The sequence below is a fragment of the Glycine soja genome, chromosome 14 (assembly GCF_004193775.1).
Source record: "Glycine soja cultivar W05 chromosome 14, ASM419377v2, whole genome shotgun sequence".
NCBI classification, from domain to species: domain Eukaryota; kingdom Viridiplantae; phylum Streptophyta; class Magnoliopsida; order Fabales; family Fabaceae; genus Glycine; species Glycine soja.
Genome location: NC_041015.1, coordinates 4,134,504 through 4,206,592, shown reverse-complemented (window position 1 = coordinate 4,206,592; position 72,089 = coordinate 4,134,504). Strand labels below are relative to the sequence as shown.

The 72,089-nt window shown below is 29.4% G+C and overlaps 7 protein-coding genes and 1 pseudogene across 9 annotated transcripts; 7 read left to right on the top strand and 1 right to left on the bottom strand.

Annotated features, from left to right (window-relative positions):
- Positions 1-6,002: 6,002 nt before the first annotated feature.
- On the bottom strand, positions 6,003-11,303 carry LOC114385254 (cold and drought-regulated protein CORA-like). The gene is made up of 4 exons (XM_028345275.1): positions 11,152-11,303; positions 10,123-10,415; positions 7,093-7,183; positions 6,003-6,546 (listed from the first exon to the last, which is right to left on the bottom strand). The coding sequence occupies exons 1-4, from the start codon at positions 11,240-11,242 to the stop codon at positions 6,242-6,244; spliced, it is 780 nt and encodes a 259-aa protein (XP_028201076.1). The 5' UTR covers positions 11,243-11,303; the 3' UTR covers positions 6,003-6,241.
- A 16,028-nt stretch (positions 11,304-27,331) lies between these two features.
- Positions 27,332-28,126, top strand: LOC114384494. Its single transcript, XM_028344164.1, has one exon. It carries the CDS (start codon positions 27,440-27,442, stop codon positions 27,854-27,856), a length of 417 nt encoding a protein of 138 aa, XP_028199965.1. The 5' UTR covers positions 27,332-27,439; the 3' UTR covers positions 27,857-28,126.
- Positions 28,127-32,532: 4,406 nt separating this feature from the next.
- On the top strand, positions 32,533-33,830 carry LOC114383505 (heavy metal-associated isoprenylated plant protein 47-like). 2 transcript variants are annotated; one of them, XM_028343187.1, is made up of 3 exons: positions 32,533-32,659; positions 32,768-32,843; positions 33,256-33,830. In XM_028343187.1, the coding sequence occupies exons 1-3, from the start codon at positions 32,654-32,656 to the stop codon at positions 33,555-33,557; spliced, it is 384 nt and encodes a 127-aa protein (XP_028198988.1). In that variant the 5' UTR covers positions 32,533-32,653; the 3' UTR covers positions 33,558-33,830. The 2 variants fall into 2 exon arrangements, with proteins under 2 accessions (XP_028198988.1, XP_028198989.1); XM_028343188.1 differs by lacking the exon at positions 32,533-32,659 and having other exon boundaries at positions 32,759-32,843.
- A 6,002-nt stretch (positions 33,831-39,832) lies between these two features.
- Positions 39,833-41,085, top strand: LOC114383506 (annotated as a pseudogene).
- Positions 41,086-46,092: 5,007 nt separating this feature from the next.
- LOC114382981 lies at positions 46,093-47,274 on the top strand. Of its 2 annotated transcripts, none has more exons than XM_028342538.1 (3): positions 46,093-46,164; positions 46,262-46,340; positions 46,586-47,274. In XM_028342538.1, exons 1-3 carry the CDS (start codon positions 46,159-46,161, stop codon positions 47,002-47,004), a joined length of 504 nt encoding a protein of 167 aa, XP_028198339.1. In that variant the 5' UTR covers positions 46,093-46,158; the 3' UTR covers positions 47,005-47,274. The 2 variants fall into 2 exon arrangements, with proteins under 2 accessions (XP_028198339.1, XP_028198340.1); XM_028342539.1 differs by having other exon boundaries at positions 46,094-46,164; positions 46,265-46,340.
- A 6,085-nt stretch (positions 47,275-53,359) lies between these two features.
- LOC114383427 (protein IQ-DOMAIN 1-like) lies at positions 53,360-56,898 on the top strand. Its single transcript, XM_028343107.1, has 6 exons — positions 53,360-53,631; positions 53,795-54,082; positions 54,486-54,692; positions 55,439-55,552; positions 55,805-56,185; positions 56,648-56,898. Exons 1-6 carry the CDS (start codon positions 53,383-53,385, stop codon positions 56,759-56,761), a joined length of 1,353 nt encoding a protein of 450 aa, XP_028198908.1. The 5' UTR covers positions 53,360-53,382; the 3' UTR covers positions 56,762-56,898.
- Positions 56,899-59,452: 2,554 nt separating this feature from the next.
- On the top strand, positions 59,453-64,693 carry LOC114385122 (putative BPI/LBP family protein At1g04970). Its single transcript, XM_028345099.1, has 6 exons — positions 59,453-59,989; positions 60,531-60,670; positions 61,704-62,058; positions 62,160-62,408; positions 64,001-64,126; positions 64,233-64,693. The coding sequence occupies exons 1-6, from the start codon at positions 59,582-59,584 to the stop codon at positions 64,425-64,427; spliced, it is 1,473 nt and encodes a 490-aa protein (XP_028200900.1). The 5' UTR covers positions 59,453-59,581; the 3' UTR covers positions 64,428-64,693.
- Positions 64,694-65,575: 882 nt separating this feature from the next.
- On the top strand, positions 65,576-70,093 carry LOC114383389 (tRNase Z TRZ2, chloroplastic-like). Its single transcript, XM_028343053.1, has 8 exons — positions 65,576-66,081; positions 66,819-66,981; positions 67,054-67,124; positions 67,345-67,440; positions 67,514-67,627; positions 68,750-68,818; positions 69,214-69,288; positions 69,733-70,093. The coding sequence occupies exons 1-8, from the start codon at positions 65,698-65,700 to the stop codon at positions 69,820-69,822; spliced, it is 1,062 nt and encodes a 353-aa protein (XP_028198854.1). The 5' UTR covers positions 65,576-65,697; the 3' UTR covers positions 69,823-70,093.
- Positions 70,094-72,089: the final 1,996 nt, after the last annotated feature.

Genomic DNA, 72,089 nt, shown 5'->3' with positions numbered 1-72,089 from the left:
AAGCCGTTGTATTCTAAACATATTTTAAGTTTAAAGGTTTTTGATAACGAGTGCTTACGACGTAAATTTAACTTAATAAATAAAAAAGTCTTAAATATTTTGTTAGTTCTGAAATTAGGCATTTTTTTTTACTTTTTGTTATTGCAACTTTTTAAAATGATATTGGTAACTTTTTTCTACATTTTGATCTTTATTTTTAATTTATCCCTATAACGTATCTATTTCTTATTATAATTTCTATATTCGTTGGCTTAATTTCAATTAGATGATGTGAAAAATGGTAAAAGAAAAACAATATAAACAATTTTTTCGTATATTATAAGGACAAAAGAAAAAAAATGGGTATATTACATAAACAAACAAAATAATAAAAATAAAAAATAAAATACAAGAACCATTTCAAAAATAAATATAGGGATGAAAAGAAGGAGTAACTGCAAGGGTTAAAAAAATATTATTTATACAAAAGTACCTACTAATTTTACAAATGATTAGTCTCTATTAAAATATTTCTCTACACACTTTTAATGAGTTCCATCCTCCTAACTATCTTTAAGGTTGAACCCAATACCTTGATTATAAAATAAACTTAATTATACTCAGAATAATAACATCGTTTTAGCGATAAAAGTATATCTAAGTTAATAAAAAATCATAACACATGTTTATAACAAAAAAACATTAGTAATATCTTTTCATACATTTATTATATTTTAATTTTTTAACTAGAGTTTTAAAAATATTTATTAGTATTCTCTTATTTCTATATACTCACGAGAGTATAAGGCAAAATATATATCGCTCAGCCTCTTGAAAATCCCTGGCTGTCACCTCTGAGCAGATGAAAAGGAACATGGCCAGTGGAATAATGAGTAATGCTATCTTCGTCTTGGAACCCATCTTTCAGTAGTAAACTACAACAAATCTACTCAAATAAGATGTATTTGGCAATGAAGGATGAGAAAATTAAAGGAAATGTATATAGTCTATATATAGGAGGGGAGGAGGGAATAGTTGGGACCTTTCCCTTAATTGGCGCCTATAGTGTACTAACTCAGTCTTAGATATGGCAACAACGGGGCTAGGCAGGGATGATGGATATTGCTTGCAGAGTCCTTCGGCCTAACTCGTATCCATTTCAAATACGTGACGGTTAGAACTAAAATTTATTATCTCATCTTTCTATTATCGGATTATCGGATATTGGATATTCCTTTTCGTCCTATCCTCAATTTAGATTTATAAAAAAAAGGTTTTTCTAAAATAAAATATTGAAAATCTGATTTTAAAAAAATTAATTATTACATATTTATTTTTAATTACTTGTATTTGTAATCATAAAAAAAGAATATTAAATTATATAAAAATTATAAAAAAAATTTAACAAGTAATTAATAAAATTTTAATAATTTCATCATGGTGACGGGTACGGGAATGGATATGAGACGGATCGTGACATCCCCATTCCCAATTTAAAAAATTGAGTAATGTTAGAACCTGAATTCATACTCGATCAACTTAGATATTTCCATTCAAAATCCAAAAAGATTAGAGCTGATAAAAATACTGATTTCATTATCATGCCTACTCAGTCTTTTGTGACCGACTTGTTCTTGATCTGCAGCTTAATTTCCTTCTCGATTTTCAATGGTAAAAGATTGTAGGATGTGAAATTGAAGCACTGCAATTATTGTACGTGACTATATATATATATAAGTGACCACGTGTATATGCTATGTAATGAAAAGTAGAGAAGTAGACGCCTACGGCTATTTAATTTGATATCATAATATTATTTTAATTACCATAAAGAATAAAAAAAAAAAACTTAAAGCACAAAGTAGATTGATCTCTTTAATGTTTTTGTATCATTTTCTAATTAAAATTAGAATTTTATTTTAGTAACGTACTAAGCTAGTCATTAATACAACTTTTTATAAGATGGATTATCAAGATAAAATTTCAACTCTAATTAAAATAACCGGAAAAAATACATTAAAAACTATAAATTTTGCTCTAATTTAACCTATAGGTACGTCAAATACTGCAATTAATTACGACCGCTGAATGGGTACGTAGAAGCAAATGTTATGGAAATCAAAAGAAGAAAACACTAAAGTCAATTAATTTTAAACGTTACAATTTATTTTGTTCAAAGGTTGTTTTTTCACTCCTCCATTGTGATTCCTCTTGAATTTTTTTATGCAGTATATACTATATAACCTTAAAATTAATTTTTAGAGCAGTAACTTTAATTTTATTTCATGATTTACGTATAGTAACTTTTTAACACGAAACCGTGGTTATGAATCATGAATATTATAGGTAAATTATTTTTTACATTAAATTTTTCACAATCTTAATCAAGATTAACCAGTAAATATTTTTTATTAATTTATATAAAGTCCAGTACGGGAAATACTTATGTCGGGTCTTTCATCCACCATTTAATTTGTACTCTCAATAGAAGTCCTACCTCCGCCATTTTGAAGTTTTTTTTTTTAAGAAAAAAAAAAGAAAGAAAAAGTCAAGAACACAACTACACAAGTTTTATTTATCGTAGAAAATTGTGGCTGAGTTACCCTGTTTGCCAAGGTAGCGGTGCTAACCTCAAATGACATTATATGTGGCTGTTAATTAATTTTCTTGATGGTTGCTAAAAGATTTTTGTCCATAGACTTATGGCCCATCCTCCACGGCTTTGCCAACGATGTATCTCTTTTAATTAAAAAAATTTGCTGTTATTAAAGTTTTTTTTTTACGAAAAATATTTAAAAAATATATTTCTTTTAAAGAAAAGGATCTTCAAAACTAAATTTTATATTCGGGAATATATTTCCTATAGAAATGTGCTACATCTAATTAAGTATGAAAAATTAACATAACTTTAAAATATTTGTTTTACCTTTTTAATAAATAAATAAATAAATAATAAAGACAACCTAGTCATTACAAGAAAAACTCGTTCAAGCGACTGAATTTTACGATCATGAAGAATCCGTCGCAACTGGAGACCGTATTAGCGACCGGATTTCTTTCTCAAAAGAAGTTAACATATCGGCCGCTAATTTGTTAGTAAAAATATTTTTAATATAAAAAATTAAATAAATCTGAAAGCAAATATAGTTGTGATACTTTGCGACCGATTTTATCAGTAGCTAATGATATTATCAATAATATTTGTGTAAAGTCTATAAAAAATCAATTTAACAAATACAAAATTGGAGATTTTAATATTATAAATATAAATAATAATATGTTAAATAGAAAATTATTTTACTATATTTTCTAATATTATAAATTTTTACATTTTTATTTAAAAAGAAAAAGAACATAATTGCGTCATGGTGTTCACCACCAAGATACAAAAATGTGGTGCGAGAGTGAGAAAGATAAGGTGATGTTCTCTTTTGTTGCTGCTTGTCATTTCTGTTTAGAGTCTTAATATTTATAAAATTGTTAGGAGTCTGAATTGATAAGAAAGTTAGTTTCATCATGTATTATGATCGTGTTGGAAACCCTATATTTTGGATTGTGTTTTACGTCGAATCCTATCGGCTATCGGCTAGGATGACATTCTTTATGTTGAGCTCAGGTTAAGTGTTGATGTCAGAGTAACCCTGGAACAGGTAGTATAAATTATATGTCTATGTTGTAAAGCATCGCATGAATTTTACAGAGTATTTCAATTTTTATTGCTTGCACAAGGTACAATGCAGTGTGTGCAGCTATATGACTCCTACGATTTTTATAACAAATGAAGATAATATATACAAACTACACATCAACGTTTAAAGATCATTGCAAGAACATTTAAATAGAAAATTTTATTTTTCATTTTTCTTTTGTGAAAGTCATTGGCTAAAATATATTTTTGATCCCTATAATATTTTCTTAGTAATTTTAGTCTTCTTACTCTAAAATCAAGATATTTATTTTCTCAATCTGTCAAAATTACAATTAATACTAACATTTATTTTGCAAAAAAGGATTTCAATTAATAACGCAATATAAAAATAGTAAAAATAAAATGAAAACTTCAAAAAAGGGAGTAGAATACGTTAATGTTATTGTAGCATGAATAAGCTTTTATTTTAGCGATTAATTCACACTATTAATCTATTTTATTAACAAACTAAGAAAAAGGATAATAAAACATAATAGCCACAAAAGATTAATAAGAAAAACAAAATAATAAAAAAATATTAGTTTTTCAGTTCAGAAGAAGAAGAAAAATTATCAAACTCAAATTATTAAAAACAAGTGGGGTCCATCAACCGAAATATGAACGACAAGAAATCAAAGTTCTGGGCCGAGCCCAATGTGAAAAAGCATCTAGTACACAATATAAGCAAAATAGACCTTTGCTTCCTGTACCTCTACTTTTTCTATCTGCATCCCCAAATTTTTAATATATCCAAATTAGCCTTCTTTATTATAAATTGCTCTCTCACTTTATTTCTCCTCACACCCACTCTCACTTTATTTCTCTGTCGGTCTCCTTCCTTTTGTCTTCCTCCAATAGATGACGAAGCTATGGTTAAAGTGAGCTAGTAAGGGTGTTTTTCTCCTATGAGGTATAAGGAGGGTTGAATGGTCAAGGAAAAAGAAAATAGAAGAAAGATCATGATTTCAATCTCTTCCGTTAACAAAAATTAACATTTTAACAATTTAATATTTTTTGATAAAATAAGTTTTTTTTTTCTGTTTATATTTATGGCTGTAAATAATAAAAAAACATCTAATCCAGTGTATTAGATGTTCAAGAATTATGTTAGCATAGATCCAAATCGAGTAATCTCAAATGTATGTTGTATTTCATATTACTCAACCTATAATTATGCTAACATAAGTTCCAAAGTGTAGATCTAGAAGTGAACCAACATAATTATGATTGAGTTTTATGGATTACTCAATAAAAAATTATGTTATATCATTTCCCAATCAACAATTCCAAAATTAAGATAACATAATTTTAGATTGAGTAATCCGTAATAAAACTTGGTTGATCTAGAAATGATGTAACATAATTCAAATTGAGTAATCCAAAATGTATGTTGTGTTTTGAAATACTTAATCTCAATTAAAAAAATTAGAAGGACACTAAAATAAATTTTCTCATTTTAAGGAGTAGAAATGTATTTAATCCAAAAAATTATTAATATAAAAATAAGGAGTTATAACCAAGGTTTTCTTTTTCTTTTTTTTTTAAAAAAAAAGCATTGGAAAAACTCTTTAATAAATGAAAATGTCTTCAAAATCAAATATTGGAATTATTGACTCGTAAGAAAGATATTAGCATCTTACATCAGTCCTAAAACAATTACTTCCGGTTAAATGTGCAAAGTTATGATAATTTATAAATATTGGTTTTATTCCTTAAAAAAAGCAAGAAAAAGCTTTTAAGTATTTTTTTTATCACTTTCATCTTGCAAATATGATGTTTTTCACTTTTAAATCCTCTAAGTATTTTTTTTCATTATTTTAAGTTTTAAATATTCCTTGTTTAGAACTTAACAACAATCTCATTCTAAAACAATATTGATATTATTGATAACATGAATTCCTCATGTATGACAAAAGTTAAAACTGTCAAAACTAGTAATCTGACTCGACCTAGCTTAACCTATTGGTCTTAGCATGAAAAGTGGATCGGCCTAACTTGACCCATGGTGTATTAAAAAATAATTTAGAAAACTTTCCCATTATTATAAATTTACTAGCTTACAAACTTTTTCCGTATTTTAATTTTTTAGAAATAAAAAAATATTTCATAAAACACAATTCAAACTGCCCCTATATCTCAGTGATTTGGTTTTGCTAAGGATTGTCAAGCTAGGAAGGCTCCTATATATAGACTAAAGGTTAATATGTACACGTTTGGGTAAGGATTAGCCATGCAAGATGTTATTCAGAGTTTATTATCCATATTTTACTTAGGGTTTAATTACGATTTAGGTTCCCTTGTGCTCTACTTTCTGAATAAATAATAATAGAATTTGTACAATAGATGATATTCACCAATTTATTTTAATTTTCTCTTAAACTCATCACACAGGCACGAAGACGTGTATTATTATACATTCAACAACACTCTTAATTTCTACTTGCGAAATATCTCTAGTGGTATGAAAGATCATGGACTCATGCATGATGAGAATCCATGCCTCTCCAGTCACAAGCTGTTTTATTTCATGAAATTAAAATATCAAAAGTACTAATTAAGTAGAACTGCATCGTCTTAATCGTGAGGCTTATCTTGAGTTTGTGCAGCAACAGCTTCGCCAGCGTTATAGCAGCACCTTCTGCAACCTCCGTTGTATGTCCGGCCACCGCAACAGCCATGCCTACAGTATCCACCACCACGGCCAGGGTAGCCGCCACCATGACCAGGGTGGCCACCACCATGACCAGGATAGCCACCACCACCGCCATGGCCAGGATAACCGCCACCGCCATGGCCAGGATAACCGCCACCGCCATGACCTGGGTAACCCCCTCCATAGCTTCCACCGGGATATTTGGCATCATCCACTCCATTTGCCTCTTTAACAACCACAAAACACAGTTAGTGAACCATTTATCTTAGAAAAAGTTTTTTTTGGATATGGGTGGAAAAGTTATAGTTAGTGAACCATTGATCTCAAGTAATTATTATGTATGTACCATTAATATTTTTTCAATTTATAAAAAAATAAAATCAAATTCAATTATTTGTAATGTAAAAATTGTCTCAGATGACTATTGGGGCCTGAGGGATGAAAAAGAAAAAAAAAGAATATAATTAGAAACTTCTTTTTTTGTAAACATTTTTTTAATTTTTTTTATAAACTTTTTAAATTTAAATATTTTATTAACAAATATTTCAGGGATATTAATATAGAAACCAATGAGTATTTTTTTAATAAAACATTGCAGTGAAAGTACTATAGAAATTACAACAAAAGTATATCGTAGCCTTCTTTTACATTTTATTTTATTTTTCTAATTCTTTAACAACTTTAAAGAGAATTGTTAATTAGTATGTTTTATTGTAAAAGAATCATAAGAATATAATTAACTAGAGACATTATAAAATGACGTATAGCTTACCCTCTTTTGTATTCGTGGATGCCACCTCAGAGGAGACCAAAAGGAGCATGAGGGAAAGGCCTAGGATCAGTAACGCCATCTTCAAACCCATCTTTCAGTATAAACTACAAGGAATGTATTCAAATGAGATATGCTTGGTAATGAAGGATGAGTAGAACATCAATGGGAAAGTATCTCTATATATAGGAGAGGAGGAGAGAGAAGCAGAACCTTTCTGTTAAGTTGGTAGTTGGTATGTATTAATTCAATCTTATCTAAAGAATTAATAAGAACTTCCTTCTCCATTGTGAATGGTAAAAGATTGTAGGCTATGAAATTGAAGCAGAGCAATTATTGTACGTCTATCAACCTGCAATGTATATCAACTTGCTATGTACTGAAAAACTGAAGTAAAGACGACGCCTGCTGCAGCCTGCTAGTCGATATCATAATTTTATTATATCTTGCATAAAGTATAAAATATTATAAACTGTATGCCCAACACTTAATTCAACCCATGCATGCATCGGTTAATAAAAGACTATTTTTTATTATAAACTGTATGTCCAACACTTAATTCAACCCATGCATGCATCGGTTAATAAAAGACTATTTTTTTTATGTTAACCTGTGATATTAACTTCAAGTTTGAGTAAAATATAATTAAAAACTCCGTATATAATAGTTCTAATCGACTCCAACATGAATACAGTCAGTAAAAAAAACGCAACACTAATTACACGTTGCAGCATGTTAATTTGCTTCAGTGGCTGTTTTTTCACATTCTTAGTCGTAATTCCTCTTGGCAAAAAAATAATATTGACTCCCTATTTTTTTTAATTCTTAATTTTATTCCTTTATTTTTAAAGAGAATTTACTTCTCTAACTTTTAAAATCAATTTTTAATCCAATTTTACAAATAAATGCCTTGATCCCATGTGACATAACTTAACTGCAGGTATTGAGGTATACAACCATTAATGTGAACGGTGCAGTAGGTGGATGCCAAAAATAATAATGTATTTCTTTTGACTTATAATTTTAATTAAGTATTTTGATAAATTAATTTAAATTCAACTGCATAATTAAAATCTAGTTTATATACAAAATATAAATATTTTATTATCAAATATATTTTTTTCTGAATTTCACACACACACACACGATAACACACACACACATGATAACACACACACATGATAACACACACACATATGATATTTAATAATTTTTATTAAAGATAAATATATATCATTATTGATAAATACAAAAATTAATAGTATGAAATGAAAAAAAAATGTTTAATTACATATTTATATAAATAATATATAAATATTTATGCTCAAGTCTACTTATCTTTCATAATTTGGTCATTTTAAAATATGTTTTATAAATAATAATGATTAAAAATAAGGTATTTTATGAATAATAATTAAAAACTGGATTTTTATTATTATATATAGCACGCACGAAGAGGTAAAGCAAGTAGATTTGTTTGATTTTGTGAATTTTATTATCAGCAATCAGATGTATCAAACGGTCCAGGAAGTTGTTGTCGATGGGCTGGCAATATGCTAGAGAGAATCCGAACACCTCCTAATGTGATAAATATGATATGTGAGGGACAAATGTAGAGAGAAATAGAAAGAAAAATGGGATAAAAATGGATTGCAAGGGACTGAAAGAGATGAACATCATTACTCTCAAGGTTGTATTAATAGGATTTAAACACCGCGAGAAAATTAAACATAACCCACAAAACTAATTTATTAAGTGTGAAAGTCTTAAGGTGGATTAAGTATCACATTAAATAATTTATTTAATTTAATGTGGGATTTTTAACATTGTTACTCTTTTAAGAATAACATTTATTATGATTTTCATCACTCTATCAACTTGCCAATTTGGTATTCATGAGTTTCTACCTTAGTCCAGCTTATAGAAAGCATTTTCCTAATATAAGCCTATACGAAAAACATAAATTAGAACTTAAAATATATGCGAAGAGTCCAAGTCAAAAGACTAGTCCATTGAATGGAAGAATATCTCAACTTAACCAACGTCCACAACAACTTTCATTATATTTACATTGATCATATGATAACCCTTTTACCTTTATTAGCTTCACTCATTTATGAGTATTTAATCTGCACATTAATCCAACTTGTAGGTAGTCTTTTTTTAACTAAACTCTCAATGAAATATAATGGCTCAAGACGGACTAAGAACATAGATCATTGGATTAAACTATAACTTTCAGAAAAGCACTTTCTAAAAGTTTTTTGTCTTTCTATCAATGCTCCTCCTTGAAAATGGTTTGTAATAACCATTTTTTTTATTTCTTTTCTGGCGTACTTAATAGATTTTGTTAGCACCAAATCATTACAATTTTTTGTATTTTTATTTTAATAATTAAAATTATTTTATTAAACACAAGTCAAAGAGTCCCTATATATATCTCAATGATTTGGTTTTGCTCAAGATTGTCAAGCTAAGAAGAGGCTGCTATAGAGACTAAAGATTAATATATATATATATATATATATATATATATATATATATATATATATGTATGTATGTATATACAAGCTTTGGTTAGGATTAAGTTGTAATTCGTGTAGCTAGCCATGATATTATTCAAAGTTTATTAGCCATATATTTTAATTGGAGTAAATTAAAGCGGCATTGACCCTTGTTCAATCAAGCTTTAAGTTTCTGGGTTCTTTGCTTGGAATAAATAGATGGCTATATATAATTAAGGGTCATCTATAAGTATATGATAATTATAAATTAAAAGACCAATTAGAAATAAAAATCACGATATTTAAGACAAATTAGAATTTCTACAATAGATGATGTTCATCACGTTAATTTGCTCTTAAACTGATCACACATGCACGTACAAATTAAAGGCGTATTACACATTAGACACTATTTCTACATTCGAAATAGATCTAGTGGTAAGAAAGATCACGGGGAATCCATGCCTCTCGTGACACGAGATTTTATTCATGAAACATCTTAAGCATTACGTAGAACTGCATTGTCTCAATTGTGAGTCTTATCCTGAGTTTGTGCAGCAACAGCTTCACCGGCGTAGTAGCAGCACCTTCTACAACCTCCATTGTATGTCCGGCCACCGCAACAGCCATAGCGACAATACCCTCCTCCACGGCCTGGATAGCCGCCACCACGACCAGGGTAACCACCACCGCGACCTGGATAGCCACCACCACGACCAGGGTAGCCACCACCACGGCCAGGATAGCCACCACCGCCATTGCCTGGGTAACCCCCACCATAGCCTCCACCAGGATATTTGGCATCTTCAACTCCATTTGTCACTTTAATAACAACAAATCCGAGTTATTATAATTAGTAAACCATTTACCATTCAACAATGATTTTTGTGAATGTTGAAATTATTACACGATGTCAAACCATCACGTATTTAATTTGGGTCGCGATTAATTTATATGTGATACATAACTAACTGTTTAATTTCTTATTTTTTTTAATAAAACTCAATTATGTATGTGTTAATTACATGAAAATTCTGTTGTTTAGAATCATCATAATCCCGGATCAAGTAATATATATAGTTTTCCTGTTGAATGTATATACTTTATGAGGGAAGAAAAAGAAATTGAAGTGATAAGTATAATTGGTGGTTGGAAGAAAAAGAAATATAAAGATAGAAAAAGATATAAGGTGAACAGAAAAATTGAAGTGAGAGTTTTAGATGATAACAAAATATACACTCCATTGAAAAAATATACAAAATACCGAAAGAGGAGTCTATTATGATCGAATAAATAAGATTAGAAAGCTCTTGTTTCGTAACATTTTTATTTATTTAAAGGTTACAACAGTAATATATATATTTTAGGGATGTTAGTATAGAAATTAATAAGTGTTATTTTTATAAAACAATGCAGTGAGAGAACATATTGTTGCATTCTATAATATTTTTTACTCTTTAACGAGAGTGTTTTTAAAGACATTAATATTTACTAGTATTTTATCTTTAAAATTTTCATAAAAGTACAAGGCAATTAAAATGATGTATAGGTTACGTACCCTCTTTTGAATTCGTGGATGCCACCTCTGAGGAGACCAAAAGGAACATGGCCAGCAGGCCTAGGATCAGTATTGCCATTTTCAAACTCATCTTTCAATAGTAAACTATAAATGAGATATGTTTGGAAATGAAGGATGAGAAAACAAGTGGGAAATATATCCTCTATATATAGGAGGAGAGGAAAGAGAAATAGGGACTTTTCTCTTACTAGTAAGTTGGTAGTTGGCGCAGTAACGTGTATATATTAATTCAGTCTATCTAAAGAGTTAATAACCGAAGAGTTCTTCTTGATCTCCAGCTCAATTTCCTTCACCATTTTGAATGGTAGTAAAAGATTGTTGTTGGTTCTGAAAGTGAAGCAGGGCAATTATTGACATGCATGCATCAACCTGCTATATACTATCAACTTGCTGTGTACTGAAAAGTGGTGAAACAAAGACGCCTGCTTCTAGCTTGCTATCATAATTTTATTATATTTAGCATAAAGTATAAAATAATTCTTATACACTGTATGTCAAACACTTAACCCAGCGCATACATCAGTCAATTAATACGAGACTATTTTATCTTAACCTATATATCGTCGAACACTTACACACATTGCAGTATATGTTTTCTTCAATGGTTGTTTTTATCATGTTTTTATTTGTAATTAATTTTTTTTGGAAAGAAAGAATATATCGTATAGCTTCAAAATTAACTTTTGTAGCAGTAACTTTAATAAAGTTATGATTTACTTGTTAAGCACCCGTATAAAAAGAGAAATATATATTTTATATGTATAGAATTTGGAATTTCCGCCAATAGGGGTTACACACCGGCAATATTTTTACTTCAATGGAAAATAAGCAAATTATATAAGGGAACTTCTCATACTTTAATCTAAAATATTAAGATTTTAGTTTATGAATCTTAATTTTACTTATATGATATTTAATATTTTTATTTCTAATGGATGTGAGTCTCTTTTATATGATAAGTCTCCCTTCAAGAGAAAAGTTATCATGTGAAAGGTGAATAAGAATGAAAAAATTAAATATCATATAAAAGAAAAAAAAATCATAAACTTAACGTTAATATTTTGAGTTAAAGTGTGAATTAAATTTACTTATATAATTTTCTTACAACCCATTGATTAAATTTCTCCATAATTTACCTCATTTTTCACTGTCAAGTTCACTTGTAAATTTAAAAAATTTACTTTATGTTTGGATATTAATTAATCTTATATATTAAAATCATCACTTAAATAATCTAATCAAGTCAAATAAAATAATCAAATTAAATAAAATGAAATGAAATGACTGACACATAATCAATCAAAATTTTAAACAAAAAAGTTATAATAATAATAATAATAATAATAATAAATATCATATTTTATTAAATGTGTATAAATTAAAGAGATAGTCATCTTTATTAATATAATATGTCAAGATTTAAAATTTAAAAACGAAATATAAATTAGGATTGAGTAAATTTACTATAATTTGAAAGTTTAATTTATATATAAAAGAATGATATTTTTAATTTGATTAGATGTATAAAGATTTAAAATTGAGAAAAAAATTTAAGAAATAGTACTTGAAAAAAATAAAACTCACTTCTATATTTTAAACTGTAATACATAATTTGGAGTAAAACTCTTACTCTCCTCACTTTCTAAATTAGACATTTTTTTATATTCTCTACCTTCTTTCCTCTGGATGAGCATTTCACACATACTTATATGTAACTAGTAAAAAATATCTCTCAATTATCTCAAATTATCATTTTTTATTCTTATTTGTATACTTAATCTTCTTACCTCTTTATGTATTTCAATCTATCTTCTTTTATCTTTATCTATAAATTAAATTTCAATAATTTAAAAAATATCAATAAATATAAATATAAATATAAATGACCTTATATCTAATTTAAACTATTCAAAAGATATTAAATTTTTTTATTTATCATGATAAATATACACATTTTTAACAGATTATTTTAACCCATATTTTATTATGTTATCAATTTTCTTTATTTGCCCATTGAAAAAACATCAACTTGCCTACTTGAATTTTAAATATTATTGTTTTTTAATTATATTCTCAGCTTACCTATCTTTAAATAGTGTAATTTATGCACATATTATAAATGAGAGAATATAATGAAAGTCATATTAAAAAGTTAAATTATAGTTACATTCTTTAGTTTATGTAATATTTTCTTAAGTGAATAAATGAAACGAAACAAAATAAGTATGTATATTTTACTAAAAATTATTGGAATTTACAAAATTAAAATGTGAACATCATTAGAAAAATAAAAGGACTCGTATATAAATTCATTAATTTTAATAAATTTCAGTAAATAATAGAAAATAAAAAATATAAAAAAATTGCGTCGACATACCTAATCTAACGTTTCAAATTAAGTAAAATGCTTTAATGCATTGAATTCCCAGACGCTCCTGCAACACGAACCGTACAAGTGTACAACCAATGTGAATGTGATGAAGTACGTACCTTTGGCTTGTGGCTGTGGGTCATATAGTATTGAATGAGAAAACCAGTGAACCGAATCTAGCTAGATAGCAACTCCATCAATGGACTCACCGGACGGGAAGGACGAAAAATTTGGACTCCATTGCTGACACTACTTAAATGCCTAATTATCATAAATAATGAGCCATGACCCCCACTAGCTTAATTATCAGCTTTCGTTTCATCCACTAGTAAAGTGTCACAAGAAAATAATCATGCTGCAGATCAATAATGGTGAGAACCGATCACTACTAGTACAAAAAATAAACACTTTTTTACACTCACAAACTATGCCTAGCTATGTTTGGCTTTGCATTTGTACTTATTGGGAAAATACCCAAGTCCCACATCGACTGCCTCAATCCTTGGAGTGCAGCTTATATACCTGTTGGGCAACTTCACTTAATGCCAATTGGTTTTAAGATGAAATCCCACATGGTATCAGAGCAGGCTCTAACCCTGGGACCTCTCATTCGCTTCCGCTGCGACAAGCACCCACCATTTGTGGTTCACGCACCAAGCCCAATAAGTGCTGGGCGTGAAGGGGGTGTATTGGGAAAATACCCAAGTCCCACATCGGCTGCCTCAATCCTTGGAGTGCAGCTTATATACCTGTTGGGCAACTTCATTCACTCACTGCATTTTCACTTATTTCATCATATCATTGCTTTTTTTTTTTTCTGACTTAATTATGACTTATAATTTTGTTGTATGGGACTTATGGTTACTTTTTTTTTTCAAATCCTAGTTTAAAATGATTACATTGAAGATTGAACATCATAAATCATTCTGATATTTAGGTTATTTTCACTGTCTAGATCTTGCCTTTGTTGAAATATGTTTTCTGGATGATGTTAGTTTAAATTTTAAAAAAACTCATAAAATTAAATAACTTAGGTCATAATTATATTTAATGATACTAGTTGTAATTTAAAAAATATTTTTTTTCCTATATGAGTGTGAGTAAGTCAATAAACGCATCCATTTGATCATAGGGAATAAGTGTGCATCTCTCAATAATAGACTTCACATAAAATAACAGAACAAAAAAGTTAGTAATAAATACATTTTAAAAATATGTTTTTTATAATTAAAATATATAGAGAGAGAGAGGATATGAGTGTATGTTAGTAATTTTTTGTGGATTTGTCAATGTACACTTGTTTTTAAAAAGGACTATTTTAACAAGTTATCATTTTGATTTCTTAAAATATGTGCAAGTTGCTAACATGTCTATTTGAAAAATAAACGGGTGTATATATTAACAAATCTCATAAATAAAAGAGGTAAATAATATATTAATAAATTATAAATAATTTTATATAAATGAAGAGATTAATTATTTTTAAATCTGTGTATCAGAACATTAAATAATAAATAAACTAAAGGAAGAAATTATAAAGTTTTATTAGTGAAAACTCATAAAAAAATTTAATTAATAACATGATGCTTCATTTTACAAAAAAAAAAAAAAGAAGAGAAAATTGAAATTAAAATCAGATACAGGTTATTCTGTATCCCAATTTATTCTCTTCACACAACACACGTAACTTTGACTATATATTGATGCATTAAATGTAATCATTATTGTTTTAGCATTTTGTAGTCAAATTTGCTATTTCTTGCATTTCCACTCAACCGCATAAGTTAAATCATGCACATGACTTGTCAGGCTTTCTATAACAAATGTCAACGAAACAATTAGATCACATTTACCAACAAGATGTAAACGTGTCTGCTGCTTTGAGTGTGTAAAGCATTTATATTACTGAGTAATTACTTGATAAAAATCAACAATTACTAATATTTTAATAAGATTATAATTTGTTATATATGTAAATTTTTAATTAGTTTATTTGTGATTCTCATTTTATAGAAGAAAGAATATCGGGTTGAGTTTTTTTAATGTGAAATAGTATCAGATTTATCATAAGTAAATAAGACTGAAATACATAATTAAATCAGTAAGTTTTTAATGAAGCCTTGTAATGTTTTTTAAGTGAGGTTGGGACACACCTTTTTATATTTCAATTGAAATAATATGATGCTAATGATGGAAACCCAACATCTCTTAACTGTTTTGTGAATAGAAGGGTTGCCCTGCAGAACCGATACTCTACATTGAGCTAAATAGAAGGAAAAAGAAATTGAAAAAATAATAATGCCTAAATGTGTAGGCACAAATAGTGTAAAGCTTTTTTTTTTTACATTATTATCCAATATTTACAAAATAATATATAAGGTAAATTTGTTTGCTTTAACAATGATCACATTAACGGTCATACTCATACGTAGCGTAATTTCTTACACAATTTAGTATGTACAAGAAACGATATATATATATATATATATATATATATATATATATATATATATATATATATATATATATCCAAGCCCGGAAGATGATATACTTGAGTTTTGACACGCTGCTGGTTACCTTTTATTTCAACATTTTTTGGGGATATATAAGTAGGAAACGTGCATTTTCATCTGTTATAAATAAAAAATAAAAAAAAGGGACGCATATTTTTAGGAAAAAGAGTGGTTTTTATATTTTTTATGTTTTAACTCCTAAGAAAGGAATGGGATAAGTTCATTTTCAAGGAGAGAAAATAATATTCTATACGTAAATCTTTTATTTTATATTTTTAACTTCTTTTACATGTCACTTTCATTGAAAGATTTTCAATTTAGTAATCAAATTGTATGTTTTTCTTTAAGACTTAAATAACAATTTGGTCCCTACTCAATACCTTATTTTTTGTATTGGTCCTTTAAAGTTTATTTTTAATCTCTATAAAATTTACAACTTTTTATTATATTCTTTGAAATACTATGCTGAGAATATAGGATTCACATAAATATTTTTGGTTGGTATTTGATAAATTCATAATATTATTTTATTAAAAAAAATAAAATAAAAGAAATGAAAAAAGGATAGCAGGAATGGATAGTTAACTTCTATTTTCATAGGAATATATATACTCGATTGTCCTTCGTCATGAAAATAAGAGGTGAGATAAATATAAGTATATCATATTTCTACAATCAGCGATGTCTGAAAATATAATTTTTAGAACTTGTAACAATCATGGAAATGTGATATCATGTGTTCATATTTTTGGGAATAATTTGTAATATCTTGAAACAAATAACTAGTTTAACAAGATAATCACATATATTTTTTAAAACAATATTTTTAATCTCTTTATATAGTATCAACTATTTTGAATAATATATATATATATATATATATATATATATATGATTGACTTATCATATTTTTTATGACATGATACATCAATAAATTTCAGCACGTTATTGTTACATGATATAAGTTAATGTCATTACATAGTTTGATATTACAAACAAAGTTCTTGAAAATTAACATTATTAAATTTTCATTAAATGTTGTAGGCATGTTATTTTCAATTAATGTGATGCCCCCCCTCACTTGTTTCATTCATTCCAAGCTCTCTTATTTATTTTTTTTCATAAAACCTTGTTTCCTCCATAAATATTACGCCTTATTTTGTATCCTTTTATATTTGATAAACAAGTATGATTTTATTTTGCAAGAACAAAGCATGTTGGAGATGCTAATTCGTTGGAAGTGGCTGAGACGATATCGATCGGCTGTTCGAACAATGAGGATGAACCCCCAACTCAATAGTCAAGAGTTGTTGTGTGCTTATAATGATCAAGTTAATATGAGTGTTTGCAGAATTTCAATACTAGAGTTTAAAATACTCATCAATTGTTTGGATGGTAGGGGTGAACAAGAGACGGGTGGGGTCGGGTTAAATTCAATTTTAATCTTTTGTTTTTAAATTTTGATCAGATTTAGATCCTAATCCATTTTTAGACTTAATGAACCTAATGATTTATGATTTAAATTAGGATTGGATCTATTTAAGAATATGAATTTTTCTATTAATATAATTGAGATTTCAAAGATAAATTTTATCTTATTTTTATACACGATATTATATAAATTAAATTATAGTCACTTATAACCATAAAAAAAAAAAATTAACATCAATTTAGAAAATATTTACAAAAGAAGTTAACAGGTTAGTGTGTTTTTTCAGGGATTAACACAACAAATGAAATGTAGTGTAAAGATATAATAATTAAGGACTAGAATTAAAGATCTGGCAAAGAAAAAATTGGGATAGGTTGTGTTTAACCCTAACCTATCCCTAAATTGTCACTAACCCTAATTGAATCTAATTATTTACGGGTTAAATTAGGATGGATTAGGTTAGCCCATCAGGTTGGATTGGAGGATCTTGCACACCCCCAATTGAATAGAATATTTATACAAAAATGAGGGTGACGTGGGTGGATAACGTAAGTGGAAGAATGATTAGACGTTTTATCCGTCCATTAGTTACTTTCACGCAACTTTATGAGTTGAGAGGAGTTAGAGTTATCCCATACCTAAATTAGGAAGTAATTCCATAATTTGCAACATAAAATCCACTCTTAGCAATGTGTCATTTTCCACGTCTATAGTACAACTCACAAATTAACTTGAGTTCCATGAAATGTATCTCAGTTACCAAGGTGGAAAAATTCAACATATCATTTGTGGATTTTGCTGGAATATTAGGTCCTTAATTACTTGATCTAATGCAATTTAGCCAACTGTTAGAAAATTGATCACTAGGCTAGCTATAAAGTTGTGTGGAGCAAACAATGGAGGAAACTAACTGAGTAATCAAATTAACAGGTAATAAAAATCAAAATTCTACTCATCAACGATTTCTAACCAAATATTTAGTCATCCACAAAATATTCAACCTCCCTAACCACCGACAAAGCGCGATCAACATCATGATAATCATCCAACATGTTCCTATGTGCAGTATTATTACAACAAATAAATGACTCACAGGAATGAAACCAGTTTTCATAAATGGACGTTCCTACTAACCATATGATGCAAATTAATTAGAATGAACAAGGTACCTAGACTATATTAGTACGCATGCATTTATATATATATCGTCTAAATTCTGTCAAACAGGAAGAGTCGGGGAAGCATCCTTAAACAGGTTAAATATGATTGCAACGTGGTGTTGAGAGAGACATGGGGATGGAGGGGGAAAAAGTAAATTGCTTGGTCAGAAATATCATTTTAATAATGTTCAGCGGAAGTTCAAGTGTTAAATTTTAAAGACTTAGCTATAAACTTTTAACATTATAATAATTTAATTAAAAAAATTAAATCATAGAAAACATACTTAAAAATTTAATTAATGAAATTACAAGAATTTATCAATTTAAGTAATTATAAACATAATATTCTTTTAATAAATTTAATAAATGACTATTTCTCAATTTATTATCTATTTATATTATAAATCTAATATATGACGATACAAATGTTATTTTTCTTAACTTTTAATTTCAATATATGTTATATCTTCTAATTCTTTCATTAAATCTTCTTGCTGATCTTTCTTTTCTCTTTCAAAATTCAAAATAAGAATGTGTTTTAAATTTAAAAAGAAACCCAATTAATAACCTAAATAATCTTATTATATTATTAGGTAAAAAAATGTTTGTTTTCATCTCCATGTTAGTATTTTAATTGGTTGATTTGTATGAGAAATATTGATATTACATTCTCTAACAGTATGTTTGGTAGGAAAAAAAGAAATAAATATGTTAGAGTTATGGTGGATTGAAATAAGAAATAGAGAATGAGAGTAAATTAAAATAGGTGAAAAATAGAGTAAAAATCTAAGTGTTTGATTTAAGGAAAATAAGAAAGAAATAAAGAAGAGAAAAAATAAAAAATTCATTGATAAACAATCTTTTTAACAAATAATTGATTATTTTATATGACTGATGTTTTTTGAAAGATAATTGTATGCGGTTTTGGTAGTTTTTGACCACCAATACATGTTAAAAATCAGTCACTAAATGTATTTTTCTAGTAATTTTCCACTGTCGTTAGAAAATTACCTCAAAATGTTAAAAATTGACACTTTCACTATTTAATTCTGCTCATTTTTGTGAAGAAATAAAAAGTGTATGTGAGACTCACATCTTTTTATTTCTCTCCCTACCTATTTATCCGCTAACAAACCCACTCTATTTTTTATTTTCCTCTATTTCAACTCCCTCCTCCCTATTTCTTCTTCATTTCATCCCTACCAAATATATCTTAACTTTTAAATATTCTCTTTATTATTTTACGTGTCTAACTTGTGATTTTCTAGTTTCCTAAAAGTTTTAACTAATATATAAACGAGTTTGTTGACGAGCAGGGTTAAATATTTAAAATAAAGAGTGTGGAAAGTTGATAAAGTGGAATATAATATAGATTGAGAAAGGACATATTAGTAATCCGGTCATCATTTAATATTTAGCAATTTGTTCTAGAGAAATATTTTTTTAGTTAAAATAATGCTTAACTTATTAACAGTTTATGGTTTTGAGTTAACTTAGTGGTTTCAGCCCAGCATCTCAACGAAATAACACAAACATAACTGGATAAGACTAATGGGTCTCTCGATGGTTGACAAGGAAAGAGACAAAAAGCCCAAAAACAATAGAAAGCATGAAACAAGACTGGGCTGAGCAATAATCCAATGGGAACTGCTAGGGACACCCTGTATTTTTGCTGGGACACCCAGCATAATATGCGAAACTCCAATTTTACTCTTTCATAAGTCCAATACAGATTGACAATCCATATGAGGCATACGGATTTGCAATCCATAGGCCCAATACGGATTACCAATCCCTAAGTGGTCCATAGGATTTTTTTTTATTTTTTTTCAAAAATATAATTTATGAATTAATTTAAAATTAATGATTTACATATATAAATTGTAAATATAATATTTAATTTGTTTACAAATATAAATTGTAAATAAAAATCATAGATTTAATAGAAATTTACATATGTAAAAAAATACCAAATTTATTTAATTATCAATTATTGTAATAAACATTTAAATACACCATTCAATTAAATATCATATTTGTTTAATTTTCAATCATTGTAATAAACATTCAAATACATCAGTCGATTAAATACCAAATTTTTTAACTATTAATTACTATAATAAACATTTAAATACAACATTTAGTTAAATATCAAATTTTTTTAATTATCAAATTATGTAAATAAATTAAATGTATAAAAAATTTCTAAAAAAATTATAATTTAAAAAACAATCAAAACATACGGATTGACAATTCGTATGGTTCATACGGATTGTTAATCCTATGAACCATATGGATTGCCAAATGACCATATTTATTGTAGTTCATACAAATTGTTAATTCGTATGAACCATACGGATTGTCATGAATCCGTATGTTTTGAATTTTTTTAATATGCACATCTTTTTTTTTGTCGACGAAAAATCGCTAAACTTCATCGTATATTCGTAAACAACACACTACCACTAATGACAACAAATACTAACAAAAGGATGCTAACGAAAGTAAGTTACACTAAGAAAGTACGGTTTTGCAAAAAAAAATGCTGCAAAAATGAAAAAAAAAATCTATTATTTATAACCAAAAATATTCATGAGAACATTTTCGATATTTTGAAAAACTGCTAGGTGTATCAGTAAAAATGCTAGGTGCCCCAAACACTTCCCTAGTCCAATTGAGGCAAGAAAAAGACAAAAACAAATTACACTTGTCTTCTTGTGTTTAAGACTTATTATATTTATACTTTCTCTTTATTTTTATATTACACTAAATTCTCCTAATTTTGTATTATCTATTATAATGTGACCCCTAACCCAAACACAGTAAAAAAATACTAACAGAGAAGCTAAGCATGTGACCTTCACATACTTTTTAATGATTTGCTTTTTTTAAAATCATCTTATCTTCTTCCTTTAACAAAACCATTTTGATTTCTTCCGTAGATTTTGATGCACTAACAAAAATAGATTTGCAGATCTAGATTACGCTTGTTTAAACTTCATTTTGCAAGCAAACATTCTCGCCTCCATTCCTAATCCACCCTACCATGCATCTCCTAATTAAATTACATCACCATGCTCATCGATCACTAGACAAGAAATATATGTAGTTCTTGCTGCCACACTAGTAACAATAAATTTCATCTCCTAAATTACATCACCGTGTCCATCAAAAACTGAGTTATTAAAACAAATTTCATGTCTAAATGATACTTCAACCCGAACCAAACGCACACAAACAAAAAAGGAAAAATCATTATGGCCTCAAAAGCACGTCCTCGATCTATTGGGTCTAACCCTAAAGGAATTTGCGAAACTTGAAACCATCATCAACACGCATCACAAAATTGGACCCTTTCCCCCGAAATCTCCACCCCATCAAAGTGCAACGCATCGACACACCAGCGCGCACGGTGCGGCTCTTGGTTTGAAGCTTCGCAAACCTGCAGAAGTACAAGCACTTTCGTGAAGAGCTGCAACATGCGATCACTGCCACCATTCAATTTGAGCGTTCGAATCTCCGGAATTTTCGAATCCAAAACCCTAAAAAGCGAAAATGCGTGATTGAGCTTTTGAGCCAAATCTAGTTCGTCAAATTTTACTAATACAAATGTTTGTTTATTCTGAAAAGGTGGTTTAAGATCTGGTGATGAAGAGATGGGTGGAAGAAACACAGATGGGGTCTTTTGTTGTCATTTCACTAAAAAGTTAACATCTTAAGTTAACAGTGAGATTCAGGGGTGGTAAAGAAATAGATTTTAAGGGAGAAAATGCGAATGTAATAAGTCCTAAACAAATAGAAGATGAAGTGTAATTTGCTCGGCTCAAAAGACAAACAAGTTGTAAATTCTGAAATGCAGATTCATTAGGATACAGTGAGGAAAACCGATGAACAACTATCATGAATATGATAAAATTGAAATAACCATAACATAAAAAATAAGATCTTGAAATACACATTCAATTTTAATATTTGCTTCATGGTAAATGAAGAGCTAGCGGGAACATTTGGCTGTGACCAAGATGAATGAGAAATGCCACTTGTAGGTGGAGGCAGCATTATTGGTGCAAAGGTAGATGGAGATGAGGAAGAAATTGATATTGCTGTTTGGATCTTTGTGGTGATCAACAGTGGTGGTTAAGAATTTGTATTCATGAAGGATAAAAATAGCCGTTGTTATTAGTTGTAATGAAGCAAAATTGTTAACGTGCATTTCGAAATGGGATGGATTGGGATTGAAAGAAAAATTTATAAGAAAAGAGAAGGAAAAAAAATAAAGATAAAGTAATAAATATAATAAACTATATAATAAGAAATGTAAAAAAAAATATGTAGAAATAAGAAGGAAAAATAAGTACTTATTTATAATTATTCTTTTTTAAAACCAACCAAATATTTGTTGATCTATCAGTGAATCACACCCCTTTTATGTAAGCTTCTAGAATAATGTATTTTATTATTTATTTTAGTTAATTAATTTCATTTATTTTTAATTTAGTGTTTTTAGAGTTGAGCTCAAATCCAAATCAAGCAAAAAAGGAAATTCATTTCTGAGCTTTATGTTAGTCCTATTAAATTCCTCAAAACAATAGTCCTATAATCTATATATAAAAAAAAGACCGGGCCTATAAAATAACAGTAAAAATAAAATTAAATGAAATAACATAAAAATATCGAACAAAACTAATTGTTGACACTTGGATATTTTTTATTTTTATAAGAAGCATGGGAACAACTAATAGTTGAGATCGCCAGATGCTAACCTTTTTTTAATTACTTCCATTATTGTATTTTCAGAAAAAGCATAAATTGAACTCTATGAACAGAAACAAAAAAGAATGTAACGCGGCAAGCAGAGAAGCAATTAAGCTGAATTTCGTCCAATAGATTTTAGCCATGATGCAACATGAATTTTTGTCCCTAAGTAGGGGTGGGAATAGGCCAGACCGACCTACAGGGACCTACGACCTGACCTACATAAAGTCTGGCTTGAACTGCCCAATCAAAATCGTAGGCTCAGACTTTTTTAAAAGTCTATTAAATTAAATAGACCATGCTTAGACTTATTAAAAAATCTTATAAACTTGATAGGCCGGCATATATATATATATATATATATATATATATATATATATATATATATATATTATTTGGGTACAATATATAATATTATCATGTACTCTTTTATATTCCTCATTATTTTAATTGACTTTCTTTTTTCTTTAATTTTCCTATTACGTTCCTATTCTATAAAATATTGTAAAGAAGGTTTTTAAAAAGGTTATAGGTCAAACCAGACTTTTAAACAGATCAGGTCGAACTAAAATAAAAATCTTTGATAGACTATAGGTCAGACTCAGACCTCAAAGATTCATCATAGGCTAAGCTCAAGCCTTTTAAAGTCTGATCTAGTCTATTCCCACCCTTATCCCTAAGCAACAAAATATGAATCAACTAAAGCATATCCTTCGCTTAATCTTTGAGCATTCCGGCACCGAAAGTGGAGGGAAAATACCCTTAATTAGAGTTATTATTATTTAGAGTGAAACAGAAATGAGTGAAATATAATAATCGGTGGGTACCCATGTTTTAGATGGTTTTTGTGCCCCTAGTTCCACCAATTAAACTCGTTTCGTTCCGCGTTTCACCTTTGAATTTGCCCACGCTTTTTGATACTAAAAATGAAGACTTCCCACAAAGTTCAACTTCAACTATGCGTTGGCCAACCGTTTTTGAGGAAGCCCACTGACTCAAAAATCAGAATGTAACCTCGCCTTCAATAGTCCTAATTCTCCCAACAAACAAACAAATAATATTCATTGTGATCATTTGACTGTTTAAGCAACATAGTGCCTTTTACCAGACAAATTCTCTTATTGATTAATACTTTTAGTGCATATGGTACTATATATAGTACTATTTTCTTTTAATATTATATCCATGCAACTGTAATGTTATTTATATTCAAGGAAGGTGGATCTTAAACCATAGACATAAGCACAACTAATTAAATACTTGAACTTGACCAGTTGACGTTAGACATCTCTTGTAACATTATTACCAAAAAAGTTTTTCAAAACGGTTTTTTATCTCTTTCTACAATAGTTTTTAATTGTCTTTGAATTCGTTGTTATAAAAAAATAAACACTTTTTATAATGATTTTTAAACTATCTTAAAATATCGATTTTTTTAGAAATAGTCTTAAAATGTGTTATTTTTTGTTTAAAAGATGTGAAAATTTAAAGACAATTTTTCTACACAGATATCTTAATATCATACATGATAGAATTTCACTTTGTCATTGTGTACGGTAGAATGTATTATTTTTAAAAAAATTATCTTAAAATATATACTTTTTAAAACGACTTTTTGAAAAATAATCTTAAATTATATCTTTTTTAAGATGATTTTTTAAAAATCGATGTTATTTTTTTTAATGTTTATTTTGTTATACAGCAAATCCACGCTTTTTATGTTTATTGAACTGGAAAAATTCACCATTCTACGTTCAGGGCTTACAAAAGGAAATGTGACCTCTACCTCCCACACAATTCTCTTTATATTAGATTTGTATCTTCTTTATCTTTAGGTTACTTACCCTCCACACTTGTGTCTGTTTTAAATTCTAATTACAATTAAGCTAAGTCCTCATTTGAAAGTTGTTGGGCTTTCTAGGGCCCAAGCTGAATCTTCTTCTGTCCAGGTAATGTCAGGAATTCAACTAATAACTAATTAGGCAGCTTTCAACAAGTCAACCTTTCTATTTTTAGATTACCAATTCCACATAAAACTAAGTAAAATAAAAGAAGGATTTTCTTTACAAGCAATTTATTGGCAGAAATTATAATGAAGATAAATAAGATTAGCTTTTATTAAATTTTACAGTGCAGCAAAGACATCCAAAAGATTCCCTTAAAAACCAGTTCATAAGAGGGTGGCCTACTCAACTATATAAGCACTTATCATGTTTATGAATAATTCGATGTAGGACTCTTAACAGCTTTTGCCTTTTGAAAGCTGAATTGCTAACATACAATAGAACAGATCACACCATAAGGTTGTATCTAACAAACAACAAGGACAGAGGACTCAAAATTGAAATGACAGAAAATGAATTATATAGGCAAGCACATTCAGAAACTATTTGCTAAACTATACCTAACACTGCAGTTTTAGAACATGGAGACTAACTAAATAAGTGAAGAGTTAATGCAAATGCATAGCTCAAATAGAGTAATTATTTTACTATTTCAAATAAGAGTGAATGTTATAAATTAATTTGAGAACAATTAGATGAGTAAATAATCAGATATCTGCATTTTAGCCTCTTCCCATGTTAATCCAAACCTTTTACCAAAGATCTGACCATCTACCTCAAACTAAAACATGAGAAAATTATTTAAGAACTTTCAAAACTTGTTAAACAAACTCATGAAAAAAATGAAAAGCCATACAAGCTTCAATTGTCAAATGAAAAGGAATTGAAGAAGCACCTCTGAACTTATCTGATTTGATTATTCCACTACTTTATTTGTTACTCGCTTATTCAATGCATGCACTCTATTTGGTTATTTCATAATTTAGTTTCCATTCTTTTAAAGTAGAGGCTTCACAAACTCAAATATAACTAATTATTTTATTTTATGAGACTTGGTTAGAGACTTCCAATCTAGGATATGAAATCCTATATGCCTCAGATGCACTTGAAAATGAGATTGCTCTTCTTTAGGCAATGGTTAATTACCAATATAATTACGACTACTAGCAAACCCACCAACATCACCGTTAGTGGAACCACAATCATCCTTAGCATGAGACATATATATATATATATAGAGAGAGATTGATCAGAGAGAGATGTATCTACAAAATCATTATAAAAAGGGTAAAATAAGATGATTATTGAAAAATCATTGTGAAATTATTGTTTTTATTTACAAAAATATCATGATATTATTTTCTATGATAATCATTTTTGCTTAACCGACATTTTAACGTTGTAAAAACATATTTTTATAGTAGTATAACATGCAAAATACAAACATATTTGAAATATAATCTACTTATTTATTTTTATTTCTGTTAGGTATAGTGATACACATAATATACCTAAAATATAATGTTACTAAAGGAATAATTCTTTTGTTGTTAATTATAAGACCTTTTTTTAGAAACTTATTTATTTTTTTATAAAATTATTTTCTAATTTCTAGGTGCATTAATTATTTTTTCTTATATACTTTTAATTATTTTCTCTTTAAATATTAATGAAAAATAATTAAATAGATAAATAATGAAAAGATAATTTTAAAATAATAATATAAATAATTGATAGATTTAATATGATTAATTAAATTTATTATTTTTTAAAAGACATTAATTGAAAGATCCTTTGTGATTAATAATCAAGTGAGTAATATATGAATCCTAGCATTCTAGAACAATCATTTTCCTATTGGCGGCATGTGTGCCAAATAAAAGAACCCATTATTCAAATATATAAAGACCACATAAATATATACCAACATCGGGAAGCAAATGGAAAGAAAGCGTGTGACATAAATAAAACTTGGTCGGCAAGCATTCGAATTCAAAATCCACGACTTAAAAGGAAATTAAACAACGGTCGCAAAGAAATTAAACCACTTCTCACTCATAAAATAACCAACCGCGCTACCCAGTGCTATATAAACCTCAATCGACCAACACAGTCTCATACCAAACCAAAATTCATCAATCAAATTCCACTCACTACTACTCTCTCTTTCCATCATTGTCCCCTTAAAAATCATGAGTGTAGAAATACTAGACGGTGCAACCATCGTAGGATTCGTGGAGGACGAGGAAGCCTTCAACGTCTGCGTGAGCGACCTCTTCACCCAACTGGACACCGACAAGGACGGTCTTCTCTCTTACGCGGAGATGCTGAAGGAGTTGCAGAGGCTGAGGGTGTTCGAGACCCACTTCGGCGTCGACGTGAAGCGTGACCCCGACGAACTCGCACGTGTGTACGAGTCCATGTTCGTGCAATTCGACCACGACTTGAATGGGAGGGTTGATCTTGAAGAATTCAAGGAGGAAACGAAGCAGATAATGCTTGCCATGGCGAATGGACTTGGATTTCTCCCTGTTCAGATGGCTCTTGAACACGATAGCCTCCTCATGAAAGCCGTTCAACGAGAGTACTGTCCCAAAATTGCGGCTTAAAGAATTAATATGCATATGGGGAAATTTTGCATCCACCGCGCGCAATATATGCATGCATGCATCATGCATGGTGGTGATATCATTTATACGCTTTGTTACGTTTTAATTTTGCGTCATTGATTCAGTGGTTTATATGTTTGTGTTTTGATTAACTTTTATTGTAGTTGTTGGCCAGTTGGGTACTTGCGCTTGTTGATTGCTTAACTGGTCATTGATCAATTAGAAATTAAATGAGCTTAATTAAACATAGAAGGAGCTTAATTAATTATCTATCGTGTCTTCTATCAGTTGAAAATCACTTCTCAAGTGAACACGAAGATATTAGATTCATCCAATGATTAAAAAAAATGAAACGAGAGGAGAGGAAAGAAACTAAGATTTCTAAAGTCAACCTGTCATTTTCTCTTTCTCAAGCCGCACCCATCTTCTATAAAACATTAAATTTTAGGCAGAAAATTAATTTGTAATAAGAAAAAAAAGTCATGTGACCCGCTCCACCCCCAAAATAATTAAATCGACAGCCTTTAAAATAATGATGATTGAGGCAAACATAAAAAACTCTGTCAAGTAATTAAAAATCTCTCAAATGATGATGGATGAATACAGAATTTAATAATTTTCTTTTATATGACAATTTTTTTTTAGTTTACAGTGGCAAAACTTAGGATTAATTAAATTTAAGACTTTACACATATATGTTACTCAAATCTCCTACTAGATCAGCCCTAATTGACTATATGAATGAAAGTGTAAATAAATTAAAATTTAATTTAAATAAATAGTGCAAATATTTTTCCACTCATACATTTTTAAAGTACCATGTATATTTTACTTGAACAATCTCTTTTAATCAATCTATACTTGTGAGATGGATTGTTATATATAATAAATTTTTTATCATATAATAAAATATTTATATTTTTTAGGTTTACTTCTTATTCTAGTACTGTTATTTTTTAAAAGTTTAAATTGGTATCTTAATTATTTAATACTAGGGAAAATAGACACTTCGTGCCTAATTGTGTTTCTTGATTTTCTTAGTAAAAAAAAAAGAAGATAGTGGGCAATGAGTATAAAAATGTGTATACAGCAGTCTTATTCCCTTTATATATATAGTTAGAGATTAATTTGGTCCTATTATTTATAAAAGGTTCACTTTGATATTTTGATCTATTTATTTATTTCAATTTGATATTTTTATTTTTAAAGATTAAATTTGGTCATTTATTTTTTAAAATTGATTTTATTTTATCCCATTTTCTTTGGCCAGCTCTAAAAAAATTCAAAAAATGAAACCAAATTTGGTTTTAAGTTGAACCAATTAATTGAACCCATTTTAAAAATAAAAGATTTAATTGATTTTTTAAAATAAAAAACAAATTGAACATAAAAATAAATTAAGGGATCAAATTGAATGTTTTAAAAATAAAATGATGACATTAATTTAAAAAATAAATTAGAAGACCAAAATAGCAATTAAATCCATTTTTTATTATTATATGACCATCAACACACAATAGGACAGTCAATTTATGAGAACTAAAAGATCAAGGATTTTTTTTCCATCAATAGTTGTTAGCTTATTAGTTTATGTTAATGAGAGAAATTCAAACTTATGATCTCTGTCTCCCCTTTTCTCTTTAGTGAATAAGTTGACCTTATAACTCCAAAATTCAAGGAAATTTCATGCTTTTTTAAATAAATAAATATACAAGATCTTATCCAACACTTAGCATTGATTTTTAAGCTATATTTGGCTCAATTTTTTAGTGTAAAAAATAAAATAAAGAGTTCAATCATTTTATTTCTTTTAACTTAAAGGAAATATTTTCTCTTGTCCATATTATAAGACATAGTTTTAGAAGAAATTGATGGTCCAATTTATATGATTTTTTTAGAATTTTAATGAAGCATTTAATCTTTTTTCCTTAGTTGTCCTTATTAAATATTTTAAAGTATTTTTATTTTTTTATTGATATTTTGCATAATATTCTTGAACTTTAATGTTTTCATGATTACCTATAACAAGTTAATGATTATTAATAAAGACATAATTAATACATTATTAATATTGAGTGATTGATGTTCAAAGTGTCTTCCTTATCATTAGGACAGAGGGAATAACTAAAAAAGAGAAGAGAAAAAGAGAGATAAAAGAGGAAGTGAGTAAATAAAAAGTTTAGATAATCAGGAGATAAAATAAGAAGAAATTATTAAAAAATAAATAGATAAAGACTAATTAAATATATTTTTTTATCTTTTTAATTTTGATCTCATAAGATATTTTATTTATTTTTAGATCTTATATGTTTGTATTTTTTAATTTTGATTCCTATAAGTATAAACTTATGAAAATTATAAATAAAAAAAATAAGAATCTTACATAGATCAAAATTGAAAAAAGAATACAAATTTACATAAATTAAAATTGAATAAAATATCTTATAGAAAACAAAATTAAAATAATGCCAATCTACCGAGACTAAAATTAAAAAATAAACTTACATTGAGAAAAAAAATATTAAAATTTACATAGATTAAAAATATATTTAAGTCATAAATAAATAACCAAAGAGATAATGAAAGAAATTAAGAAGACATTCTTCTAAGAATGGATCTTCACCTACCTCTTTTATTGCAAGGTTTATCCTTTCATCTCAAACTAAAACTAAAACCGTTGATTACATTATTTCTGGATTTTGTTTACATTTTTTTTTTTTGGTGGAAGAGAGGGGATTTTGGTTACATGGTAACTTGGTTAAAGAGGATCTATTTTGTTTTTTATACTAAAGTTGCTTCCCTCAATTTGTCTTTTATCAACTAAATTTGTTTAAAATTTTACTTTTTCTTATCATTTTTATATTATTTGAGAGTTTTAAAAAATATGTTTCACCAACTTCTTTCTAACAATACAAAAAATAAAAATTACAGTAACACTCCCTCGGCTACAGCTAATTATTCTAATTACATATGCATTCCTTCGTTTCTTTGTTCCTATAGAAAATCCCTAACCTTTTGCTAGTTATTACACTGATACCTCATGATCCTTTAACACCGTCAATTTTGTTTACTCCAACCGATGAAGATCATGTCTTTGATTTATTATTATTATTTTGTTAAAATACCCTTCTCTTCTTTTTGGGTATCTGAGTTTGAAGAAAAAAAATAATTGCAGCAAAGAGCAACTTCAAATCGAGGAAGAACTCCAAACAGCATCCAAAATTTTTACTTTGAATCTCATATCAGGAGTTCTTTAGTTTGTGATTTTCTTAATAATAGTTAGAAGTAACGTGTCAATATCATGAATAAAAATGTTTCAACCTGTTGGAAAACTCGCAGCAGCATAAATTCCTTTCACGAAAATTAGTCAAATAAAAACAAAAGAACCCATTTGAGTATGTTGAATCCAAGGTATCTCAAAAACCAACTAAATTGTAATTGTTGAGATCTCCCTGTGAATATTTTAGTGGACCGCTAAGAAGAAGAAAAAGAAAAGGTACACTGAACTGTTGAACAGTGGAAGCGGCAATACCCTGCAGAGCTTGGGGGTGGAGCTTGAACGCAATGACAACTAAGAACGACAGCCAAGAATGGCAATTTTGGATTGTCGGAAAGGATATTTTTGTAAATGAACTTTGAAAGTTACATCATACGACAGAAGGAGTGTCAAAATAATGCCTTCAAATAGAGGAAATATATGTATAATTAAATCAAATCTTAGAAAATATCAGTCTAATTTACTAAAAACAATCCTGCCAAAAGTTAAAACAAACCTAGCCTTTGATTATGTAACCAAAAAAACTAGCCTTAATAACTTAACAAACATCATTGTCTTCTAGATCTACCCAATTTTTTTTAATAATTAAAAGCATTCCATTTAACTAATAGGAATTTCTGTTCTCTACAAAAAGATTCACACATATTTTAATGAGAGTCAAGTCAGATGTGAATGTTTTAGAAAAACATACATGGGAAAATTATAGTGGAAGTTAGATGAAATATAGATAAATTGATTTTTTTATTCATCATAATTAGAATCTTTATATCTCGATGGAATCTCGAAGTATTTCAGAAATTTTAATGTTTGGATTAATTATGTGATTAATTTCATTTTTTTAGGGATGTATTTTGTGGAAATAATTGAAATCCAAATTTTCTTTTACAAATTTAATGTATGTTATTAATTGAATTCCACCGTGTGTGTGTGTGTGTATATATATATATATATATATATATATATATATATATATATATATATATATATATATATATTATCATAATTTTACTTTAAAAAAAAAACTGTCAAATTAATTATGGGATCCGAAACGGTTCATCCACGAAGACTTGACTCTCGAGACGCGTTTTAATAATGCATATAGGAATGCGACATATTAGACTACCATTCGTTGTAACTGTCAGTCAATCACTAAATTACAGGGCAAATTTATTTGAACAATCAATAATTTTCCTTTTTAAACTTTTTTCATGTATTGAAAAAAACTTTTTTTGTTGTTGTACATTTTACATGTATCCTTCTGAGGCCTACTTGAGGCTGAATTACAGTAGGTAATAAAACTATCTCTCAGTATTAACAGTATATATATTTAATACTATAATCATCTATCTCTTTCTTTCTTTTTCAAGTGCCTAGTAAGATGAGCGTCAATTCACCATTTTCCTATATAATCACTAGCGTTGTCCACACAAAGAACATAGTTTATCACCCGCGAATATAGCTAGCTTCTCCAACTTCAACAACATAAAGCTAAAGTAGCCTTCTGCTTCAGATTATGAAATATGAAGGTGATATCACTTGCAATGATTAATAAATAGTTAAATTACAAGTTATGATATTTCTTTGAATAACTCGCTCTATATTTATTTAAATTAATACTGCCATGCATGAAGCAGAAAATAGTTATAAGGATGCACGTGGAGGATGGCAAATGCAGAAGCAAGGCTCTCAAAATTGCCGCTGTATGTCAAGGTGCACGTGTCTTGTTCAATAATTTCCATTCGATCATCCGTTGCTAACTTTATAAGATCCATTTTAAATTTGATTTGATATATAGCCGACAGGTCTAAATACATATACATAGCTAGTACCTAGTGTTTAAATCTTGATTCATATTTCATAGACTAAGTATATATGCAGCAATTTTATGTGAACAACGTTGTGCTTCTTCTTTGTCATGGCCATATATACAACAAATTAAAACCTTACCGACAAATTTTTTGTCAATATTGGCAAATTTTGTTACTAAAATTTTAGCGACAAATTTTTAAAAATTACATAAAAATTATTTTGTCACTCTTGTTAAATTTATTATATATATATATATATATATATATATATATATATATATATATATATATATATATATATATCAAACATTCAGGTGTTCAATCATTAGCATTTGAAGGCGAAACCAGTGATCAATTGGTGGTAACTGGAGAAGGAATCGATGCTGTTTTCTTAACCAACCGGATGAGAAAGAAGTTCAGTTATGCAACGTTATTAAGTGTGGAAGAAGTGAAAGAAGAAAAAGATGAGGGTGGCCAAGATGGAGGAGAAGAGGAAGATGAAACCGAGACAAATGAAAACTATCCTCCACCTTGTCCCATGTGTGGCACCTATCATTCTCCTATGTACCATCACGTAGTTTATGATCCATACCCTAATAGCTGCTCCATCCTCTGAGTTAATTAATTACCTCTCCTGGTTTTCTTCTTGTGATTGTATGGATAAGGCTTTTGACCTTTCCACGACAAGGATAGGAAAAACCATATTTATCTAAATTAAAAAGCGTTATGCTTTGCTTAGGATATGGAATAATGATAAGGTTCAAAAGTTTCTTTAGATTTGGAAGTGCATGTATGTAAAAAGATATTTTGTTATATGTGACTGAAGCTAGTTTCAGTTGTTAGAAAATCTATTAACCTAAATTTCAAAGGATATACATTTAACATGGAAGTTAATGAAGACTGAGTAAATTCACGATTTAGGTTTTCTGCCAAAATTTTATGTACAATACATATGCACAAACCCTTTTAGTAGGCTATGGCGGTCACGAATTGATGCATCCAACATCTATCAATTGGATTTTTCCCCACAAAGAATGCAACTTTTTTATTCCATCGATCGTTAAGCGGAAAACTCTACTCTTGAAATTAGTCTTCCGGCAACCAGCCAATTTCTTTTAATTTTAAATAATTACCATAATTGTCTTTAAAATATTGACGTTGTTTTCGGGCCTTCAACGCTAAGACTAAACATTAGTCCTCCCTCGAAGCTATTTTTAAATCATGTTGAGAATGGTGCAAGTTGTTAGACATATAAATGATTTTATTATTTATATTCAGCAGCGTTATTTGATGCGAAAATATTCTATGAAAATATGAGTTTTTGTTAATTTGACTAATTAATTTAATAAGATTTTATGTTACCTTCATTAGGTGTGTTAGCACTCAATTTTGTCTAGTATGTAAAAACATTGAAAACATAGAATATAAAAAAGAAAGAAAAACTTTTGAAGAGAAATAAAGATTAATGAGTCTTTTTTTTTTTTTTTTTATGTTAGGCAACGTGTAAAGACATGTTTTAAGTTATACTTATTCAAATGATGTATTCTTTATATTGAAAAATTAAGAATAAGATATACAATTCATATTTCAAACTTTTAAACAAAAATAATCTTATCTTAATGAAAAACAACAGAAAAGTAAGTTATTCAATTATTGTAGCTTGAAGTTTTTTCTTAATCTCACTTATGTAAGAAGCCAGACATATATTGGGAGAATCACTTTTTTTCATCCTCTTTTCCTTTAACTATAACTATTAATAAAAACAACTACTTTTATTTGATATACACATTTTCTTAAATCATTTTATCATCTAATTAATTCTAAAAACCACATTTGAATCAAACAGTTATTAATTACAAAAAAATAACTCCTCAAATATAGTTATTAGAATAAATAATTCCTCAAATGTACCAAATATTTACTTCTTTTAATTATTTTTTATTTTTAATTTAAAACTAAAAAATAAAAGAAATTGGCAGTTGAGCCTATTTCCTATTAGTATGTATAAAGAGGACACCATCAAACATTAGGATCCTCTAAAAAAAAATGTTAGTGTAAAGCATATGGTCTATAATTTAGTTTGAATATTTTAATATTTTAGAGCTCAAAAGTTAGAGGCACATAAATTGCTTTGAATTATTTGACGCATTGTGTTCTTTAAGAATGATCATCTTGAAGTAAATATTTTTTTTATCTCTATGTTTTATTTATAACTGTGGTTGATATTATTATTGATGTTATTTTTACTGTTGTTGTTATTATTATTTCTTTAAGCTTTCTTTCTTTTAAAAAAGTTTCATTTAAGCATAATGCCTTATATTAATAATCCATTTTGGGACATAATTAAATTGCGAAAATTTGATTTCTTGAAAAATTAAAAAGAAAAATACAATTATCTTTACAGATTAAATTGCGTCAGTTAATTTTATTTATTTTACGATGCACAAGTTCCAATAATTTGATACTTCTAAATTCCTTTTGTGAAATTAAAATTACTGTTGTTGTTCTAAAAGATAGAAGCAAAAATTAATTAGCTGTAATATCTTCTTAATATTACAGTTTTGCGGCACGCATTGCGAAAATTTGATTTCTTGAAACTACTGTAATAATAAAATTTATTAAATTCCCAATATTTTTTTTAAAAAAAACTTAACTCCAAGTTTCTCATTGCACGGGAAAATAGGTAAGAAGAAGGGGTCATTAAGCCCAAAATATTTTTTTTAGTTTTCTCCTTTATTAAAAATAAATCACCCCCTAAAAGAAAATAATTAATAGTATACAATAAATTGATTATTTGAATAAATACAACTCTTATAATTATTTTTCCTCGATCTTTTGATTAACTCTTGATTATGTTATAAGGTGGGAGATGCATTTTAGAAACTATTAATAATTTTCTTAATTGATTATATGTAATCATTTTCAACATAGTTTAAATATAAATATAAATTATAAGTTGAAATTAATTTTACAATTTCTCAAAGAATAAATATAAAATAAATTGCAAATTCACAGTTAAAACAAATTTTTATCACATGAGCATGTGTACTGATTGATATATATATATATATATATATATATATATATATATATATATATTATTTTGGATATATAATATAGTAAAATTCTGTTTGAATTAAATCAGTTTGTATAATAAGAATCAAACCAATAAAATTTAGTTTAATTGATTGATCAATATTGGGCATGAATTCTTATAAACTCTATAGTGTTTGTTATTTGGATTAAGGATCAAATTCATTACTCAAATGATTCAGTCTTAAATTTAAGATATTAATTACATATACTTAATTATTTGGTTGTATTAAATATATTTGAATGATTGGTAAACACCTCCAATTGCATCATATTCCACCTTCTTACAGGCAAAATCAAGAAAAGTAAGTCATCGTTAGTGACTATTATGTCCTAGACAGCAATCTTCTATCAAAGAAATTTCTTAAAGAAAAAACAACCCTTCATTTGTCTGTGTCGATCGATCTTAATGTTCTTCCTTCCTACTTCATAGAAATTTCCTCAATTATCAGCCTGTGTATTTGTTTTTTTTAGAACTTCGGTCAATACAAATAATACCACAAACTTGTGTGCTTATGACACAAGTGAAAAAATACAAATAATTATCAAATGAAAAGTATAAGTATTTATAGTTTACAAATACTGAAAAGTATTATTTTAAAAAAAAAATTGGTAAAAAAGTTTATTTTAAAAAATAAAACTTTTACTCAGCCACCGTTTCTGACCAGACAGTTGCTAGACGTTGAGTGGATTTGCCAACGATACCTACATAGACCAATAAAACTAATTTTAACATATTGCCATCGTGAAAAAAATAATAATCAAAGACAAAGATGTAAATGCTTATTTTTTTATATATGAAATAAATGTTTCAAAACAGTTCAATTATTTAACTATTTCCAAAATGCGATGGACCAATTGCCCTGTTCTTTACACTCAGGTATCTCAATTAATAGTGATGTGTGGAGCTCAAGGCCTGAGATTGTGATGCGCTGATGTGTGTGCTTTTTTATGGATTACAAGCACTATGTTTTTATCAGAAATAATCCTATTTAAGTTGGATAAAAATGTTATAAATAGTAACATTTTCAATAAAAGTGTCTAGGACATATTTGTGCTAGAGAAAATATTTTTCTTTAACTGATATATTTCATGATCGCAAATATTATTAATTAGATAATAAAATACTGGCAATTAGTGTAAGAATTGCTTCTAGAAAGATAATTTAATGTAGAGTACTCTAGTCTATTAATTCAAAATATCAAAATCTGTATTAAATTTTTTTCCTCCAACACGGGTCACTCCCCCTCCAATATATTTTCCACTCAAAATTTGCAAGACGTGTGTTTTGAAAGACGTTTACATCCGTTGACAAGAGTGGACTTAGGTAGAAGACTTTGAATAATTATTTCTAATATATCACATACTATTATAATATTTATTATGATATTCTGCTTACAGAAATGTTATTTGATATAATATACTTTACAAGATATATTATTATGATATTATAAATTATATATATAATATTTATAATTTGTTATATTATCATAATATTATATTATTTATATATTTTTATTTTGAAATCTCATGAGTAAATTATTGATTATATATATATATATATATATATATATATATATATATGTATGTATATTCATTCAATCACATCTTTATAAATCATAAATTTTTCAATTGTATAATTTTTTATATCATTAATTTTAAAAGTAATTATAATAATATGTTTAAAAAATAATTATAATATCTTAACATATAAATTTTATATAAGAAACAATAAAATTATATGTTTTAATACTAATTCTTATCTTATTTCAATTATAATTTTAATATATATTTTCAAACACTTATGAATTAATTTTTGGACAATATTTTTCCTAGTTTTTTTAGTGTAAAAATAATACTAAAGTTACAATATAAAATAAGAATTTAAAAAATAAAATAATGTTCAGCTATTTTTTTAACTAAAAAAAGCAACTCTGGAAAAACGAGATATTAGCGATGGAGGGACAGAGAAAGTAGGGAAGATAGAAAGCATGGGGTCGGAGAGAGTAAGAAGATATGACTAGGTAACAAAGAGAACAAAGACAGAGAAGAAAAACCACATTTTTTTATATTGGATCCTCATTCTCTCCTTGTGTTTGGTTGTGAAAAAGATAATGGAGAGAATAAGAGGAAATATGTGGGAAGAGAAAAAAAAAAGTAAATTTTAAAAAATAATAAAAGTGATTTAATTGAAAAAAATAAAGAAAAATAAAAAATAAATATTACTTTTTTTTATAATTTATTTAATGGTATGCTAATACACCGCAAATTACAGGACGAATGATAAATGAGTGTAGTTTGAAAGCAAATATAAGTTATCAATCACAATTTTTGTCTCCTTACTTTAAGAACATTTGTCCTTGAGTAATCATTCTTTCTTATTTTCTCTCCTTTGCACTGAAAATTTCAAAAATCTCCTTTCTCTTTCAGTTAACCAACCCACATTCTTCCCCTCACTTTTCCTCTCTTTCTTCCTATCTTCTCTTTCTACCCATCAAACTGAGGGTAAGGATTTTTCTTTTTAAAGTTCTTTTTTTTTCAATTTTTTCATTAAACATTTATAAGAAAATAAATGAAAAATAAAATAAACTTCTATTTTAAACTAAAATTAATTTATATACAAGTTAAAAATCAACTTCTAAAAAATTTATTATAAAAAAATTTCTACAAATTAATATGTAGATACATAAGCTAATTTAAATTTATAAATTTATTTCATTCTTTTTCTTATTTTATTCACTTCTCTATGAGTTTTAAATTCAGACCCGTCTATTACGTTCTCTCCCCTTCTTGGTTGTTCTACAATAACACATTAAAGGTTGAAATTTTACAGGATTTTGACTTAACTTGGTTGAAGAGGATCTAAATTCCCTTTTTTATCCCCCAAAAGTTGCTTCACCCAATTAGTCTTATAAAGCTACTTTTTCATTTTCTTTAATAAAATTAAACTACTTAATTTTAAAAGTTTCTCAAAAAAAAAAATGTTTGACAAACTTCTTTCTAAAGAAAAGAAAGCATATATTATTAAAATTAAGTTAAAACAAATCCAGCCTCAATAGATTAACAAACATCATTGTCTTCTACCAAATTTTTTATCATTAAGAAGATTCCATTTAACTACTAGGAATTTGCTGGTCCCACAAAATGATTCACACATATCTAATAATCGAATTTAAAATAGAACTTGAAACACGGGGCCAAGTCTTTCAAAGAGAGTCCACGTTCTTCGTTATTTTGTTTTTACCTTCAAACGCGGGGCCAAGTCTTTCATATGTGGTTTTTCTTCTCTGTCTTTATTATTTACCTTTATTTTGTCGTTAAACGTCACCTAATTTCCCATCATAAGTGTAAAATGGAAGAAGGATTCAAACTGAAAAATATAGAAATCAACCAGTTTCCATGGCGTCTTGCGCAATATGTCTACTCTAAGTCAGCAAAAATAATACAGAAAAAAATATTGATAAGAGTTTAATTTCCATGTAGAGTATAAATTTTTTTATATTATCAATTAATAAAAAACTTATTTTAAATATGATTTTTCAAATAATTATTATAAAACAAAATTATCATATATAATAATATATAGTTGAATAATAATGTAAAAATCTTTTATATTATCGGTGTATTTAAATTAAGTTGAACTTTAATATTTATGTTAATGACTTTTTATGATTTTGTTGTCGTAGAGAATTCACAGGAAACCTGTCAAATAAGATGGGTTCTGTTCTCTATTTTTAGAAGATCTCATTACTTATAAAATGAAATTTAATAGTTTTAAGCAAATTATAAAAAGTATGATAGAAAAGCATTACTAATTAATATTTCTATGCAAAGATCACTGTTACATGCGGATATATAAACGGTCTCCTAATTGCACCACTACCATGAAAAACCAGAACATCACTAGCTAAAGCTTCTCCCCAAACATAAAGCTAAAGCTGTCCTCTGTTTTAAATTACCAAACATGAAGGTGAGACCACTTGCATTTGTTAGTAATTAAATTATTGCATAGGTTCAATTTGATTCAGTAATAAGCTCTCCACTTCTGCAGAAAATAGTTATCCAGGTGCACATGGAGAATGACAAATGCAGAAGCAAGGCACTGAAAATTGCTGCAGCCTCTCAAGGTACAATTATCCGTTTATTATTGAGAAATGTTACTTATACAATAATTTATACAATTGACAGAAAAAATTGATTTTAAGATGAATAATGTGATGGTCAAAGACATTAAAATGACTTTCTACAAACTTTTATATGAGCATCATATTTCTTAGTGCATGTTTAGATTAAAGTTTGTAATATTAAGTTTAAGTGAGACTTAAGTTCACAAACTGATTTTACAAAAACTGATTTTTCAGACAATGTGTAATCATACTTTTTGAGGGTAACTAAACATATCACCAAAATGAAATTACTTTCAAATTGAATATGGAGTTCCCAAAAGAAAAATCAAACACAGCTTTTATTATTAGTAATTTCAATTTTTAATTTTCAGTCTAAATAACATATCCTAATTGAGTTATACTTGACAGTACTTATTTATGCTCATAATTAACTTATATATGCTGTTTCTAATTAAGGTGGCCAAATCAAACATACATGCAGGTGTGCATTCAGTGGCATTAGAAGGTGAAAGCAGAGATCAAGTGGTGGTGACTGGAGATACAATCGATTCTGTTTGCTTGACGAATAAGTTTCGAAAAAAGTTCAGCAATGCTACCCTTATAAGTGTTGCAGATGCAAACGCTTCCGATGAGCAACAGGGTGGTGGTGGAGGAGAACAGAAAGTTGAAACAACTTTAGAGAAAAAATTGCCAATAGCTTATTGTTATGCTAACTTTCCTCCACCTTGTCCATTATATGTGGTAGATCATGATCCATACCCCAATACTTGCTCTATTCTCTAAGAAGACTGAACCTTAATTTCTGAAAGTGAAATCATCCATGAATTGAAGCACATGCTTTATGCTTTGGATATCCAAGAATAATATTACAACATTTGGGACCCCAAATCTATATGAGATAACACAATGTCCTGTTTTCGTTTACTATTTTGTCAATTATATCTCTATCTTTGTTTAAGTTTTAATTATTTTATATATTTATTCTCTAATTAAGGAAAGAAAAGTAAATAATAATAATTAAAAAATTAATCAATACAATAAATAAGAAGTACTCAAATGACATTTTTTTGGACCCCTAAAAGAAATAACAGTGTCCTGTTTTCGTTTTATAGAATTTGACCATGTTGGAATATAAAGAAATCCAAGCAAGATACAGGAAGAACAAAAAAAGAAACTCCTAGCCTATCATAAATTAGAGTCCACACTTGATTTAAGACATTACATGAGAGAAAAAAAAGGTGTCCAACATTACAAAATGGTTACGACAGGTTCATCCCTTCAGAAGTCACTCATGAAATATGATCACCTCTCTTCATATATAGACACAAGGACCTTCCATTTTCACTCTCTTTCTCTCTAACAAATCCACGCAAAGAAAACTATGGCACTTCTCTTTGATTCCCCTTGAGAAATTATTAGGCCTCCAAAGCTGACTTCTCTTTGATTCCCCGTGACTTAAAAATAGACCTCCATCAACACGAGCTCTTATTAGTAACCACACTACCGGCCTCCAAAGTTGATATGATGCTTATTAGGAGTAGATCGTTTGGTATAAATCACAAAAACGAATGATGTCACTTCCAAAGATGAAAGATAGGTCAAGGGTATACATCACAAGAGTTCAATCTTGATAAGTCCGAAATTGATTCAGCAAGAAATATAAAGAGAAGTTCTCACAAAATACACATGTATTTTCTCAAAATGTCAAAATTCTTTTTCATCAAAATGACTTCAATACATATAATGTAGATGAGGTGCAGAAAAGACACCAATTTATTTAATAAAAAATTACAAAAATAGAAAAAAATATTCGATATGGGCCTTCAACTTAGTATGAGTCTTCAGCAATCAAAATTCTTGAGAGTGTCTTTGAGTTTTTGTTTTTCTCCACTTAAGCCTTGTATGACTGTTACCAAAGGTATCCTGTGACTGTTTAGTGCTATTCTTGATCATAAGTCTCTTATATTTAGACAGTTTTAGGATTCTCATCAAAAGTCCAAACCAACCCGACATACCAAATTCTTAAAGGAATAATGATACATAAAACATCTTTTATTTTAAATATCTCACTCACACTTTTCATTTCTCTCTATATTCCTATCACATTATAAATCTTATCATATTTATATTTTTTTATTTTTTCTTTCTCAGTGTTGGATGTCATTTGAGCTGTCTATCAAATATTTTTCTTTTTGAAGTGAAACATATACTGAACTTCAGAATAAAAGTGCTTGGGAGGGGTACTCGTGTGGTCAAAACACAGACCAGAAGCGGTTTAATGTAATGTTTGGTAAAATAGAATGAAATACAATTTTTTTTAAAATTTAAATTAAATTAATAAAAGTGTGAGTTACACAAAACAAACTCGTAGGGGCAAGGTAAGACACTTCTTAATTAACTATATTGTGATGGATGCATCGAATTTATGTGATTAACTGCTACTTGAAATATACATTCAGATGGCTTCGAGGAGGAAATAAGAATATAGGTAGTGATGATTTGAAGTTATACCAAAGATTACTTGATACAATGAAGCGAACCGATATAAGTACATGAATTCTTATTTTGTGACAAATTTAACTAAGAGTGCATTTGGATATGGATAGAAGATTTTAAATGAGGAAAATAATTTATCAAGAGAATTTGAATTTCTGTACTTTAGAATTCATTGTTTGGATGCTTTTTATGAAGAATTTAAAATTTTAGAATTTTAAAACAGAATTTTAAACAACTAAAAATCTGAAATTTCAATTTCCTTCTAAAAGGTGAGAAATTGAAATTCTTTTCTTACAGTCTTCTCCAAGAAACACCGTCTGAGTTCCTAAAATATCGTTGTGAGCATAGAAGAACACGTATAACTAACATACCAATCATATTTTTTCTTTTTTTTTCATCCTCATAATTTTAACTTTTTTTTATCCAAACACAAAATTTTGAAAACAAAAGAATTTTAATTGAAGTATTTGAAATTCTTAGAATTTAAAATTTCTCAAAATTTTAAATTTCTCCATCTAAACACACTCTTAAGGAATTCAATGCTATATAGTTAATTGTTATTTTGTGTAGGTGGTTTGGGAGTCTTACTCAAAGGATGTAATGCAACTATTTTTGTGTTGGTGCTAGTATGATAGTCACAATTTGATCCCTAAAAAAATATCTTAGTAGGTGAGAGAAGAGAATATTTATAAATGATCTTTGACCTCGACTCCGTAAGATTTTATGATTACCGAAACATTCATTATATATGGTTTGTTCTATATCCTGTACAATGATATGTTTGAGTTTTTTTGTTACAAGGTGAAATTGCAGAGGCATTATCGTTCAACACCACAGCATCAGGGGACGCTGATGACTCCAAGTGCCCTTCAGTTTGATTTGTAATTATGTATCATAAATATGCCAACCGAACCAAAGCCAAATTAGTGATGCAGATCATTGTCAAGTGACGCAACTCTGGTGTCATCATTGTGTTCATAGCAAGCCATTGTATATGCCACCATTTCATGTGGTTTTACACTATCAATTTTAATTTTGTTGTGGTTTTAAAAATTCTAAAACAAATGGAATTACTTAATTTGTAACTAATGGCAGGCACTTATATATATATATATATATATATATATATATATATATATATATATATATAATACTCGTATAAGACCTAAAATGTAGACTTTTGAAGCATAGGAATTACATCGCAATATTTGACAAGGGTAGCTAGGATCAAATAAGTTATTAACCCTTAAAATAATTATTAATAATTTATATTATATTAATGTATATTTATATTTTTTTCTCTTTATAATATTAGTATATATAATAAAATATGTATTTTGAAGAATGAATGAATGTGTTTTTAAATTTTAATAGTTATTTTTAAAAAAAATCAAAATCAGGGAAGAAAATAAAGGTTAGAAAATATAAAAATAGAATAAATGAAAGATATTTGAAAAATTGACAAAAGAAAATTAAACAAAATAATAAATTAAAAATTTCAAAATAAAATTTAGAAAAACTTAATTGCAATAGTTTGTCGACCACTTGACTCTCAGAGACGCGTTTCATTAATGTATATACGGATACGATTAATTAGACTATCTTATTGCGTGTGACATTTTTTAACAAGACTTGACTCAATCAATAGTAGCGACAAATCAGAAGTTATTAACTTTTTATTTATATTAAATCTTTATATTATTAACTTTTTGATAAGTTTTATTTTATTTTTGTTAAAGTTTGTGTCAAACCGTTCGTTAATATATTTTTTTAATTTTTCAGGAGTATATCAGTATTAGTATGCTACTACTACTATTAACTAATTCTAACAGGGTTTGCATTTTTTATCAACGTAGACAAAAACGGGTTGGAGAGTAATCCATGCAAGTAGGGTTGGAGTGTATTTCATGTACTCAAATATTCTGATATTATTTTGGTCACATAGGGAAGGGATAACCAAGTTTTAATTCGTTAATGAGTGCGTCAAACCTTATTTTCAGCAAACACGGTGGGAATAAAGCTGACTTCTGTAATACAAGCTTATTATAAATGAATATATATATATATATATATATATATATATATATATATATTCAAGACTGCAGTAGTAGTAACATCTAGCAAGAGTTGTGCCACGGAGATTAATTGCAATCAGTGAATGCAAAAAGGTTGTCAATCTTGGGCATGATGCAACCCTACATGAAAAGGCAAATTAAGCAATAGCATAGCTACACATGTGCCAACAAAAGCAAATGATATTGCACAGTTTCACCAATTTTTATTTAAATATAAGATAATAAACATCTAAAATATCTGACAAAGATAAAAATTATCTCTTAGCAATGGTTTCTATACAAAAGGAGGAACAAGTCTCTTATTTTTTTCTCCACTTGGTTTAACGATCATCTGTTGTGTCTCAATTTATAGCCTATGCAATAGACTCTTTAGGTATATTTTAACTCGCACCTCACCTATTATGAGATAGACATTTTTGTTGCTGTAATTAGACAGTGGTAATTCTTGTACTTTTCTGCTCTCATTATATATAATATTACACCTTTGCCTTAAAAAAAAGTGTCACCAATTTTTTAAACCACCTTTGCCAAGATAAAAATCTCTCATTCATATCACATTAATCCTTGATATGCATATAATACTTAAAGTAATAAACTGATATTTGAAATCATTTGCATGCATCGGCTATAAATTGAGACACAACAGATGATTGTTAACCAAGTGGAGAAAAAAAATAAGAGACTTGTTCCTCCTTTTGTATAGAAACCATTGCTAAGAGATAGTTTTTATCTTTGTCAGAAAAAATGAGAGACTTGTTCCTCCTTTTGTATAGAAACTTTGCAATATGATTTGCTTTTGTTGGCACACACCAAGCTATGCTATTGCTTAATTTGCCTTTTCATGTTGGGTTACATCATGCCCAAGATTGACAACCTTTTTGCATTCACTGGTTGCAATTAATCTCCGTGGCACAACTTTTGCTAGATGTTACTGCTACTGCAGTCTTGAATAAAATGGTTTTTACATATTATTATTATTATTATTCAATCGATCTATTAAGAATTCAGGAAAAAGAATTTTGTGTTATTTGTCACTTTTATACGTTGTGGTATAGTTTACTTGAATTTTACGTAACATTTCCTATTTCAGGATTTTCCTTAATTTTTTACTTCAATGATACTTTGAACTAGATAAAAATTAAATTGTTAACATGATTTAAGACAAAAAAAAGAGTCCTATATATATATAACTGTAGTAAGTCAAATAAATTTTCATGGCGTGCGCGATGGGCAACATGTCACACATTCTAACAAACACACACACATATATATATACATACATATATATATATATATATATATATATATATATATATATATATATAATCTCACTCGCACTGCCCATTCGAAGCATAGAAACTTGAATAAACGTATTGGATCCAACAATATAAAGTTAAAGCAGTCTTCTTCATATATATCATCAAACATGAAGGTAATATCACTTTGTAATGATTAGTTAAATTACAAGCTACTCTATTTATTTGAGAATATATAATAAGCTCTATATGAATTCTGCGATATATATGCAGCAGAGAATAGTTATAAAGGTGCAATTGGAGACTGACAAATGCAGAAGCAAAGCTCTCAAAATTGCTGCTAAATCGCAAGGTGCGCGTGCATGCATGTGTATCATGTCCAATAATTTGCATTCCTGCTTTTATTACTTAAATATCCATTTTAAATTTGAATTAATAACCACAAGTAGAAATTACCTATAATTGTTTATGCTTGATAACTTGTAATTCAAAACTAGCTAATAGTGTGTAAATCACGATTCATATATAGCCAAAGTATATGAATTTGTCATGGTTTTAAATTGCGGTTGTGTTCACGGCCATATATCAAACATACAGGGGTGCAGTCACTGTCCTTAGAAGAAGAAAGCAATAATGATCAAGTGGTGGTGATTGGAAATGATGTGGATCCTGTTTGCTTAGTAAATCAGTTGAGAAAGAAGTTCCGTTACGCTACGTTGTTAAGTGTCGAAGATTTAGAAGAAGGAGATGAGGGTGGTCAAGATGGAGGAGGAGAAGAAGAAGAAGCAGAAACAGAAACAGAAGAAGTCACGCAAAAGGAACCTCATTATGATAATTACCATATTCCTAATTGTCCAATATATACTAATAGCACGTATGTTCCACCTTCTCCAATATGTACCACCTATCTTCCAACTTGTCCAATGTGTGCCACTGCCACATATTTTCCACCTTCAGCTCCCATGTATCGTCCCAGAGTTTATGATTCATACCCCAATAGCTGCACCATCCTCTGATTCTATGGAAAAAGCTTTTGACATATTTCCATATCAGAAGGATACCATAAAACCATTTAGGTTGGATATGCTGCTGAGATAGTGTTGTTGGACTTGATAAAATTTAGATTTTGGTACTACTTAACTGGAAAAGTTAAGGGTTTTCTTTTATCTATATATATAGATCCTTTGTTATGAATAAAAGCTCTGTAAGAATTGTTACACTTGTATACGGGTTGAGGTACTCTTATACCTCATCATAAATATATTTTATCTTTGCTGATGAAAAAACATTCATGAATCAAAAGCGTTACACTTGGCTAATTAGGATATGGTTCAAATTTCTTTAGATTTGGAAATGTATATGTAAAATGACACATTTTGTACTGTGACTACTGAAGCTAGTTTATTTGCTAGAAAATATAGTAATCTATAAATTTCAAAAACTATATATAGAGAGAGAGAGAGAACAAGGAGGTCTGTTTATGAAGACTGCAGAGTTAAAGGTTTGATTTTCTGTCAGCGTTATATGCATCCAACATCTATCAATTAATTGATACTTTTTCCCATTAAATATACAACTGTTATTATTTTCCATCAACTATACCCTTTTTTTTGGTGTCTTGAAATTATTAGTTAGTCTTTCCGGAAATTAAGAAATAATTACCATAATATATATATAGAGAGAGAGAGAGAGAGAGAGGTTGTTTTTAGGTCTTCAAGTCTTCCACTAAGAATTAATTATGCTTGGTAGCTGTCACACACAATAAAAAAGCGACGCGTTTCCATGTGCAGATCCTATTCTTATGAAACTTGAAGTATAATATGATTATTTAGTAGATTTATATATGTAGTTTAATGTCTTGGTTGCAAATTATTATCCTTATTAGGGAGTACATGTAATCACAGCGGATACATTTTTTGTAGTCACTACCGTTTAGTTAGTAAATTAAACTCGGCATGTAAACAACCATTAACAACACACTTCTTGTACTGAGATAGTATCTTTATTCAATAATATTTTTCTTTAAAAAAATGGTTCGGAAATATTATTGTTCTTAGATTGGTTAATAAAAGCTTCAATTTAATTTGCATCTTATTTCATGCCCGCTTCACAGGTAAAATCAAGAAAAAGCAAGTCTTCGATCGTTTGTTAATGTCCCGTATATAATATATGCTAATCCTTTTCAATCATAGAAAATTCCTCGAAAATGCAAGAATTCTTTGTCTCTGTCAAGTCTGTTTGTGTTCTTTCATAGAAATTTCCTCAACAACACCATGTGAATTAATTTCATTAGCTACCGTAACTGACCAACCCGTAGCTAGACCAATAAAATTAATTTTAACATTGCTATCATGCCAAAAAAACTAAAAAAATAATCAAAGACAAAGATGTAAATGTTTCGTTTTATGTATGAAATAAATGTTTTAGAACAGTTCAATTAATTAATTATTGTAAAAACGACGTTGACAAATTTCCCCTCAGGTATCCCATTCCTTTGTAGTCATACCTCGACAATCACTTGACTTACTACAACCTAGTGGTACGCACACATGTGTTTGTTAGAGAGAAAGGAAGTTTTAATTCTGAGGTAGTATTTCACATATATAATTCTGGGATAGTATTAATACTGTACTCGCACGTATACATGGATCGTTATTGATGTTAATTTATGCATCAATAAAATAACACTTAAATATAAATATATTATAATTTGTTACATATGAAATCTATCGATATATTTCATGACAATGATATATTTAGAAGTTGATGATGTAGATATTTGTGCCTATAGAGATCTGTTGTTTGTTTTTAGTTTGCAATTATAACAGTTATAATATGGAATTATAAAAAAATTTATATGGACAAAATAATCATGTTTATTGTTACCAAAATTATAATTAACATTACTGATTGACAAGTCATTTCATAATAACAATCGAAAAACCATAATAAAGAAAATAGGAAGTATTTGAAAATATATAGAATCAAATAATGTTTCCAGTTCAATAGACATATATATTCTAATAAAACTGTATGCTATTTCAAGCAATCCAACACAACTACATAGGTCAATTATATAATTAAAAATATTTTTTTAGACAAAATAACATTATTATCTAGTTACCAAAAGGTAATAATACTTAAGGGTGTGCATTAAAAGAGAAATTTCCAGAGACTCTTTTGAAAATTAAGAGTGAAGTATTAAACAGAAAAACTATGAAATATTAATTGTTTGATTTTGAATTTGTACTTGTGAACCCAAAATATTTTTCGGACTTTTATATATTTTATACAACTTTTAGTTTTGTATTAGTTTTTCCTTTTAGTAGTAAAATATAACAAATTGGGTTTTGACCTATCAAACAAATCCAACACTGATAAATCAAAGCTGCCATTTACTTCCTTCACCTCCTTTTTTGCTTCTGCACCCCCTAAAGGACAAAAATATCCATCATCTTCACCGGCACCCGATGTCGGAGAAGCTATGTTACGCCTGCTTCGCAACCGCGTCTGATGGTTATGGCAGCAAAATGCTCAACGACTTCAAGAATCGCCTCGTCTCAGAGCTCAACAACAGCAAACCAGTCATATTCAAAGGTTGGAAAGTTGACAAAAATGTAAAATGCGACAGCATTCAGTAAATCCTTTTCCAAAACAGTGAAATTTTTTTAACATTCCAAAATGGTGTTTCCAGAATTTGGATTTTACCATTCTGGAAAGGACTTTCCAACTTTATTGTTTCTTATACTTTAATATAATATAGATAAATTTGGTCTGTAAAAAATATTTGAATTTTTTTATCTATAAAAATCAAAGATAAATATAAGGAACTATACAATAATTTACACGTTTAACCAATTAAATTAAACCTCCAATAATAAAAATATTTGAATTTAATCCCACAAATGATTCCTTCTCCCATGCAAAGAATGTTTCCACACATATGTTCGTGCTCTCCAACGAAAGTATATATATTTTTGGGCTCCCTCTCCCACTTCCTAATTTCATTATGCTTATTAGTGTTTTATTCCTAACTTTGGACAATATAGTATTATATACTTAATGATTTTTATTTTATTTTATTTGGGGGGGTTAGGAACGAATTAATGGCTGAAGAACATGATCAAGTTGAAAATAGTATGAAAGTCAACTCAAGCTGAAGAAAGTGCTTCATATTAACTTCATACAACTACTGCCATGTAATATCAACTCGACGCTTTTTGCATGAACAGTTTCAGTCACAAATTTTAAAAGAATTAATGAAATTTACAGGACGTTGCGGCACCTTGAAAAAATTAATGGCTGAAGAACATGATCAAGTTGAAAATATTACGGAAGTCAACTCAAGCTGAAGAAAGTGCTCCATTATACAACTATATACTGGCTACTGCATGTATAATTTAACTCAGCGCTTCATGAGCAACAGTTTAAGTCACAATTTTTTTTCTCTTTAGAAGCGTTTCTGTCAAAAAATTTAAAATAAAATTTACATGAAGCTCTTGCACCTTGAAAAAATTATATTTAGTCCAAAATATTTATGCATATTTGTATACTCTTTTGTATTTTTTATTTTATTTTTAACAAACATTATTAACAAATCAATAACAACTTGTACAAAAGGATATGAAAAGTCAAAGGACAGGGAAAGATATAGCTTGCCCAGGAGAGAAAAAATGACATTCTCTCCAATAATTTTCACGTGAATTTTAGAATATTGGATGAAGCACTTGTAATATTAATCAAGTATTGTACGAGAGTTTCTTGTATACATCATGTACGTCCTTGACGACACTGCTAGCTAGGGCTAAAAGCCTCCAACCCCAAAAGAGAAAACAACTACAAAGTCCACGCTAATTAGTGGGCTGCACATGCTCATCACCACTTTTATATTTCGCAATTAAATATTTAAATAATAGTAACTATTAATTCTAACCATGCCTTTGAAAATGGATTGGCAGAGCATATTGCATGGTCCTTTATGTGTTGCCCACATGCATGTGTTCAGAAATAATCATTAAGACATGTAGCAACAGAATGAATTATTTACCACTTGTAAGTTGTATTGTTTAACTTTTTTCACTCCTACAAAATACCACATAACCAACGGATCACCAATGCCATATGCCAAAGTCCACTTGCTGATAGTGTATGATTGCTAACTAGGTATTATAAATCCCTTCTACTGGTAGAAAATTTGGGTTTCATTCCTTTTTAGGCGCGGGCAGACACAAATATTAGCAAAGAAAAAGGCCTCAATGGATAATGTATTTTCTCTAATTGAATGATGAGAGTAAGACATGGGATAAGAAAGGAACAGGTTTTTTCAAATATAATTAAATGTTATAACTAATTATAATGGGTCGTTACTCGTTAGATATTAAACAGTTTGTATCCTTTACTGTGTCCTGAAATGAATGTATATTGATCATTAAAATTTATATAAAAATAATAATAACTAAAGCTTAAAAGATTATAGAGTGAATTACTTTTTCTTCTTCTGAAAAAATGCATATTTATCATTATATATATATATATATATATATATATTTAATTTAATATGTAATATGTTTATATCTGTTAGGGAAGAAAAATGTGAATTTTAACTCAAGAAGGAATGAATATATAACACTTACAGTTGTCACACGGAATAAAAGTGTAAAGAATATTTTGGTAATAATTTTTTTAATGGAATTTTAATTAAAAATTAAAAATTAAAAAAATGAAATAAAGTGTCATACACTCTAATCTATCAGGGAAGGAAGTGTAAATTTTAACACCAGAGAAAAGGACAATGTATTATTTACATCTTTAAGAAAGGGGAGTGTAATTTACACAAGATTATAACATGCATGACTAGTTAAATATGAGTTTAAAGTTTTTTTTGTCAATTTATATAAAATTCTCAATAGTTGATATTCTCTTTTATGACCTCTCTCATATATCGATTGATATTCTCTATTATTGTTAGTATAACTTTTAATATAATTATTATAAAAGTTAATAAAAACATAAATCACAATAATTTGTAATTGAATACTATAATGTAAAATACACATTTTTAATGCAAAGCTTATTTTCTTGTAATTCAAATACTTTTTAAAGCAAAAAAAATCATTATTGAACTCAATTATTTGATCACTGCCTTCTTCCTCTACAGTTCTTCAAATTAAATTCTTACTTATCAATCTTTCCCAAAAGCTTCAGAAAAGAAACAAATCCTTTATTTTTGGTGGAGCGAGAGATCGATGTTGGGAAAGCAGGGTTTTCGTTTTAATTGAGCAATCCCTGATTCTCCAATTACCATGCAAAACTGATGATCAGGGTACTATTTAATTTCCCGGGATTTTCACTAAAGACAGTCATGACATATTTTTTCATTTCATATTCCCTATTCAATTCACTCCACCAAACCATATACACGAGGTCCTATAGGCTTTCCATCAACTTCCTCATAAAGGCACCCTGCATGAAAGAAAAATAATTGACTAGTGAATTAGGAGTTATCACTTATTAGCATGTCACACACTGCACCTTTGCCATTTCATGAGCTCATCCAAAATAAAGAAACACACCACATCTGCAAAAGTGCCCTACAAAATTGATAGTGAAGAATCCTTTGAAACTATTTCTAGGCTTCCTAACCGGCCTGTCCCCAAAGCTACTGGCATCAAACTAAAGTGATAAAAAAATTTAAAAAAAATAAAAAAAATAAAAGGCATATCATAAATATATTTGAGATTCTTGATAAATATTCTATTTTTATTTTGAGTTTTTAATAATTTTTTCTTTATATTATATTCATAATATATTAAACACTTATTTTGAATCCTTAAGCACTAATGCAACATTATATTTATCACTGATTTTCAATATATATTAACTGTTGAGATGATATTATGTGTTATGATAATGACTCACAATAAAAAAGAATTTAATATGTTAAGAATCCGATGCAACAAAAATATTTATTAAGGACCCACAATAAAAATTAATAATTTATTAAAAACCTAAAACATATTTAAACCAAAATAAAATTAAAAAAGCCACCCTAAGGACAGAGAAAGCAGTAATCAGAAAGGAATAATAGACATAGCCCCAGTAACAAGTAAGCTTTATGAAAGCTTATCATCTGCAAGCCATGTGCCAAAAGTATGTACAAAAGCAATAAAAAAACATGCACTCAATTCCATCGCCTTTTTTATCTTGCTTTTACTTTTGCACAGCTTCTATTATTTTCTGATTTAGAGGGTACCCTTACAGCTCTGCACACAGATCATCATGATCAAGCTTATTTCTAGCTAACATGTGGTCTCTCGATCCCTATATATAAAAGTTAGCAGTTTCGTGTAACGTTTAAAATAACACCAATGCAACTTTATTTATTTTTATATTTAATGTCTAATATTGTTGATCAAGTAAGAATGTGTCACTTTCCTTATTATACTTTATCCAATCCTAATAATAATGTAGCTTACTACTCCACCTATGTGCATTGGCATATATTAATATGGTTGAGGACATCTCGTGGGGAATTTGTGAAGGCTTTCACTTGTGAGCTTAGAAAACTGAAGATGGGTTTCACAGGGGAGTTGGTAAGAAGTGTCTTCTCCAAAAATCGTTCTGATGGGTCTCATGAAAACAAAGTGAGTCTATATGTTGCACTTGTTCTATAGTATCTACAAATTTACAATAGAAAAAGCATAAATGCATAATACAATTCTCTTAGCTCAATTTAAGTTCCAATAATGTTCTCATTGAATATTGCATTAACCAGCTTAATTTGAATTATGGCATGCTAATTAACAGGTGAGGCGCAATAGTGCTAAAAATAGAAGAATGTTATCTGTGAGGTCATTCTTGTGTGGTGATGAATTCAATTCAGTCCTTGCAGAGAATGATTCAGCTTCAGTTAAGAGCTCTGAAGTCACGGTTTCACAGTCCGTACATGAGGGCTTGTTAAACGATGAAGGAGACACTGAAAGTGAAGAAACTGTGGAGAATGTAGCACAGAACAGGCCAAGTTCAAACTCCAAAAAGTCATTGAATGAGGAAGAAGCAGCTGTTCTTATTCAATCAGCATTTAGAGGCTTCCTGGTTAGCTCACCAAACTTTAATTACATCAATTTTCTTATTCATATGAAAAAAAATATTTTAGTCTAAGAAAAAATTGTATTTAAGTTAAGGAAATAGTGAAAAACATATTCATGCGCTTACCTTAATGGTTGTTTGTACTAAGTTCGAGGAGTGTATGAGATGAGTGAAAATTGCAACACTGAACAGAGAATTGAGTGTCAATTTTCACCCTTCCCAAATGTTAATTTCTCCCATGTCCATTACTCAACCCTTTTTAAATTATTAATGAAAAAAATGTCAATGGTTACTTTTTAGAATCTTAGCTTATAATGGTATGTTCAATATTCATATGTTTCATAGTTTGTTCATTAATCATAGCATATAATCTGGCTTATTAGCATCACTGATATGCTGCACATTACAGTTGAGGCGTCAAAATGGAGAAATCAAATCACAAACTGGAAAAGATGAGTTCAATTTAGTAACAGAAAGTCCAGACAAAAAGTCCATAGGCACATCAATTGATGTCCAAACCTCAAACTCTACGGAAGTTTTCTCTGTCGAAGGAGAATTAAAGGGCATTTGCCACCGTATTCAGCGCAGGACCAGAACTCAAGCAATAAAGCAAAAGGTACAACAGAAGACAATGATGCTTGTGAACTGGCACTCCATGATTTTGGTTAAAAGAGAAAAAATTAAAATTGAGATATGCTCAAGAGAATAATAAATTCAGAAGAAAAGAACAAAGAAATTAGACAGAAGTACTATTTAAGACATCTTCCAGAACATATTTTAAACTTCAGATGATTAACTAAAAGAGTGGTTAATATTTTATCAAAGTTTTCTTTTAAAAAAGAAAAATAAGAACCAGAAGAGTGATAAGAAGGGTGTAAAGAAGATGAGCATGTTAACTTGATAAATCATCTTTTTGGGTTAATTTGTTCCGCATCATAAATGTGTCTAGGGTCTAGGCCAACTAAGTCACTAGCTCAATTGGTACCTCCCCAACACTTTTGAATGTGATATTGATGTTGAAATTTAATATTCCACTTGGCCACTTTTTTCCTTTGTATTGTTTGCATTCTCCAACATAACCAAAAGTCAAATATATCAGGATACACCTTAATTGGTAATTCTCACTTCTCAGCAAGGTATTTCTATTTAGTACAACCAGTTTCTGGCACACATGATTTTTTCTTGTTTTTAATATAAAGTCACAACCAACGCAAGCAAGGTTCGTTAATTTTATACATAGCACACATTGTAGGAGCATTTAATAGTCTGAACTTTAACAGGGACCCATTAAATTGGCTATAATTTACAAGTTACAACCAATCAAAATTCTGTTAAGCTGCATAGTAACATCGACATTTTCAGGAAGATTGGGATGACAGCACAGTAAGTAGCTATGTTTCAAAAATGAGGATGCAGAATAGAATGGAGGCTTCAACCAGGAGGGAAAGAGCACTGGCTTATGCTTTCTCACAACAGGTAAACACTAAAGAGTAAACAATATATGCACGGATACAGTGACGGTATAAACAAATTTTACACTATTATCCAAATGCAAACAATCATGTAAGGTAAGTTTTGTGACTTTTACAATAACTAACTAAAAATTCATAATAACAATGATTTCTGATTAGTTGATCATGTAAAATTCTTTACACCGATAGTACATAGAAATTTAATGAAGATAAAGGCACAGGACTGGTAACAAAACACTAATCCTGATTGTTGCAGCTAAGAATCTGTTCAAAGAGGAAATCTCCAAAATTTAACAGCATGGAGTCAAATATGAGTTGGAGTTGGCTTGAGCGGTGGATGGCAACGCGCCTTCCGGAGACATCATCAGTTGAAAGCCATGCCATGAAGCAGTATGACCCTTCTAATGGTAGTCACAAATTCACAATCATGACAAGATTTTTTGATGCTGCTGGGGAAGAAAAGGAGAGCTGCGGGTCAAATGAAGTGCCCCTTCATTTTGATAACTATTCCATCAATTCACGAGAAGAAAAAGTTAGCTTCAAACCACATACACCAAAGACCAACTTCAAAGCTAGGAGAACTGTTTCAAGGCGGAAAACAGTGCCTAGTTATCAATTCCATGAAGAGCAGCCAAAGGTCAGAATCTCTTTACTAGTTCACATGCCATCCAAGTCATGCATAACAGATTCATGATTATGTCTCAGTGATAGTTTACATCATTTTAGTCTCAGTTGTTACATTAGTCTCTAAAATTAAAATAAGTTCTTGAAAATGCAATCTGGCAATCACATTAGCCTATAATTCAAAAAAATGTGACTAAAGTAATAATACTAACATATGTTCAGGCACCAAAATAAAGATTAATAGTTAAGTTTAGAAACTTAAGTGAAACAACTTATAAATTCATGAACTGATTTAAAATTTCTTTAATTTTAAGGATTAATGTGACAGGTTTTTACAATTTTTAGAGACTGGAATTATGATTCTCTTTTTTTCATATATAATGTCATGATCACGAAAGATATGATTAGAATGCATGAGCATGTTGCTTGCGTATCTCTACCATCTTCTAAATATAGATTTTTAATGTTCCCACAGGTAAGCAAAAGAGATGGTTCAGGCGATGCTAGCAAGGATATTAAGCAAAAACAAAAGCAAGTGGGAAGCAGGACAGAAATTGCATTAAGCACCTCGAAAGCTTCTAATGTGTAACTTGTAAAAAATAAAGTCAAAGTATGTGTCTAGTATTGAGATGTAATGGTTGGATTCTCTAGTAGATTCTTGATTCCATAAATCTTATGTGTACATTGTACATAATATCAAGTACAAGATTGAGATGGTTGTTCTGATGATTTGCTTTCCAAAAATTCATTCATTAATAAATAGAAAAATGAATACAATGTGTTAGGAAGAAGATGCTCTGCTATGGAAACCTGTCATAGGGGTAGTTATCATTCTAGTAGCGGTTATTGTAGTGGGGTGCGGTTATTGTAGTGGTTATTATAGCGGCTATTATAATGGTTATTGTAGTGGGAATGTAGACATACAATTGTGTATAAAAGCTCTAAGAATCAATGAATAAGGCAGAAAGAGAAGAATTTAGAAAATTAGTTTGTAAGGAGGTCTTGGTCCTCGAAACCAAGTAGTGTAGTTTTCTTCCCCTCCCCTCTGCTCCTAACAATTGGTCCGACCTGCCACTCTTCAATGGCGGACACCGAACTTTCCACCGCTTGTGTGGATCGTCTCGAGGCCGCCATGGCCAAACTCGCTGCAATTCAAACTTCCACTGCTGCAGACCAAACTTCCATTACTTCCAAACTTGATGTCATTATTCGGATATTGAATACCATGGTACCTAAACAACCTTCTCCATCTTCTGCCTCTGCGAAGTCACCACCCATGCCGCCTCTGCTTCCTAAGACAATCAACCCAACTTCTTCCTCTGCTAAGCCACCACCAACAGCAGAAACCACGTCGCCTCCACCAACTGCAGAAACCACGTTGCCTCCCTTTCCCATGGCAACTTTCCACCTTCCCGTTAACAAGCACCACGCACTCTTCTTCGAATCCCTCCCAGTCGCCAGTCATCGGTCCCACACAAAGTCCTCTAATCGTGGCATCCTTCCCTCTGACATCCACTTCTCCCTTTCTGTTGTGTGTGCTGCCACGATCAGGGACACAAATCTCAACCACCCCTTCCTCCTCCTCATCTTCGTCATTCTCGTCACTGCCAAAGGGCTCTGTCTCCACAATCATCTTCAGGCACTAATTCTTACACCCATTTTCATTTGGGATCCAGGTTCTATTTTCTACACCCAACACCTTGAGGACAATGTGTTTTTGATGGGCTAGAGAATGTTAGGAAGAAGATGCTCTGTCATGGAAACCTGTCATTGGGGTAGTTATCATTCTAGTAGCGGTTATTGTAGTGGTTATTATAGCGGTTATTGTAATGGTTATTGTAGCGGTTATTGTAGTGGGAATGTAGACATGCAATTGTGTATAAAAGCTCTAAGAATCAATAAGAATTTAGAAAATTAGTTTGTAAAGAGGTCTTGATCATGTAGTGTAGTTTTCTTTCCCTCCCCTCTGCTCCTAACACAATCAGAATTAGTTGCATGATGGGACATTAATTTTTTTAACTGAGAAATGATAATGCTCAATATTAAAATTCAACTTCGTATATTATTTCATACAAAACCAATGTGTGTTGGTTTAATACAAATAGTTTGAATATCTTAAGTAAATGATTAGGTTAATAACCCCCCTCCAATCAAAAATATCCTCATCATTTCCCACACGAGCTAGGCAAAAGTAATTAACGTGTATGAAATCAGGTTGAAGATGATATCATAAACAAAACATAAAATAAAAACGGTGCCATACAAAAATCTAAGGTAATCCTATTATATCGCCAGTTAAAGCTGTTATTTAATAGTAGGAATGAAAACTAAAAATATTTTAATAACAAAAACAAAATACAAGACATTTTATATGAACTAAATTGTCATTTAAGCCTAATAATTCTATCTACGACAACTAACGATTTCTTTAATTTAGAAACATCATACATTATTATATTAACTTTATTTTTGAAAATCACTCCTTCTAAATAATACAAGAACCATGCGAACCAGCTTTATTCAGTATAACTAGACCAACCTAATAATTCCTTTTTCCAACCATTCAATTTCTAAAATATAAAACGTTAAAAAAATAATAATCATAATTCAAAAATGATGAATTAATTGATGATCATATGTCTATAAAAAAAAACATAATTAATGTTAATGGTCAGTGAGGATGTAGACAAGTTGAGCGCAAATCAAGTTTGTCTTGAAAAAAAAATTATAGTGCTTTATGCTTAAGTTTAACTTATTAGAAGAAAATGTTAAACAACATGAATTTGTGAAACAGCACATAAAAACAATTACTCTTGAATTCCTCGTATACTTATCTCTTTTTATTATTATTTTCATTTTTATAACAAAATATAAATTATTTATAAAAAAAACTAAAATATAATTTACATAATCAAGAATATTTTTAATAAAATTTTAATTATAATATAATTTATATAATTAAAATTATAATAATATATAAATTAAACATTTATCCTTTCGAAGTTACACTTATTTTTTCCCATTTGCTGTTAGTCCATTTAATTTCAAGTGGTAAGCATTTTCCATAGACATGCTGCCTAAAGAAAATAGCCGTATTTTACTATGATTCATGAATGGTTTCTTTTGGAATGAGAATATTAGTACAAAAGTAATGTTATATAAAAAATATTATAAATATTCATTGTACAAATAAATAATTTTTTTAGAAGAATAAATCATGATTTTTAAATTAGCCGGTGTTTACTTTTCTGCTGGATAAACTCCAAATCAATTTGGGCACTTTGGACTTTTCATGTCCCTCACCGGTATTTCTGAGTCCTGGGAAAGATTTTCTCCCTTCTACGTCTTTGCTTCCCCTATGTTCCTGCAACAGATGATCAACTCCAATTTCCGCGAACGATAAATCAAAATGGCACCTTTCTTTGTTCTGTTTCTATTAGCCTCTTCATTGACTCAAGGGTATGCTCAATTTCAACCAAAAAACGAAGCTTTTATATCCTTGTTGATTACCCAAAATGGCCTTGACTTTGTGAAGGAGTTGCTGGTGAACAAGGCAATTTCCTCACTGGTCTCACTTCGATTGCCGAATATTGAAAAGACTGCGAAAATCCCAGTTGTGGGTAATGTCTACATGGTGCTCTCCAACATCACAATTTATCATATTGATGTTCCTTCCTCGCATGTCAAGCCAGGGGAGACAGGAATTTCCATTATAGCTTCTGGGGTTACTTGTAATTTGAGTATGAATTGGTATTACTCTTATAGTACATGGCTTGTGCCTGTTAAGATCTCTGACAGAGGTAGAGCAGAAGTTCAGGTATGAAATTTTTCCTTTATTTTGTTTGTGTATATAAAGAGAGAAGATTTAATTAGAATGCAATTTCAAAGTTATTTTACACTGTCCTCCAATTAAAGATTGTCAGTAAGTTTGTTGATTTTTATAATAATTATTTTAAAAGTCAATTCAAGATGGTTTCTGATTAGTTCACAATGGCATGCATGTGTTGCTTGTTGTTTGTTGTTTGATTGGAACTTATAAGTGTTGCTTGTTGTTTCATTGGAATTTGTATCTTAACTTGTTTAATTTATGTTGTGGATTTTGGTATCTAACGATGTTAACTTGTTTAATTATAAATAAACTGCGCTATGGGCTATGGCATTCAGTATGGAATTTGTATGTGGTATTGTTGTTTTACTTATTTTATGGAAAGTTCATATTCTTATATTGGTATATGATTATTCTTGTTTGTATGGGATGAAAATGATGTTTTTTTTTTACTATTATTTCTGTTTATATCTGTTCATCTTCTTCACAACTGTAATCAGAAAGGAATTTGATTAGTGCTACTGCTGGAAAGGTTGAAGGCATGGAAGTAGGACTTACATTGGGTTTGGAGAACCAGGAAGGGTCTTTGAAGCTGAAACTCAAGGACTGCGGGTCTAATGTTAAAGATATTTCAATAAAATTGGATGGAGGTGCATCTTGGCTTTATCAAGGGTATGGAAATATCCATATTAGCTTCAAATTTCGAGCTCATAAAGGAACATAGGTTTCAATGTTTCCTGTATCTTTTGTAGCATTATAGAACTTGTGCTGGCTGCTTCTTATCCCTCCTCCTATAAGATGCCTTAGGCCTGTTTACTCTGAAATTTATTTTATTTTTTTCATTTTCTATTTGAAACTAGAAAACTAAATGGAACACAAGGTAGCATTTTGTAATTAGAAGTGAAAATAAGAAATGAAAACAGAAAACATTTTCTCAAACTAAACAGCTCGTTACTTTTCTTTTAGGTGGTTTTCTCAATATCTTTTTTCCCACATTTTAATTTGATGCTGATCAGACTTTAAGTCCAACTTGGAAAACACCTTAGCTCCCCCTAATCCTCTATGACAGGGATTGGAAGCTTGCTGGATATCATAATATTATTGAAAGCCCTATAATCCACACAACATCTCCGCCCTTCATCCCTTTTCTTAACTAAAAATTGTACAGTTGGAATAAGAGATAATGTTAGGCCGGATTATGCCTGCTGCTAACAGTTTCAACTAAGTTCTTTTGTTTTTTAACAGTTACAACTAAGTTAGGGGTTATAATCCCCTACATCTCTCCTCTATTTTTCTTCATATAAACCCTGGTAATTGGAGGGCCTTTCCTATCAATTCTTCTCTTCATAATCTAGTAATCAACTGCTTCAAACTGGTCACTTATTTCTAGCCTAGAAACATTATCCCTATCTATCATCACCACCAGGAGGATTTTTCTCCTTTAATTTCCAACTTTTCCAGCTACTCTGATGAAACCATGCTCTAACATGGTATTATTTAAAATAGGATGAAAATACACCATAGGACATGTGTTGTTGTAGTTAATGTTTTCTGAAATTTTGTAAGTAAACAATATTTGGAGGTTTCCACTTTCCCGCATATCTAGTTTTATCATCATCTATTCATACATTTCCATGTCACCTTTATCTGGCATAAAAATGATTTTATGATTTTTTGACTTTTAGTTTTGCTTCATATCTAACAGGATAGTTGATGCTTTTGAAGATAAAATTGGTTCAACAGTGGAAAATGCTATCGCCAAGAAACTTACGAAAGGGATTTCAAGCCTTGACTCGTATTTGAAAAGTCTTCCAAGGGAGGTCCCAGTTGATGATCATGCTTCTATGAATGTCACTTTTGTCAATGATGTTTTATTCAGTGATTCATCTGTTGGATTTGAAACCAATGGGTTATTTATAGAAAGAAAGATTTCCTTACCTATTCTTGACCTCGACCACAAGAACTCGAAACTTCCAATTTTATGCACAAATTCATCAAAAATGCTAGGGATCACTTTAGATGAGGCTGTTTTTAACTCCGCAACAGCCTTATATTATGATGTAAGTTTAGATGTTCGGTTATGATCTTAAATTGTGCACTTTCTCAAAATATTCTTTTTTTATCATTGGATTGGCTCAAAGAAAGTGCTTACTGTGTTCAGGCAAAATTTATGCACTGGATTGTTGACCAAATACCAGATCAATCTCTACTGAACACTGCAGGATGGAGATTTATTGTTCCCCAGCTGTACAAGAAATACCCAAATCATGACATGAACTTGAATGTATCTTTATCGTCTCCTCCAGTTGTGGAGATTTCAAATCAGAAAGCTGGTGCCACCATATTTGCAGACATGGCAATCGATGTTTTGGAAGAAGATGAAGTAATACCAGTGGCATGCATATCATTGGTAAGATCTTTAAAATTTATGTGTATGTTTTATTCATCGCCATTCTGAATATTACTAGGATGTACTAGATATTATTTTATGTTCTACAGGCTGGTGTGGATGTAAAATGGAGTTCAGCAAGCTTAATTGTACAACATTGGGCTGCTCTCTTTAATACTCTCTTTTTTCTATTAACAGAAGCTAATCCATATCAGTCTTTGTTAGTACTGTCATTTATCTTAAAACTTGGCTAATCAATCTTCCAGTCCGCTGGATTGGCTTGTTGGTCAAGTGGTCAACAGTCCTTGCTAGGATAGTAGGTTGTTTTGGCTGCAGACTCTATGTGTTTGCCCTGTATGTCAGACTCGTGAATATTTATCAGTTTAAGGGATTGCTATCAATGATTGGTTTAACTCAATAATATATTTTTGAGTATTCAACTGCAATGATCGCTTGGTAAGAAATAGACAATTTTTGGTTTCCTCTACCTTACCCTAGCATCAGGAAAAGCTGTGTTTAAAGAACCAATCATTTTAGCAGTTTAGTTTTGTAGTGATGTTGCAACTGATTGTTATTTAAATGAAGGCTTAAATGCAATTTTAGTCCCCATATTTTGTTTGATCCGCAATTTTGGCCCATCCATTTTAAAATTGAGACATTTTGTTCTTCTATTTTAAAAAATCTGTCATTTTAGTCCTTCCATTTCAAAATAGAGACACTTAGTCCTATTTTAGAAAATTCGCAATTTTGGTCAAATTCTCAATTTTGTTTACGTTTTATTTCTTTTCGTTTAGTGCAATTGAACCCTAAACCTAACTATTCATTAAAGGTACCATTAAGAAATGATTTAATTAGTTACAAAGTAAGAAAATAAAAGAAATAAAGCATAGACAAAATTAAAGATTAAACCAAAATTGAGGATTTTCTAAACTATGGGGACCAAATGTTTTAATTTTAAAATAGAGTTATCAAAATTGTAGATCGAATAAAATAGAGGGATCAAAATTGCATTTAAGCCTTCAAATGAATTACTGAAGTTTGTCATAATTAGTATTAGTAGATGCTACTTTTTTTTTTAGATATAGAGTAAGGTGCTACTTTCTTTTTGTATATTTATGCAAGGAATATATTTTATCCAGATACTATGCGTATCTATTCAACCACTGGCGGATAGGGGGCACATAATTAAAGAATAGTCAGCTTAAAAATAATTAAAGCTAACATTGTGTGGTAGACTATGATAGAATATTAGGAATCTCATTGTGTTGGGAATCTTATGATGTTAGTATAGTAAATCTTATTGCACCAGCATATACTAGTTATGAATTTTGAGTATAAATAGGTATTAGTGCTTTGCATCACATGACATAACATGCAATATTTTCATCAGATGCCAATTATTCAGAATCTCTTATTTTCCTTTTCCATCTAACCCCCATAATTTAAAATTGGCATTGGAGCAGTGCCACCCTCCATGACCTAATCCTGTCACTAACACAGCTGCCAAATTTGCGAAGTTTATCAGATCATGTATTGCCCCTGTTTGTTGTTGTAATGAATTGTTCCTTTACAATGAATGACCGCTATGGCTACATTGCATCTTGTTGACATAGGTAATTCAAGGTACAGGTCTGGTCAAAATCAAAGGAAACAACCTCGTAGGTTCTATCAGATTGAATGACTTTCAAATGTCATTGAAATGGAGCAACATTGGCAATCTGCGGATGTACCTCATTCAGGTGCCTTTATGTTTCATGTTTGTATAAGACGCGTGATAACAAATACTAAAATTTTAATTCTAAAGTTTATCATTAATGAAGGATGTGTTGTCTTTTCCTACTGCAGCCAGTTGTGTGGACGCTTATTGAAACTGTCTTCTTGCCATATGCAAATGCACGTCTGAGTAAAGGGTTACCTTTGCCCATCATTCATGGTTTCACCTTACAAAATGCAGAGATAATCTTGTCAACTTCAAGAATTGCAGTTTGCAGCGATGTAGCTTTTGCAGATTCAAACAAGCGTTTTCTTCAATTTCATTGAAGAGTGTATGGTTATTGTTCATGGAGTGTAAATAGTTCAAATCAGAAATCAAGATGATACATCTACTTGTGCAATCTTATTTCATTTGTTAATTGCTACTTGCTGGGAAACGGGGCAATCATTATACAAACTTTGATACAAATACTTGCTCCGCCAGTTATCATGTAAGAAGTAGAGGTTTATAAAACCTTGCAAAAGAACATGTGCATATTTGAATTAGAGTTAGTATTTGAATAAATTTGATGTTACAAACTTGGTTTTGATTATGACTTAGTAGATTAAAATCATTCTAGATAGCACAAAATTTAAACAAAACCATAACGCACCAAATTATTGCTCCATAAAAGGAAACAGGCATCTCCAATAGCAAAGTGAAGGTTCTTATGTAACAAAAAAAAGAGTCAAGGTCCTTATTAGAGTGTTTGATAGAGTGAAAAAAAAAATGAATTAAAATAAAAGTTTTGATTTAAAGTAGAGGGTAAAAATGTGTATTTCACATTGTTTACTGTTCTTTTTTCTTTTTTTTACTACAAACAAAGAAAGTATGTCTTATATATTATAAGAGTATTTAAAAATTTTACATGTCCTATATAATTATTTAAGAACTTAAAATAAATTTCACATATTATCTTGCCAAATAATTTTAATCACAAGAACTAGTTACTTATATAGGAACTAATTCTTCTATTTAAAAGCGATATCAAACTCCTTCATCGGTAATCCCTCATAAGAACTGTCATTGTGCAGTTATGTATTTCTTGTTTAGTTTTTTTATATAATAAAAACTTAAGTTTAAAACATAAAACATGTTTTGTTGATTACTTGATTCTGACTATTTTTTCTCCCTAATAAATACAATTTAAAATATAATCAAAACCAATTGCAGTAAAAAAATCATTTTTATTTTCTAAAATAGAAAAGCTAAAAGAAAGTAATAATTATTTATAAAAGAGAAAGAGAACAAGTAACTTTAAAATTAAACAATTTTCATAAATTCTAATACTATATCATCAACCCTGTCTCCACTAAAAAATACTAAATAAATACATTGTAATTTTTTTTTTTTGAAAATGAATCATTTAAAAGAAATAAAAACAAAAAAATGTTCTTCAAAAGTCAAAACGACAGTGTTCAGCAAGTTAACCTTATCCTCCAATTCCATCACAATAGTACCGGTGGTTCAGGCCGACACCAACCTTTTTAAAACCCACATTAAACCCTGCTTTCTCTCCCTCTCCCTCTCTGTTTCTGTTCCAATTCACAGAGAACAATGCAAATTTCTCTTAGCAATTTAGCCTTCAAGACCCCTCAACTCTTCCCAATACACCACCCCATTTTCCCTCCAAAGCCACCACTGAACCACCAAGTTTCAACGCAGAGCCATGTCAACAATGTCCTGAAAGGTTCGTCGGGGTATTTGTCCGAAATCAGCAAAGTGATTGATCACGAAGAACAGTACCGGGTAGCCCGGTCGCAGGTTAGCCGTAAAGTTTTGGACTTGGAAGGTTATTCCATAGAGGGTCTTTCAGTTGGAGGCCAAGAGACATGCATCATAATCCCTGAGTTCAAGTGTTCTTTTGATATTGGGAGGTGCCCTAGTAGGGCTATTCAACAAAACTTCCTTTTTATTACTCATGCTCATCTTGATCACATTGTAAGGTTCTCCACTTTTGTCACCAATAACCTTTTATGTTCTGGTGTTTTTGTGTTTTTTTGGATTAGTAAAAAGGGAAAAAAAAAAGAGGCTAAATTACACATGCTCCGTGTTATCATAATAGGTTGTATTGATTATTGATAGAAAAGCCAGCCAATTCATACTTGATTAACATGGCCTAAAGGCTGTTTAGTATGGAAAAAAAAATGTCTTGTTTTTATTTTCTGCTTTAATTTTATATATGAAATAATGAAAACAAAAAATAATATAAAGTTATTTTCACTGTTTCTTGTATAAAGTTTTGAAAATGGAAAATAAAGTGAAGATACTGACATTTTTTGTAATTAGATGTGAAAACTGAAAATGAATGTAGAAAATGTTTCCTCAAACCAAACAGTGCCTTAAGTTTTTAATGTTAGAACTCGAGCCTATTTATGGTTGTAACTTGCAAGTGGTAAGTTGATGGCGTACATAGGCATGTTGAATGCCAATTCGATTTTGGAGAAGGTTTGGGTTCAAGATGCATTAGAAAACGGGATTTTAGTAAACCAAACACACTCTAAAAACAACTTACATAATCTAATGCTGGCCTTTCTTTTTGGGAGGCATCAAATACCTGTGAATGTGCTTTTTCATCCTAGTAATTTGTTTGCAAGTTATATGCATTCTGTGTATCCTGTACTTTGGATGTTAAGTGTAAATTTAGCCTAAGGGTGTGATGATTTTGAATGATTTAGGGAGGGCTGCCAATGTATGTAGCTAGCCGTGGTTTGTTCAATTTGAAACCTCCAACTGTGTTTGTGCCTCCTTGCATCAAAGAGGATGTCGAGAAGCTGCTTGATATTCACAGAACAATGGGCCAAGTTGAATTGAATGCTGAAGTGGTTGCTTTGGATGTGGGTATGTTTCATTTGTCTTTCGTTAATGATCAGGAAATATCTTCAAGGAATGACGTGCAAAATTTCATTTTAGGGGAGACGTATGAGATACGGAATAACCTTGTTGTCCGACCATTCAAAACACAACATGTTATACCCAGCCAGGTATCTTTCGATCTGCATTCTGTGGCCCTTGTCTTTTAAATGAAGGGTATATTATATCAGGGTTAGAAGTTACCTCATTCCTTGTACAAAAACTTGACCCAAAACTTAACAGGTTTCAGCTTACCATATTTTGTTGTCATCTATATGAAATTTTGTTAAGAAATGCCATTTGGGCATTCCCACATTTTGTCTGCTGAAAACACATACATGTTTTATGCAGGGTTATGTAGTCTACTCAATCAGGAAGAAGTTGAGGAAACAGTATGCACACCTTAATGGGAAACAAATTGAGAAATTGAAGAAATCAGGTGTTGAGGTTTGTAATATTGGAACTCAATTCTGATTTAAGTCTTCTTTGATCTTTACCTTTAATGAACTCTGCTTTCTAGATTACCGACATGATATTATCGCCTGAGGTGGCCTTCACCGGTGATACAACATCGGATTTTATGCTTGACCCGTGTAATGCTGATGCATTGAGAGCAAAAATTCTTATAACCGAGGTACAATACAATCTTTTAATGAAATGGGTACAATTATTTCATCTCCCAAGTTCTGCAGACTTTGAGAATTGACAGCATGATCTGCTGAAATCCTTAGAAATAGAGAATAGCTATAGAGATTCAGATCTAAGTATGGGGCAATATTATATATGTAAGAATTTTTAGCATCAATTATCAAAACAGCCTTCAAGTCTATTTCATTCCATAAATGGACTTTTAATTTGGTCGTTCCTTAACTAGTTCTTTATGATGATCATGTTTACAACTTGAGGTATTGTCATGGGAATTTTAAGTTAAATTTTTATTTTGTGCTTGGTTATAGTGGAATTGGAAGGAATGAAAACAATAGTGAAAAGGATGAGATTATAAATTTTTATGGTTACTAGTTCATTGATAATCTAGGGGGTTTCTTTCCTTGATGGATATACCAAAAGATTGCATGCCCTTTTTTTTTGGTTATGACCTTATGACTTTCCTGCTTGCTTTCTCCATATGTATTTCCTGGCAGATTTCTTATCCTTTTCTGTGATAGTCATTTTCTTTTTAAATTTGCCTTTCCTTTTAAAGGAAGAGCGAGGGGGGAGGGGGGGAGAGAGAGAGAAGGATTTCCTGCTTGTCATCCTTTCCTCTCATTTTTTTTAACAAGCCGTTTCCTCTCTTATTGAACTCACTTTTTTTTAGTAAAAAGAAAATAATTGTTGCTTGCCTATAAAAAGTGAAGATAGATAGAATTAGAGAATGGGTGAGAGGCTACTAGTAAAATCTTGTAAGTAAGAAATCACATTTAATGATTTTAGTCTTATATGGGATATTATTCTCTCTTTTTCTTTTTTCTCCTTTATGTTTAACCTTTTCTTAGTCATTTTTTTCTGACAATTAATTGTAACAATATCAATTAACAGTGAAATGAAATTCTTTTTATTGTATCCCAAAGGTTTGTCTTCACCAGTTCACCTAAGTTGATATCATCATTACTTTTAGACTCCGCTTTACTTGTAAAAGGAATTAAACAATTTAAAAAATGTTATTGCCATTTTTTGTAGTGTGCTCTGACTTCTTTATTGCTATTTTATTTTTCCCTTTTTTGTTTGATTGATTTGCTTGTTGAACCTCCTTTAATAGGCAACTTTCCTAGATGATTCATTCAGCATAGATCATGCTCGGCAACATGGACATACACATTTATTTGAGGTATGCAACATCTTTCACTCTGTCATGGCTATTTATAGTTAGCTCAACAAAATCAAAGATGCACAAAGGCTAGCTTTTGCAGCCCTCTCATACTTGCCCTTTCTCTTTCATGTTGCTGTCTTGTATGACTGAGGTAGTGTTCATGTTTAATGCATATACATATTTATCATAATCTTTTCATTATCAACAGCTTTTGTGCCAAATGTTACAGAAGAGTTCAACCAAGTACATAGCTTATTAGTCATATACTATGTTGCATTTATGACTCATTTTCATGTCATTTCAAGATAAAAACCTGGAGTCTCTACCTGCTCAGACAAATTCTCAGAATTATGACTCTACTGCATATTATATTTGAGGAGTTCCCGATTAGTAAACTTATGCTAATTATGTAGATCATTGCAAATGCACAGTGGATTCGCAACAAAGCAGTTCTGTTGACTCATTTTTCTCCAAGATATACTATAGAGGTAATGTTATAGTTTTCCTTTTAGTTTTTTAACTTGCAAATTGCATCCCCCAAGGTCTCATATCTGCATTGATACTAATTAGATGCAAAACTCCAAGAATTGTGAAGTGTCTTGACCTTCCTCTTGGAGGGGGGACATATTCTCTTGTAGCACCACATTAAATATGCATTTTATAATAAAGACAAAATTTAGATGCAACTCCTTAAGTGTTTTTTGTTGGTGTTGTTCAATCAGAATTAAAGTTTTACCTTGATAATTTGTTTAATAAACATCTGCGTTAAAGGTCAGCACAGATTATCAAAATCAAAAAGAAATTCCAATTCTGATTAGACAACACCCCCACCAAAATCTCTTAAGAAATGACATCTAAGTTTTGTCCTATTAGTAATGTTAAGAAATTTGTGCCTCTTTTATAAGATAGGCATTTACATTTTTGATCCTCAGGATATTCGTCAAGCTGCATCAAAATTGCAGTCCAGGTTGTCCGCTAAAGTGGTTCCTCTTACAGAAGGCTTCAAATCTATGTACTCTTAAGTGTTCCAAATCAGTACATCAACGATTATAGAGAAAAAAAAGATGTCACTAGTTGTATCTCCGTTTCATAGTTTCTTGTAAATTAGAGGTATATTTGTTCAGTTTTTTTTATTAGATTAAATTTAACTTGTAAGCTTTCTATATTAGCATGAATGAGTAGCACTACCCTTATGTAACTTACAATTACAATTGGTACAACCTTAAAGATTATGTTTCGCCCAACATTAAAGTCTGTTTCATATGTATATGCAATAAAGCATTGGTTGATAGTGTTTTCGGCCTAATAATAAGTTTGATTTGGATATCTAAATTGTCTTGATTAAAGTGATAGTTTAGTTCGGTCCCTCAAAAGAATTAATTACGCCAATTTTATTGCTGAAAGAGAGAAAAAGTTACCAAATATTCTTTTGAAATTATAAATGTGGAACACATTAGTCCTTTAATCATCTTCTTTTACTTTTTTCACATAGTTAGCTTCTAGAAGAGCAAATCACGTACCATTAGTCCTTACAAAATTATTAGTGACCGAAGTTGATTCTTTAAAACGTTAAATAGATGAAAAAGTTATAGTTTTATGTCTACAATTATACAAAAGTATTTGATTTAAGTATAAGTAAATTAGGTTGAGTGAAATTTTCAGGGACTAAAATGGGTGTCTAATCTTACTTTCATCTATGATTATTTATTATGCGTTAATTATTTTTTATGAATACTCTTTCCCATTTATATTTTGTTCTTACTGTAAATTTTTTGGGATCCAAGTTTTCTAAAGTAGATAATTTATTTTAGAGAGTATAATAACAAAATTCAGTTGATGAACAAAATTAATAGTTAATATTTCATGTACATACATAATAAAATCATGAATGTGTTGAAATATTAATTTTTCATTTCTAACTAACACATAAAATTAATTATTATTCACACAAAAAAAATTGTTATTTTAGAGATTATTTTTGTTTGTGTGATAAATCCAAACTCGACTTCACACAAAAAATTGTTATTTTAGAGATTATTTTTGTTTGTGTGATAAATCCAAACTCGACTTACGTAAATGAAGTGTGTATGAAAAAAGTTATCTTAATCTCTTCCCTTTGAAAAATGAAAGTCATAATCATGTCTTCATAACTTTCCAATCATCTCAGCACATATTCCAGAACTCATTTTGCTCCATAGGAAAAGATATACCGTAATTTTACTAAAGATAGCTTGTACGTTACTTCTCTTTTTCTTTTTTTTTTTATATGAATTGTACCTTCTTCATTATAATAAGTTCAAACTTCAAACCCGTGTGGTTCATTTGGCCCCTAAAAAAATCATCTCAAAATTCAAAACACAATAGACCAAAAAGTAACATTTAGTCTTTTTAAAATAAGAATGAATGTATTTTTTTGTTAGAATTAGGTTACTTGAGTTAATTCAGTCCAACCAAATTTTTCATCAGATTTTAAGTTTTTCCTTTTTGAAAATTAGGCATAAATTGTAACACTTTTACTAAATTAATAAGCATAATAAGATAATAATATTCTGAGGATAGCTATACCATTTGTTTAGAACTTTGAATTATAAATATTTATTAGTTCTAATTTATTAATTTTATGACTTAGCTATGTATAGTGTTTAAATTTATATATTTCATTTAAACCTTGTTAAATTCAGTCCTAATCTAGTCAAACCATACCTAACTCAGATCATGAGTGGAAAAAAGTTCCAAACTGAGACGTTTTTTTCTTCTTGCATATATGCAACAAACACTCACTCATCATATGAACTGTATAAATATAAATTTGATGTGTATAAGTGTAAGTGTGTAATGTGTGTTTTACGCAAGGAAAATATTTTTTTTAATAAAATTACAAAATAATATAGCCAGAAAAATATAATATAACCAGCAATCATTTTGTATAAAGCAACGGTGTTTTTATATTTTGTTAAAACTTCAAAATATTTTAATTTATAAAAGATATACATAAATAACTTATACAAAATTTTAAACATAAATTGGAATTTTAAATTAAAAAAAAATTATATAAGATAACCAATTTAAAATAATTTGAATAAAAATTAATATTAAAAGGTAAGAAAGACGTGTATCATCTTTTAAAAGAAGGTAAAGCAAAACTTAGGTCATGCTCAAGATAATATATTATAATAAACCCATTAACAAATTTGAATCATCATTATTGAGAGTAGAATGACCTGTGTGCATGCTCTCTTGAGTGAGTCTCTTCATGTTGTCGTTTCTAAACTTTTATATTAAATTATGT

Excerpts from the sequence above, each read along its gene's own strand:
- LOC114385254 (XM_028345275.1), bottom strand. The coding sequence starts at position 11,242 with ATGAGTTTGAAAATGGCAATACTGATCCTAGGCCTGCTGGCCATGTTC. Across the intron at positions 10,416-11,151 it reads ATCCACGAATTCAAAAGAGG|TGACAAATGGAGTTGAAGAT; the intron begins GTACGTAACCTA and ends TTGTTATTAAAG. Across the intron at positions 6,547-7,092 it reads ATCCACGAATACAAAAGAGG|AGGCAAATGGAGTGGATGAT; the intron begins GTAAGCTATACG and ends TGGTTGTTAAAG.
- LOC114383389 (XM_028343053.1), top strand. The coding sequence starts at position 65,698 with ATGCAAATTTCTCTTAGCAATTTAGCCTTCAAGACCCCTCAACTCTTC. Across the intron at positions 66,982-67,053 it reads AGTGGTTGCTTTGGATGTGG|GGGAGACGTATGAGATACGG; the intron begins GTATGTTTCATT and ends ATTTCATTTTAG. Across the intron at positions 67,628-68,749 it reads CAAAAATTCTTATAACCGAG|GCAACTTTCCTAGATGATTC; the intron begins GTACAATACAAT and ends CTCCTTTAATAG.
- LOC114383505 (XM_028343188.1), top strand. The coding sequence starts at position 32,759 with ATGAAGCAGAAAATAGTTATAAGGATGCACGTGGAGGATGGCAAATGC. Across the intron at positions 32,844-33,255 it reads AATTGCCGCTGTATGTCAAG|GTGTTCAATCATTAGCATTT; the intron begins GTGCACGTGTCT and ends TCAAACATTCAG.
- LOC114382981 (XM_028342538.1), top strand. Across the intron at positions 46,341-46,585 it reads AATTGCTGCTAAATCGCAAG|GGGTGCAGTCACTGTCCTTA; the intron begins GTGCGCGTGCAT and ends TCAAACATACAG.
- LOC114384494 (XM_028344164.1), top strand. The coding sequence starts at position 27,440 with ATGAGTGTAGAAATACTAGACGGTGCAACCATCGTAGGATTCGTGGAG.
- LOC114383427 (XM_028343107.1), top strand. The coding sequence starts at position 53,383 with ATGTCTAATATTGTTGATCAAGTAAGAATGTGTCACTTTCCTTATTAT. Across the intron at positions 54,693-55,438 it reads CTCAAGCAATAAAGCAAAAG|GAAGATTGGGATGACAGCAC; the intron begins GTACAACAGAAG and ends CGACATTTTCAG. Across the intron at positions 56,186-56,647 it reads TCCATGAAGAGCAGCCAAAG|GTAAGCAAAAGAGATGGTTC; the intron begins GTCAGAATCTCT and ends ATGTTCCCACAG.
- LOC114385122 (XM_028345099.1), top strand. The coding sequence starts at position 59,582 with ATGGCACCTTTCTTTGTTCTGTTTCTATTAGCCTCTTCATTGACTCAA. Across the intron at positions 60,671-61,703 it reads GCATCTTGGCTTTATCAAGG|GATAGTTGATGCTTTTGAAG; the intron begins GTATGGAAATAT and ends CATATCTAACAG. Across the intron at positions 62,059-62,159 it reads CAACAGCCTTATATTATGAT|GCAAAATTTATGCACTGGAT; the intron begins GTAAGTTTAGAT and ends TACTGTGTTCAG.